Genomic DNA, 72,089 nt, shown 5'->3' with positions numbered 1-72,089 from the left:
CCGATGAGCACTTAATATATGTGGATGAACTTTGTGGATTATTTAAGCTTGCAGGTATACCCGATGAGGTTGCTAAGAAGAAGGTCTTCCCTTTATCTTTGAAGGGAGGCGCATTGATATGGTATAGGCTATGTGATGATATGAGATCATGGGACTATAAAAGATTGAAGCTGTAATTTCATCAAAAGTATTACCCTATGCATCTTGTTCATCGTGATCGCAATTATATATATATATAATTTCTGTCCTCACGAAGGAGAAAGCATCGCTCAAGCTTGGGGGAGGCTTAAATCAATGTTATATTCGTGCCCCAATCATGAGCTCCCGAGAGAAATAATTTTGCAAAGTTTTTATGCTCGGCTTTCTGAAAACAATCGCACCATGCTCGATACTTCTTGTGCTGGCTCTTTTATGATGAAGACTATTGAATTCAGATGGAATTTATTGGATAGAATTAAACGCAACTCTGAAGATTGGGACCTCCACGAAGGTAAGGAGTCATGTATGACACCTAAGTTTGATTGTGTTAAATCTTTTATGTATACCAATATTTTCCGTAAGTTTAGCACTAAATATGGACTTGACTCTGAGATAGTAGCTTCTTTCTGTGAATCTTTTGCTACTTATGTTGATCTCCCTAAGGAGAAGTGGTTTAAATATCATCCTCCCATAGAAGTAAAAGTACCTGCACCTATTAAAGTTGAAGAAAAGACTTTCACTTATAACGATCCTATTGTTCCTACTTCTTATGTCGAGAAACCACCTTTCCCTGTTAGAATAAAGGACCATGCTAAAGCTTCAACTGTTGTTTGTAAAAGCAATATTAGAACTTATACACCTCCTGAGCAAGTTAAAGTAGAACCTAATATTGCTATTGTTAAAGATCTCTTGTCTGATAATATTGATGGGCATGTTATTCAGTTCGAAGGTGAAACTGCTAGAATTGCTAAACCTTGTGATAAAGATAAACATAGACCTGTGGTAGGCGTGCCTGTTATTTCTGGTAAAATAGGAGATCATTTTTATCATGGCTTATGTGATATGGGTGCTAGTGCTAGTGTAATACCTATTAACTTATATGAAGAAATTAAGAATGAAATTGCACCTGCTGAGTTAGAAGGTATTGATGTCACAATTAAACTTGCCAATAGAGATACTATTTCACCAATTGGAATTGTTAGAGATGTTGAAGTCTTGTGTGGGAAAACTAAATATCCTGCTGATTTTCTTGTTCTTACTTCTCCGCAAGATAGCTTCTGTCCCATTATATTTGGTAGACCCTTCTTAAATACTGTCAATGCTACTATAGATTGCACAAAGAATGTTGTTATTGTTGGCTTGGATGATATTGTTCATGAGTTTAATTTATCTAAATTTAGTAAACAACATCGTGAGGAAGAGTTACCTAGTAAGGATGAAATTACTGGTCTTGCTTCTATTGTCGTACCTCCTAGTGATCCTTTAGAACACTATTTGCTAGACCATGAAAATGATATGTTTATGAATGAAGGAAGGGAAATAGATGAAGTATTCTTTAAATAGGAACCTATTCCGCAACACATTTTGCCTGTTGAAATTTTAGGGGATCCTCCTCCACCCAAGAGTGATCCCGTGTTTGAGCTTAAACCTTTGCCTGATAATCTTAAATATGCTTATCTTGATGAAAAGAAGATATATCCTGTTATTATTAGTGCTAACCTTTCAGAGCATGAAGAAGAAAGATTATTGAAAACTCTGAAGAAGCATCATGCTGCTATTGGATATACTCTTGATGATCTTAAGGGCATTAGTCCCACTCTATGTCAACATAAAATAAATTTGGAAGCAGATGCCAAACCAGTTCGTGATCCTCAACGACGTCTGAATCCTAAAATGAAAGAAGTGGTAAGAAAAGAAATACCCAAGCTTCTGGAGGCAGGTATAATCTATCCCGTTGCTGATAGTGAGTGGGTAAGTCCTGTCCATTGTGTCCCTAAGAAGGGAGGTATTACTGATGTTCCTAATGATAAAGATGAATTGATTCCACAAAGAATTATCACAGGTTATAGGATGGTAATTTATTTCCGCAAATTAAATAAAGCTACTAAGAAAGATCATTACCCCTTACCTTTTATTGATCAAATGCTAGAAAGATTATGCAAACATACACGCTATGACTTTCTAAATGGTTATTCTGGTTTCTCTCAAATACCTGTGTCGGCTAGAGATCAATCAAAGACTACTTTTACATGCCCTTTTGGTACTTTTGCTTATAGACGTATGCCTTTTGGTTTATGTAATGCACATGCTACCTTTCAAAGATGCATGATGGCTATATTCTCTGACTTTTGTGAAAAGATTTGTGAGGTTTTCATGGACGATTTTTTCATCTATGGTTCATCTTTTGATGATTGCTTGAGCAATCTTGATCGAGTTTTGCAGAGATGTGAAGAAACTAATCTTGTCTTGAACTGGGAAAAGTGCCACTTTATGGTTAATGAAGGTATTGTCTTGGGGCATAAATTTTCTGAAAGAGGTATTGAAGTTGATAAGGCCAAGGTCGATGCTATTGAAAAGATGCCATGTGCCAAGGACATCAAAGGTATAAGAAGTTTCCTTGGTCACACCGGATTTTACAGGAGGTTCATTAAGGACTTCTCAAAAATCTCTCGGCCTCTGACTAATTTATTGCAAAAGGATATACCATTTGTCTTTGATGATGATTGTGTAGAAGCATTTGAAATACTTAAGAAAGCATTAGTCTCTGCACCTGTTGTTCAGCCACCTGATTGGAATTTACCCTTTAAAATTATGTGTGATGCTAGTGACTATGCTGTAGGTGCTGTTCTAGGCCAAAGAGTTGATAAGAAATTAAATGTTATTCATTATGCTAGTAAGACTCTAGACAATGCTCAAAGAAATTATGCTACTACTGAAAAAGAGCTTTTAGCAGTTGTATTTGCTTGTGATAAGTTCAGATCTTATATTGTTGATTCTAAAGTAACTATTCACACTGATCATGCTGCTATTAAATGTCTTATGGTAAAGAAAGATGCTAAACCTAGACATATTAGATGGGTTCTCTTGCTACAAGAATTTGATTTGAATATTGTTGATAGAAAGGGAGCTGAGAACCCCGTTGCAGACAACTTGTCTAGGTTAGAGAATGTTCTTGATGACCCACTAACTATTAATGATGACTTTCCTGATGAATAATTAAATGTTATAAGTACTTCTCGTAGTACTCCATGGTATGCTGATTATGCTAATTATATTGTTGCTAAATTTATACCAACTAGCTTCACATACCAGCAAAAGAAAAAGTTTTTCTATGATTTAAGACATTACTTTTGGGATGACCCACATCTTTATAAAGAAGGAGTAGATGGTGTTATTAGACGTTGTGTACCTGAGCATGAATAGGAACAGATCCTATGCAAGTGTCATTCCGAGACTTATGGAGGACACCACGCTGGAGATAGAACTGCACATAAGGTATTGCAATCCGGTTTTTATTGGCCTACTCTCTTCAAGGATGCCCATAAGTTTGTCTTGTCTTGTGATGAATGTCAAAGAATTGTTAATATTAGTAGACATCAAGAAATTCCTATGAATTATTCACTTGTTATTGAACCATTTGATGTTTGGGGCTTTGATTATATGGGACCTTTTCCTGCCTCTAATGGATACACACATATTTTAGTTGCTGTTGATTACGTTACAAAGTGGGTAGAAGCTATTCCAACTAGTAGTGCTGATCATAACACTTCTATTAAAATGCTTAAAGAAGTTATTTTTCCGAGGTTTGGAGTCCCTAGATATTTAATGACTGATGGCGGTTCACACTTTATTCATGGTGCTTTCCGTAAAATGCTTGCTAAGTATGATGTTAATCATAGAATTGCATCTCCTTATCACCCTCAGTCTAGTGGTCAAGTAGAGTTGAGCAATAGAGAGCTCAAATTAATTTTGCAAAAGACTGTTAATAGGTCTAGGAAGAATTGGTCCAAGAAACTTGATGATGCATTATGGGATTATAGAACTACATATAAAAACCCAATGGGTATGTCTCCGTATAAAATGGTTTATGGAAAAGCATGTCACTTACCTCTCGAACTAGAACATAAGGCATATTGGTTTATTAAAGAGCTCAACTATGATTTTAAACTTGCCGGTGAGAAGAGGTTATTTGATATTAGCTCACTTGATGAATGGAGAACCCAAGCTTACGAAAATGCCAAGTTGTTTAAAGAAAAAGTTAAAAGATGACATGACAAGAGGATACAAAAGCGTGAGTTTAATGTAGGTGATTATGTATTGCTATACAACTCCCGTTTAAGATTTTTTGCAGGAAAACTTCTCTCTAAGCGGGAAGGCCCCTATGTTATTGAAGAGGTCTATTGTTTCGGTGCCATAAAAATAAACAACTTCGAGGGCACAAATCCGAAGGTGGTAAATGGTTAAAGAATTAAACATTATATCTCACATAAATGTTGAAATCAATATTATTGAAACTGTAACCCCAGAGGAATACATAAGGGACACTTTCCAGAATGTTTCAGACTCCGAAAAGGAATAGGTATGTGGTACGGTAAGTAAACCGACTCCAAAACAATTTTTAAGGCAATATCTCTCCGTTTTGGAATATTTAGAAAAATAAGTAGCAGTCCGGGAAGGACACGAGGGCCCCACGAGGGTGGTGGGCACGCCCTACCCCCCTGGGTGCGCCCCCTACCTCGTGAGCACCTCGTGTGCCTTCCGGACTACGTTTTCTTGCACGTTACGTATTTTGGTTGGTAAAAATTCATTATATATTCTCCCAAAGGTTTTGACTCCCGTATCACGCAAACCTCCTTTGTTCTTGTTTCGAGCTATTTTCTATGAGGGTTTTCCAGGCTAGGCATCATGTCGTCTCCCTCCTCCAACAATGGTGACAACGATGCTTGGCTAATGAAGATAGATCCGAAGAGGGAAGAACCCACGAGGGTCAACAAGGATGAAAGGATCAAGAAGGCCATAGAGGATCAAGCTCCGGCAGCAAAAGACATCCTTCAACTTCATCATAACCTTCTTACCCCAACTGAGATCGAAGCTTTCAAGATGATTGAGTTAGCTCGAATACAAAACAAGTATCTCACACAAGAAAATATTTTGTTAAAGGAGCATATTGTCGCACTCAAGGGCATTATTCGCAAGCTGGAGGACCTCTTCCGCTCGATGTGCGATTATCCGTCACCTCCACCTTCTTCACCAACCAAGGAGATATAATCACATGGGTATGGTCACTCCCCTTGGCAACTGCCAAGCTTGGGGGAGGTGCCCCGGTATCGTATCACAATCACAACTCCTATCTTTATCGTTTTTCTTAGTTCGATCCTATTAGTAGTATCTTGATCTAGTAGAATAAAGTATATGGTATGATCTAGTTTTGAGTTTTGCTTTTTGATCTCTCTTTGTAATCGAGTCCGTGAGCTATATATAATAAAGATTAGTGTTGAGTCAAGGGCTTGATTATTTTGCCATGATCTTGGGTGAAAAAAAGAAAGAGAAAAAGAATAAAAAGAAACAAAGAGTTCCTATTGATCTTATTGAGAGTAATGACTTCACATAGAAATAGTATGATGATTAAAAGTTGTTGGGAGTTGGCAGACCTAGCTTTGGTCATTGTTGCAATTAATAGGAAGTAATAAGGAAAGAGAGGTTTTCACATATAGATATATTATCTGTAACACCCCGGACGTAATTTACCTTATATGATCTCCAACTCTTGCCGTTTCCGGCACTAAGTTATTTTATTTTTCTCCGGTTCGGGTTTTTGTCTCCGTGTGCTGTTTCCATTGCCATGCATCTCATATCATGTCATCATGTGCATTGCATTTGCATACATGTTCGTCTCACGCATCCGAGCATTTTCCCCGTTGTCCGTTTTGCATTCCGGCGCTCCTATCTCCTCCAGTGGTCCTTTCTACCTTCTTTTTGTGTGTGGGGGGTTAAACATTTCCGGATTGGACCGAGACTTTTCAAGTGGCCTTGGTTTACTACCGGTAGACCACCTGTCAAGTTCCGTACCATTTGGACTTCGTTTGATGCTCCAACGGTTAACCGAGGGACCGAGAAGGCCTCGTATGTGTTGCAGCCCAACACCCCTCCAATTTGGCCCAAAACCCACCAAAACCCTCTCCACCATCTAGAGCGTTTGATCATGATCGCGTGGCCGAAAACCGCACCTCATTTGGACTCTCCTAGCTCCTTCTATGCCTATATATAGTCCCTCTCCCAAAATTTTCGGATCTTCTTCCCCAAAACCCTAGCTCCCCTTCCTTTCCGCGTGCCGGACAGCGTCCGGACGTGCCGGGCACGTCCGCCGCTTCACACGGACCAACCGCGAGCCGTCACGTGGGCAAGCGCGCCCACATCGCCGCCGGCCCGCCCGGGCCCAAGGTCGGCCCTCTCCTCCCGCGACCGGGCCCGAGCCGCAGCGCTCCGCCCCCCGCCTCTCCCTCTCGCCCGGCCGCCGGCGCCGCCGCGCGCCATCGCCGGAACCTCGCCACGCCGCCGTCGTTGCCCCTTGCGTCGGCCGAGCTCCGCCACGCCCGCTCCTCACCGGACCTCGCCGCCCGTCCTCTCCTCCGTCGCCCTCACCGGATCCGGCAAGATCCGGCCGGCAAGCTCCTCTCCACGCCAAGTCCGGCGACCACCTGGACGAACTCCGGCGATCCTCGACGTCCGCGTACTGCTACAGTGATCTCAGATCTAGATCCGGAGGGTTGACTTTTTATCCCCGAAACCCTAGATATTTTGCGTTTTCATCATGCCGTAACTCCGCATCCGTAGCTCCGTTTTGGGCATGTAGCATATCAAAATGTTCATCTCAGAGAGTACATCATTTCATCTCATTGCATCATTTTCATTTGAGCTCATCTAGATGCCCGAAATGCTGTTGGAAGAGAGCTATTTGAGTAAATTGTCAGATCTGCTGCATCAAATAGCTATTTGTCAATTTTGCCATGATTAATGTGTGCATGATATGCCCTTGAGCTCTACATGAGTTTTGTTATATGCCATGCCATATTTACAGATGTGCTTACCATGTATTTTTGTGACATGTGTGGTGACTATCACAAGCTTGCAAAGTAGTGCATTCGTTAATGCTGATTTCAGGGACTTGATCTGTTTTTATCAATATGCCACATGTTCATGTTGTTTCCTAGTGATCCGTGGCTCTTTTGAGGATGATCAGTAAGGATGATTTGTTAAAATTGTGGTGCTCTATCCATCCATGTCTTTGTTTGCATTTATGGAGCACCTTAGCTTGAGTCAATTGAGCTCTACTTTTGCTATTTCGTAAATCCTGGCAGATTGTGTACTTGTTAGCGATTTTGCCAAGGATGTTGTTGTTGATCCGTGCATGCTATGTTGTTGTTCTTGCCATGTCTAGCTTCTATAATATGTATTCTTGATGGGTGTATGCTTAGTTTGTCATGCCTTGCTCTGTAGTGAGTGCATCGAGCTCGTAAACATGCCTACTCGTTAACAGATTTGCATGCTTCAGTTTTTCACTAAGTCTGTAACCTGATTATGTTTTTGCCATGTTCACATGCTTGCATTTGTATATTCTGATCCCTTTTAGCTCAAGGTCACTAAGGGACTTTTGTGAAGTGCTTTGAGTAGATTCATTCCATGCCTTGCTTTGCCATGTTAAGTTCCCGTAGCATATAGTTTTCAAGCTCCAAAGTGTGCTACCTGATGTGAAATTCCAGACTTGTGTTAATTTCACCAAGTCTGAAATCTGTTTATCATTTGCATTTTGCCATGCTTGTTTGAACCTGTTAATGGATGAATTGTCCATAGCGCAGTGTTCATCTTTTGTCAAGCATCATGAGTGGATCCTTTCCATGTATTTTGTTGCCATGTTTGAGTGTTGTAGCATATTTATCTTGATGCATTTAGATGGCTACTTGCTGTTTATCGCAGACCGGTGCCATATTTGTTTTGCTTGCCATTTCCAAACCGTGCATCCGATTCCGGTGATGTTTATATTGATTTCAACCGAAATCACCTCACCTTTCCAATGGCACTCTTGGATTTCCAAGTTGAGGCCAGGTTCAATCATTCCTTGTCAAATCTTGCATATGCATCACATATCACATCCTGCATAGCATACCATGGTTGCATCATGTTGTTTGAGCTTTGCACGTGGTTGATTGTGTTACTTTTGCTTGTTTGTCTTGTTTGGATAGAGTTGGGAGACGAGTTCGCTAACGAGGAGCCCGTTGAGTTTGCTTACGAGGACCAAGTCAACTCTGACAACTTTGCAGGCAAGATGATCATACCCTCGAAATCACTTCTATCTTTGCTTGCTAGATACTCGCTCTTTTGCTATGCCTATACTACGATGCCTACCACTTGCTTATCATGCCTCCCAAATTGCCATGTCAAACCTCTAACCCACCATGTCCTAGCAAACTGTTGACTGGCTATGTTACCGCTTTGCTCAGCCCCTCTTATAGCGTTGCTAGTTGCAGGTGAAGATTGGAGATCGTTCCTTGTTGGAACATTGTTTATTGTTGGGATATCATTATATTATCTTGTTATCTTAATGCATCTATATACTTGGTAAAGGGTGGAAGGCTCAGCCTTTTGCCTAGTGTTTTGTTCCACTCTTTTCGCCCTAGTTTCCGCCATGTCGGTGTTATGTTCCTGGATTTTGCGTTCCTTACGCGGTTGGATGATAATGGGAACCCCTTGACAGTTTGCCTTGAATAAAACTCCTCCAGCAATGCCCAACCTTGGTTTTACCATTTTCCACCTAGCCTCTTTTTCCCTTGGGTTTCCAGAGCGCAAGGGTCATCTTTATTTAAACCCCCCTTGCTAGTGCTCCTCTAAGTGATGGTCCAAACTAGAGCCCTGTGCAGCGCCCCCTCGGGGAAACTCGAGGTTTGGTTTTAGTTGTATGGAGCGCTCATCTGAGTGTGCCCTGAGAACGAGATATGTGCAGCTCCTATCGGGATTTGTCGGCACATTCGGGCGATGTTGCTGGACTTGTTTTACCATTGTCGAAGTTGTCTTGTAGAACCGGGATGCCGAGTCTGATCGGAATGTCTCAGGAGAAGGTTTATCCTTCGTTGACCGTGAGAGCTTGTGATGGGCTAACTTGGGAGTCCCCTACAGGGATTTGAACTTCCGAAAGCCGTGCCCGCGGTTATGGGCAGATGGGAATTTGTTAATGTCCGATTGTAGATAACATGAACCTTAACTTAATTAAAATGAATCAACTGCGTGTGTAACCGTGATGGTCTCTTCTCGGCGGAGTCCGGGAAGTGAACACGGTGTTGGAGTAATGTTTGCCGTAGGTTGTTATTTAGTTCTTCGTTCGTGCTTTGCTTTCGCTTCTCGCTCTCTTTCGCGAATAGGTTAGCCACCATATATGCTAGTCGCTTGCTGCAGCTCCACATACTACCTTGCCTTACCTATAAGCTTAAATAGTCTTGATCGCGAGGGTGCGAGATTGCTGTGTCCCCGTGACTCACAAATTACTTCCAAACCAGATGCAGGGCCTGATGACTCCGTTCCAGATGATGCGCTTGAGCTCAAGTGGGAGTTCGACGAAGACTCACGCCGTTACTATGTGTCTTTCCCTGATGATCAGTAGTGGTGCCCAGTTGGGGCGATCGGGACCGTGTCGGATGTTGGGGTTGATCTTTTATTTTGGTACCGTAGTCGGACCATGAATGTATTGGATGATTGTAAATGCTATTTATGTACTTTGTGTGACGTGGCGAGTGTAAGCTAACTATGTACCTTTTCCCTTATTATCTATTTACATGGGTTGTTATGAAGATTACCTTACTTGCAACATTTCTTTCAATGCGGTTATGCCTCTAAGTCGTGCTCCGACACGTAGGAGATATAGCCGCATCGAGGGTGTTACATTATCATTGACATCTTTTATGATTGGGAGCACTCATTAAAATATGACATGCTAAAGAGTTGATGTTGGACAAGGAAGACAACGTAATGAGTTATGTCTTTCTTATATCTGAGATAAAGTATGTTGTCATGGATCCTCTAACTTGTTGAGTTTGCCTTTCCCCCTCATGCTAACCAAATTCTCAGCACGAAGTAGAAATACTACTTGTGCTTCCAAATACCCTCAAACCAGTTTTGCCATGAGAGTCCACCATATCTACCTATGGATTGAGTAAGATCCTGCAAGTAAGTTCTCATCGGTGCAAAGCAATAAAAATTGCTCTAAATATGTATGATTGATTGCTATGGGAGAAATAAGCTTTATACGATCTTGTGATGTGGAAGTAATAAAAGCGACGGACTGCACAATAAAGGTTCATATCACAAGTGGCAATATAAAGTGACGTTCTTTCACATTGAGATTTTATGCATCCAACCATAAAAGCGCATGGCAACCTCTGCTTCCCTCTGCGAAGGGCCTATCCTTTATTATTATCTTCTACCTTATGCAAGAGTCATGGTGATCTTCACCTCTTCTTTTTCATTTTATCCTTTGGCAAGGTCAGCATGTTGGAAAGAACATGATATATATATCTAATTGGATGTAGGGGAGCATGACCATTATTGTTGACATTACCCTTGAGGTAGAAGGTTGTGGGGCAAAACTATAAGCCGCTATCTTTCTCTGTGTCCGATTAAAACTCCATAACCACAGTATTGCGTGAGTGTTAGCAATTATGGGGGACTAAATGATAGTTGAGTATGTGGACTTGCTTTTTAGCTCTGACATAGACAGAGGGAGTCCTGGATTAGGGGGTCTCCAGACAGCCGGACTATCTCCATTGGCCGGACTGTTAGACTATGAAGATACAAGATTGAAGACTTCGTCTCGTGTCCGGATGGGACTCTACTTGGCGTGGAAGGCAAGCTAGGAAATACGTATATGGATATCTCCTCCTTTGTAACCGACCTTGTGTAACCCTAACCCTCTTCGGTGCCTATATAAACCGAAGGGTTTTAGTCCGTAGGACAACAATCACAACATACAATCATACCATAGGCTAGCTTCTAGGGTTTAGCCTCTTCGATCTCGTGGTAGATGTACTCTTGTACTACCCATATCATCAATACTAATCAAGCAGGACGTAGGGTTTTACCTCCATCAGAGGGCCCGAACCTGGGTAAAACTTCGTGTCCCCTGCCTCCTGTTACCATCCGGCCTATACGCATAGTTCGAGACCCCCTACTCGAGATCCGCCGGTTTTGACACCGACATTGGTGCTTTCATTCAGAGTTCCTCTGTGTCATCGCCGTTAGGCTCGATGGCTCCTACTATCATCGATGGCGATGCGGTCCAAGGTGAGACTTTTCTCCCCGGACAGATCTTCGTATTCGACGGCTTTACACTGCGGGCTAATTCGCTTGGCCGTTTGGAGCAGATTGAAAGCTACGCCCCTGGCCGTCAGGTCAGATTTGGAATTTTGAACTACACGACCGACGTCCGCGGAGACTTGATCTTCGATGGATTCGAGCCACAGCCGGGTGCGCCGCTCTGTCACGATGGGTATGACCTAGCTCTGCCGCCGAACAGTACCCCAGAAGCCGCGCCCGCATCAGCTCCGACCTTTAGCTCGGAGCCAACTGCGCCAATCGAGGACGGGTGGTTAGACACCGCCTCAGGGGCTGCAGTCTCAACGGCGATCGAGCTGAACACCAGCATAATCCTCTGCGCAGCCCGTGACTCCAAGGTGCCGGACTCTTTTTCTGACTCCAAACCGCCCGCGCCCCTGCCAATCAAATCCAATTGGGTGCCGATCATGGTATCCACTGCCGCGGATATCTTTCAGCACTCGCCCTTCGACGACATTCTGAATTCACTAAGGTCTCTCTCTTTGTCAGGAGAGCCCTGGCCGGATTATGGCCAACAGGATTGGGATTCGGACGACGAAGAGATTCGACGCCCACCCACCACCCACTTAATAGCCACTGTCGATGACTCAACCGATATGCTTGACTTCGACTCCGAAGACATCGACGGTATGGACGACAATGCCGAAGGCGAAGAGGAACCACCGCCCACAGGGCGCTGGACGTCCACTTCATCATATGACATATACATGGTGGACACACCAAAAGAAGACGACGACGAGGAACAAAAGGACGCACCGAAGGCTTGTTCCATCAAGAAGCAGTCAAAGCGGCGGCGCAAGCGCCGCCCCAAATCCTGCCTCGGCAGAAATAACGATCATACAGACCCAGCGTTGGAGCAGGGCGAACCACTGCCGGACCACGACAATACGGAGAATCAAACCGAACAAACCAATTCTGTCAAAGATAATAGTCCGGACGACATAACGCCGGACAGGCACCCGGAGCAGCAGAATGCCCGTCAAAGTCTTGTTGCCACCGCGAGGAGTCTGAAAAAGCAGAAGGAAAAGCTCAAGGCTGCGCAAGACACACTCCAAAACAGATGGAGTAAAGTACTCAACACAGTAGCGAGGTACGGCGGCAATCGCCCCACCAAGAGCTCCCCAAAGCGGAAGTTGCTACCTGAATTCGATGAGGAGGCTTCAGACCCCCCACAACCAAAAATCAAAACAGCCACTTGTCCGGATAGACGACCTCACGGCCAACATCGAGCGGCAAACAACGCCACTCACAAGACAATACGCGATCCACACGAGGGCTCACACCAAAAGGACGGCGCAACCAGATCCATCTATGGACCACGCAAGCACGCCCCAGCATACAACATAACACAACAAACATCCGAACAACACGGTACACCCAGATACAGGGGTGCCGCACACCCCCTATGTTTCACCGATGAGGTGCTGGACCATGAATTTCCAGAGGGATTCAAACCCGTTCACATAGAGGCATACGACGGAACAACAGACCCTGGAGTCTGGATTGAGGATTATATCCTCCATATCCACATGGCTCGAGGAGATGATCTCCACGCCATCAAGTACCTACCCCTCAAGCTCGAAGGGCCAGCTCGTCACTGGCTTAAAGGCCTCCCCGAAAACTCCATAGGAAGCTGGGAAGAGCTCGAAGACGCTTTTCAGGAAAATTTTCAAGGAACTTATGTCCGACCTCCGGACGCGGACGATTTGAGCCATATAACTCAACAGCCCGGAGAGTCAGCCCGAAAACTTTGGAACAGGTTTCTTACTAAAAATAAGCAAATTGTCGATTGTCCGGACGCCGAAGCCTTGGCAGCTTTTAAGCATAGCGTCCGTGACGAATGGCTCGCCAGACACCTCGGCCATGAAAAGCCGAGAACAATGGTAGCATTAACAAGCCTCATGACCCGCTTTTGCGTGGGAGAGGATAGCTGGCTTGCCAGATGCAGCACCAGCGACCCCAGTACATCTGAAGCTAGAGATGGAAACGGGAAATCACGGCGCAACAGCAGTAACAAACGCCGGAACAAAGAAGACAACACGAAGAGCACAGAAGTAAACGCCGGATTCAAAAGCTCTCGGCTAGGTCAGCAAAAGCCGCCCTGTATAGGCGCCAGAGACGAACTGTCTAGCCTAAACAAAATTCTGGACCAAATATGTCAGATCCATAGCACCCCTTGTAAACCTGCTAATCATACCCACAGAGAATGTTGGGTCTTCAAGCAGTCCGGTAAGCTCAACGCCGTACACAAAGGGGAGGATACACCAAGCGAGGACGAGGATGAGCCTCTCAAGCAAGACACTGGGGAACAAAAGAAATTTCCACCAGAAGTCAAAACAGTAAACGTGTTACACGTGATCAAGGGAAGAAACAAAATGGCACTCCCAGAACAGTAAGCCCAAGGGCCTATCACCGCGGAATCCCGCCACTGGTCGTCTCAACCGATCACTTTCGACCATCATGATTACTCAACAAGTATCCAGCGTGCAGGATGGGCTGCCCTGGTATTAGACCCAATAATTGACGGATATCACTTCACACGAGTCCTGATGGACGGTGGTAGTGGTCTAAACCTGATATATCAGGATACAATCCGCGAAATGGGGATAGACCCAACAAAAATTTGCCATAGCAATACTACCTTTAAAGGAGTAATGCCAGGCCCAGGGGCTAATTGCACGGGCTCCCTGCTACTAAAAGTTATATTCGGCTCCCCGATAACTTCCATAGCGAACATTTAACCTTCCACATCGCTCCGTTCCAAAGTGGCTATCAAGCACTACTCGGACCCGAAGCTTTCGCTCGCTTTAATGCAATACCGCACTACGCTTCCCTCACACTCAAGATGCCCGGACCACGTGGCATCATTACAGTAAATGGAAGTATTAAGCGATCTTTGCGCACCGAAGAGAGTGCCGCTGCCTTGCCAACCGCACACTAAAAACGGCCTCACCAACTAAAGCATTTAACTGGTCGTCAATACCTCGGACACGGTTAGACGAGTCCGGCACAGGTATATGTAATTCATACCGGATCAATGGTCACACCCCTATACAAGGGGCTCAACGCACGCAGACAAGTGGCAATGTTTACTCATCTGGAATTATACTTGGTTCCTTTAAAAACTATCCTTTTGCACGACAACTTTTTCACCTAAGTTCCTCTCTTTTACAAATGATCATCGTGCTACACCCGTCCAGGATATGGCACAACGGAGACACAGGCGCAGACGTGCAGCAGGGACCCGCTCCAAGGATTCTTATTAGATTAAGACCCTGCGTAAACCTTTTTTTGTCTCTTGTTGATACATATCCACCGAATTCTCAGCACAGTTGAGAAGGATGCTGACGTCTTGGCATGTGGCCACGTCAGAATAATGCACGTACCTGGACATAAGAGGCTTCTTACGAAGGGCACTATTTAGGCCCGATTTATACCATAAAGACCAAAAACCTTAGGGAGTGTTCGGCGTCGCGAGTTTGGCCTTATATGCATCAGCTCCGAATCATTGTCTTTGGTCAAATGTTGGGTTTTCCCGGCTCCTGTGTTTTGGTGCCTTATGTTCCACTTTACCGGCTAAGGTAGCACCAGGAGAACTACTGCGATTGTTCCCTGGTTCATCCGGACGAGCACCTCAGTAGAGAAAGCCGAAAACTGACTGTCATGATATAGCGTGAGACTGGTCAACCACTCGGTGACCTATCGGAATGTTAGAATTCCTCCGCCTTAACGAAGGGCCGTTTTCCGGCCAGGCATGTACGCACCCCGCGATCGGGAGAGTGCGTAGCCACCAGGGGCTATCTAGTAGCCCCACTGTCAAACTCCTATGGCTAAGTGAAAGTGTTAAAGCATTATAGTCCAGTTGCCTCGCTCGCTACACTATCACCTCCTTAATAGGACCAAGACGTTGGGTTAAGTGTGAACACGCGTTTTTTGCGAGCACCCCCACATTCTATGCGTGGGGGTTGAAGCCGACAGCTGCAATCTTTCAGGTGATACACAGGTATACATAAACGGCTGCACAGGAGGCATCATACTACTTTAAGGCAGAAGTATAAGCATAACCTTATAAAAATTCATAAAAGCATTGTGCTTACAATGAGAATACATATCACTCAAACATAATATTTTTCGAGCACTGAGCCTCTATCAAACGAGCACCCTCGAGAACCTCCTCGAAATAGTGCTCGGCAGCCACCCGGCCTATGGCCGAACCCTGCGCCGCAACAATGGTAGCGTCCATCTCCGCCTAGTATGCTTTAACACGGGCAAGGGCCATCCGCGAGCCTTCTATGCACGCCGACCTTTTCATCGCATTAATGCGCGGCACTGCATTAAGGAACTACTGCACAAAGCTGAAATAGCTGTTCGGCTTTGGCTTTTCCGGCCATAGCTGGTCCACAACAGACCTCATGGCGAGTCCGGGCAACCTATTCAGTTCATCCCATTCGGCTAGCTAGTCAGTCAATGAAAGCGGACGCTCTGGAATGTGGAATTGCGTCCAGAACAGCTTGTCCACTTCACAATCTGTCTGACCTTGGAAGTACTTGGCCGCATCGGCAGCGCTCGCCGCCAAATCCATATACGCATCTGCCGAACTGCCTCCGCAACATGAAGGGTTTCCCAGCCGCAATATCCCCGGCTTCCCGCAGCTCCTCCTTCTTCGCTCTCATAGCAGAGCGGGTGTCTTTGTCCGCCGCCGCGGCCTTCTCAAGGTCCGTTGCCTTAGCTCGGTTTTCTTTCTCAAGGACCCGACAACGGTCGGCAGTGTCTTTTAGTTCTACGACCATCTTGGCCATCTTCTCCTGGCTCTCGCAATGTGCGGCCTTCTCGGCTTTCAACTCTTTGGACGCCTTCAAAGCAGCCGCATTACTAATCCTCGCTTGTTCCTTGGCTCGGGCAAGTTCTGCCCGCAAGGCTTCCACGGTGGCAGCTCCATCTGCGGTCACAACATATTAAAGATACTGGCATTATGCTGCTCTTACTATGTGGAGTTCACCGGATAATAACACTTACCCTGTGCCTCGTCAAGCCTCTTGTTAACAAGCTCGATGTCGGCGTCTACCGCATCCAGTTGCCGTTTTAACTTGGCAAACTCACTAGTCCGGCTAGCCACCAGAGCTTCCACCACCTGCACATAGGGGCAGTCTGGTTATTGCCTGGGAATATGATCCTCTGTTCGCCGCCGTTCTCGACGACAACCAGAGTCTCAGGGGCTACTATCTACACAGGGCACACCTAACATGTGCAGTACTATCACATATTATCTCACGTACCTCAAAGCCCGTCAGTAGACTCATAAAGGCTTCATGTAATCCGCTTTCTGTGGACGAGATTCTCTCCATCACCGTACCCATCAGCATACGATGTTCTTCTGAGATGGCCGCTCGCCCCACCAACTCCCTCAGAACGTCCGACAACACATCAGACGGTGCCGGACTCTTTTGTATGCTCTCTTCGGGAGCCGGACACTGGGGACTTCGGGGGTCTACGAGATTATCTTCTAGCCTCACTGGATCCGGAGAGGCCCTCCGTGACGACACTTCGGGGTCGCCCGCTTCTGGAGCGGAGGAGTCCGGGGGAGGCGTTTCGCTCTCCATCATCTCTAGAAGAAGATCCCCCAAAGACGAGCTCATTTGAGAGGGGCTAAGGCCTGAACTGCAAGATATATGCGGTGGTTATTTTCTCAGAGGAAAAAAGATAGCATACCTTTACTATTAAAGTACTTTGGATCACTTATGACTCATCGGAGGGCTGATCCCCCCGCGGGCTTTGTGCGGAAAAAGCACCCCCTGAGGCAGGACCCTCTACGGGAGACTTCTTCTCCCGTTTGGAGGCTTCAGCTTCCGGATCTTCGCAAGCAGTCCTTTTCCTCCCCCGGTCATCCTCCTTCGTGGAGATGCTCGTTCCGTCGGTTGGAACGGGCGGCGATGGGGGCCCGCATCCGCCCGTATTATCCCCCCAGTATCTTCCTTCAAGGGCTCCGGGCAAGGTGCGACCTCGAGCATCTTTTCCAATACCGGATTTTCCAAACCCTCAGGGAGGGGGGCCAAACATCGAATCATCTTCGCCTTTGTTAGCCAGTCCTGGTCAAAAGAGCGAACTCTTAGAAATAACTTAGAATAAAAGATAGTGTGTTCGGCTAGAGGGTTTCTTACTTGTTCGGTGGCGCGGTTACTGCTCAGGCCCGCGTCCTCGGTAATATCCGGACATTCTACTTGAGGTCCGAAGAATGACTTGTACATCTCCTCGTGCGTCAGGCTGAGGAAACTTTGAATGGCACGTGGTCCCTCTGGGTTGAACTCCCACAGGCGAAGGGGCCAGCGTTTGCAAGGCTGGACTTGACGAACCAGCATAACTTGTATTACCGCAACCAAATTAAAATCTCCCTTGAAGAGATCTTGGATGCGGCTTTGCAAAATAGGCACGTCCTTGGCTGGACCCCAGCTCAGACCCCTGCTAATCCATGACATCAGTTGTGGTGGGGGGCCCGAGCGGAAAGCGGGGGCAGCCACCCACTTGGCACTTCTGGGAGCCGTGACGTAAAACCACTCCCGTTGCCATAATTCGGACACCTCTGGAAAGAAACCTTTCGGCCATGGAGCTCCTGCCATCTTGCCTATTGATACACCTCCGCACGCTGCATGTTGCCCCTCGATCATCTTCGGCTTTACTTCAAAGGTTTTGAGCCACAGGCCGAAGTGAGGGGTAACGCGGAGGAAGGCCTCACACACGACAATAAATGTTGTGATATGGAGAAAGGGGTCCGGAGCTAGATCATGGAAATCAAGCCCGTAATAGAACATCAAGCCCCTGACGAAAGGATCCAGAGTGAGGCCTAGACCTCGGAGGAAGTGGGAGACAAACACAACGTTCTCGTTGGGTTTGGGAGTAGGGAGAATCTGCTCTCGAGCAGGCAGCCGATGCGAAACCTCGACGGTCAGATATCTGGCCACCCTCAACTTCTTAATATCCTCTTTCGTAACGGAGGAGGGCGTCGATCAGCCTTGAAGGCTGGATCCGGACATGGTTGAAGATCCGGAGCACCTAACCTGGGCTTTGGGTGTTAGAATTCGAGGCGGGGAAGGGTTCGATTGAGCACGAGAGGGAAAAAGCGAAAACCTTGTCCCCTTATAAAGAGGGAGAATATCAAGCGTCCTCTCTGTAGCCATTTGGGACTTGCCTATAATCTAGGAGTCCTAGACACGGTTGGGTTACCCACGACCGCAGTAATGAGAATCCCGTAATTAGGGGAACACGATCTCTGCTTTGACCGGACGTGTCAAGAAACCGCCTCGCGTTATGTGTGGAGCTGGTTAAAAGAAACGGTTCGAGTAATCACTGGGCCATGACATAATGTCATGCTGCCAAAACAAGCCAGCAAATTAGATCTGTGGAAAAATTATTCTCTCTGCGGTGGAATGTGGAACTTATTTTGCAGGGTCAGACACTATCCTCGTATTCAATTCTTCTGTGATGTATTCGAAGAAGGAACCCGCCTTGCAATGCCGAAGACAATACTGCGCACCGGACTCATCATCGCTGAAGCCTGGTTCAGGGGCTACTGAGGGAGTCCTGGATTAGGGGGTCTCCGAACAGCTGGACTATCTCCATTGGCCGGACTGTTAGACTATGAAGATACAAGATTGAAGACTTCGTCTCGTGTACGGATGGGACTCTACTTGGCGTGGAAGGTATGGATATCTCCTCCTTTGTAACCGACCTTGTGTAACCCTAACCCTCTCCGGTGCCTATATAAACCGAAGGGTTTTAGTCTGTAGGACAACAATCACAACATACAATCATACCATAGGCTAGCTTCTAGCGTTTAGCCTCTTCGATCTCGTGGTAGATCTACTCTTGTACTACCCATATCATCAATATTAATCAAGCATGACGTAGGGTTTTACCTCCATCAAGAGGGCCCGAACCTGGGTAAAACTTCATGTCCCCTGCCTCCTATTACCATCCGGCCTAGACGCACAGTTCAGGACCTCCTACCTGAGATCCGCCGGTTTGGACACCGACATAGACTCTTTCCGATGTTATGATAAATTGCAATTGCTTCAATGACTGAGATTATAGTTTGTCGGAGCCCAATAAGGTTTATGATTTATACTTTTGCATTGTGAATAGATCATCACTTGAACATAAGTAATCATATGACAAAATCTATATATGTTGCTGTTATGAGAATAATCATGATGCCTTCATGTCCGTATTTTATTTCTATCGACGCCTCTACCTCTAAACATGAGGACATATTTATTGTTATCAGCTTTTCGCTTGAGGACAAGCGAGGTCTAAGCTTGGGGGAGTTTATACGTCCATTTTGCACTTTTATATCGATATTTATTGCATTATGGACTGTTATTTCACTTTATGTCACAATACTTATGGCTATTCTCTCTTATTTTACAAGGTTTACATAAGGAGGGAGAATGCCGGCAGTTGGAATTCTGGGCTAGAAAAGGAGCAAATATTAGAGACCTATTCTGCGCAACTCCAAAAGTCCCGAAACTTCACGGGACATCTTAAAAGAAATAAAAAAATCCTCACCAGTGATGAAGGCCAGGGGGCCCACACCCTTCTCATGAGGGTGGCCCCCCCCTAGGGCGCGCCCCCCTACCTCATGGGCCCCCTGGTGGCTCTCCGACGCCCATCTTCTCCTATATGAGGTCTTTTGATGAGAAAAAAATAAGAAGGAACTTTTCGGGATGAGACTCCGCCGCCACGAGATTGAACCTTGGCGGATCCAATCTAGACCTCCGGCAGAGCTGTTCTGCCGGGGATACTTCCCTCCCGAAGGGGGAAATCATCACCATCGTCATCACCAACGCTCCTCTCATCGGGAGAGGGCAATCTCCATCAACATCTTCACTAGCACCCTCTCTTCTCCAAACCCTAGTTCATCTCTTGTATCCAATTCTTGTCTCAAGGTCCGGGATTGGTGCTAGTAGGTTGCTAGTTGTGTTGATTACTCCTTGTAGTTGATGCTAATTGGTTTATTTGGTGGAAGATCATATGTTCAGATCCCATATGCATATTATTACCCCTCTAATTATGAACATGAATATGCTTTGTGAGTAATTACGTTCATTCCTGAGGACAAGGGAGAAGTCTTGCTATGAGTAGTCATGTGAATTTGGTATTCGTTTGATATTTTGATAAGATGTATGTTGTCTAGCCTCTAGTGGTGTTATGTGAACGTCGACTACATAACACTTCACCATTATTTGGGCCTAGAGGAAGGCATTGGGAAGTAATAAGTAGATGATGGGTTGCTAGAGTGATAGAAGCTTAAACCCTAGTTTATGTGTTGCTTCGTAAGGGGCTGATTTGGATCCATATGTTTCATGCTATGGTTAGGTTTACCTTAATACTTTTGTTCTAGTTGTAGATGCTTTCAATAGAGGTTAATCATAAGTGGGATGCTTGTTCAAGTAAGAACAGCACCCAAGCACCGGTCCACCCACATATCAAATTATCAAAGTATCGAATGCGAATCATATGAACATGATGAAAACTAGCTTGACAATATTCCCATGTTTCCTCGGGAGCGCTTTTCCTATTATAAGAGTTTGTTCTGGCTTGTCCTTTGCTACAAAAGGATTGGTCCACCTTGCTGCATTTTATTTACTTTTTTACTTGTTGCTCGTTACAATTTATCATATCACAAAACTATCTATTACCACTTATTTCAGTACTTGCAGAGAATACCTTGCTGAAAACCGCTTATCATTTCTTTCTGCTCCTCGCTGGGTTCGACACTCTTACTTATCGAAAGGACTAGATAGATTCCCTATACTTGTGGGTCATCAAGACTCTTTTCTGGCGCCATTGCCGGGGAGTGCAGCGCTTTTGGTAGGTTGAATTTGGTAAGGAGGTATTTATATAGTGTGCTGAAATTTACTGTGACTTGTTACTATGGAAAGTAATTCTCTGAGGGGCTTGTTCAGGTGTAACATCCCAAATTTTCAATTTGGAATGTTATACACTATATCATCATTGCATATCATATTTATTGCATTTTGGTTGATCCTAGAAATTTCACGCAACTCAAGGACCCTCGGAGAGAGTTGGGGATTTCGTTATTTTCATATTTGAGTTGTCTCAAATTTTGAAAATAGGATCATTTGATTTTATTTATTTTATCTTCAATTATTTATATTATAAAAATTATGAGAGAGGGAATAAAACGACTTTCCCAAAATTAAGAAATATTGGGGATTTAATAAAAAATCAAATAAGATTTTATTTGGTTTTATTTGCTATTTTATTTGAATTTAGGAAAATGCGTGTTTTTCACAATTGCATTTAGGCCCCACATAAATGTTCACCCTGTGCGGCTTGATTTTAGAAGCCGGGGAAAATTTATTTCGGTATTTTTGAAGTCCGTTTAGTATTCCTTTTGTTTTTTTCCGAGCGTAATTATTAAAAAAAAAGTCCGAACCGACCTTGGGCCGTAACCGGCCAGGACTTCTCCTGGCCGGGCCTTTTTGTAGCGCCTCGAGGCCCCCGCCAAAGCCCAGCCGCGCCCCCGCCCAGAAACCCTAACCCTAGCTGTCCCCCGCCTCCGCCGGAGGTTGTCTCGCCGCCGCCAGTTTTTTCTCGAAAAACCGTTCGGTTTTCCGACTGTTTTGTTCATTTTTTTAGTTTCGGTTTTTAAATAGATTGGTTTTTCCGGTTTATTTAATTAGCGAGTGTTCATCCGTTTGTTCGTTTTAACGAAGTTCGTCGTTTTTCTTTTTCTCGGATTAAATCCGCGGTTTTTCTGATCGCGATTTCTGATCCGATTTTCGTTTTAGTCTAACTTTTCCCTCTCTTATCAGAATTAGGCGATTCAAGCGCCTAGAGTTTCGTCTCGAAACCCTCTTTCCGTTTAACCAAGTCAAACATGTTTTTGCCACTATAAAAATTTTCTTAGATCCAGAATAGTAAATGAAGCCTGTTTCTTTTGCTATTTGTCTTTCGTTGCTTCGTTCGATTTGATTCTTTTTGCCAACTGGAGTTCTTAAGTTGAACTTTCTGCTTAGATCTCTTATTTGAGTTTTACCTGTGCATTAGTTGAGTACTTATTCTATGCTTGTTTGTTTGCGATAGAGTAACCGGAGTGCGCCGCTTGCTACATCGAATCGCTAGGTTTCCCGGATCATCAGCAAGGCAAGTAACACTTTGATCGTGTTTTCCCTCTACCCAGTTTTATTGCATTAGATCAATCCCCACACATTGCATGATTAGGATCTAATTAAGTTGTGGGTTTGGGATGTAGTTGAGGTAGTACCTATTACCTGTTATTATCAATCCTTTGGGAGTTACTTCTACGTTTGCTTATTATGCCATGCCATGCTAGTAGACGTGGATTGGGTGAGTGAATCCATAACGGATGTGAGATTGTTAATTAATGGTTTATTTAAGGTGGCAACTTAAACACACATCTGGGTGGATTGAGGCACCTGGGTATTCCAGCGATTGCCTGTTTTTCTTTTGGACCGCCACCCAGGCTCAAAGGGATCATGAGATTATTCATGCTAGAAACTTCCGTGTGCAGCCACAAGCTATTATGGGCTCTAGCATAGTTGACTAAGTTGTGCGAACTCTTACAGTGGTAGACTAGCAGATGTAGGGGAAAGTAGGTGTAACGGTCTACCCGATCGTAAGGTGCTAGCGCTTCTGAAAGACTATGTCTCGGTCATCTGTCTTCTCAAACACCTTGTAGTGCGAGAAACCAAACGGAGGAGATCGAGTCTTGTGGGGAAAAGTGCGCAAACCTCTACAGAGTGTATAAACTAATCATGATTAGTCGTGTCCCCGGTTATGGACATCTTGAGTATCTAGTACCTGGATTATCATGTGAACGTCATCATGTTACTCTAAAAATTAATTTTGTTGGGATTTGTTTAATGATGATGCTTAATTGGGATTGAGAATGCTGTCAACCGTTCTCAATGTTTAACAACTACCATGATAGTTAAATAAAATTTATTCCTTTGCAGTAGGGAAAAATTGGCTTTACGCAAAACCATAACCATAGAGCTTTCCACCAGCCAAATATGCATATAGAATAGCCTATTTCATTCCATTACTCTCTATGTGTTATTTTGCCAGCATATTCCATGTGCTGACCCGTTTCGGGCTGCAACATTAATGTTGCAGACTTTTCAGACGCCGATTAAGGTGTTTTTAGGCCGTGGTTCTATACTCAGTGATGCCGTTGGAGTTGATGGACTCACTTATCTTCCAAGCCTTCCGCTGTTATCGTTATTAGATGGCCTTAAGCCATATTTATTGTAATAAGTTCTCTTTTCAGACACTCGATGTAATAAGTGTGTGATTGCTACTCTGTTATAAATCCTTCAAGTACTGTGTGGTGTCAGCATTACTGATCCAGGGATGACACCTGAGCACAGAGATTAGACCGTTTGAGGTCTGGTCGCTACAAGATGGTATCAGAGCACACGCTGACTGTAGGACACGACCACTAAGCTAAAGACCTAGATCACTACTCACTCTCTTCTCTTTGTGACTTCTCATCTTTTCTACTCTTTTAGGATGGCGGATGCAAGGAAGAAGTTCACGCAACCGGATGAAGATACACCCTTTGGACGTCACTTGAAGGAAGTCACTAGATACCTGAATATAGGAGTACCAAGCTTCACCGGAACCTACAACGCCACTTTACCTGAAGAAGAGCGCTGGATGATTCAAGTTCAAGTTCCAGGAAGGACGTTCATGCCAGTCACCGAGCCCATAGAGTTTTCTTTTGATGCACCAACTTGGAGTCTAGGAAAGAGCATGGCAGCTCACATCGCCATGGGACGTATTGGAGAAGTCTACCGCAATGATCTTAAGGATACTATCTACCAGATTTGTGGGCGCCGAGATGAGCACTGGGAGATGATCAGCACCAGGAAGGATAGATCAGTTGCAGTTTTTATCCAGGAGTTAAACCAGCACATTCGACGTCAGGAGAACCAGATGTGCGTCGACATGATAGATCTGAAGAAGGCGAGGACAAGAATCAAGGAACTGGAGGAAGAACTCAGGGCTACATGTGAAGATTATGAAGAGGAAATCAAAGTATTAGTGGACAAGAATGACGATCGGATCAAGAAGATTGGAATATTTATGAGAGGCCCTACACCAGTACAAGAAGACGAAGAACCCAAGGAGATTCGCTCGTAAGACTACATCATCATCGACGACACCGACTCTGATCCAGACGATAGCGATGATGACTATGTTGATGAAGCAGGAGCAGATATAATGGAGTCGGCAACCGAAGAATATTTCTAGTAGACCACCTCATCAGTAGTAGTAGTCCACCATGTAAATATAGTAGTCCGAGCACTTTTGCGATAGTTAGATCGATTGTATGCCCTTGTTTGATTGATTGCATGAAGTGAATTGTTTGCTTTTGCCTCATGTGCATATGGGTAGTGTTTTCTCTTTAGACCCCCTCTATTCTTAAATCTCATCTTTTCTAAACCCTCAGATGCCTCCGAGACGTGACCCCAGATTTACCTTCCCACTGGAGCTCACCTAGTTGATCCAGCAGCAGAACACATTGATGCAGTTGCTAGTCCAGAATCAGAATCAGGGAAACAACAACAACAACAACCCACCACCACCACCACCTGTTGATCACTTAGCTCGTTTTCTTAGGCTGAATCCACCGGTGTTTTCTAGTAGCACCGACCCGATAGTAGCAGATGATTGGCTCCACAAGACAGCTAGAGAGTTGACCATAGCAGGATGCACGGATGCGGAAAAGGTGAAGTTCGCCGCACATCAGCTTGAAGGACCCGCAGCATCATGGTGGGAGAATTTCATAGCCACTTTCCCTGTCGACACTGTCACGTGGGACTAGTTTCAGCAGGCTTTTCGAACTGCCCATGTTTCAGCAGGAGCTATGGTCATGAAGAAGCGAGAGTTTCGCAACTTGCGCCAAGGAGGACGGACAATTGGCCAGTATGTGGAGGACTTTAGTAAATTAGCATGTTATGCCCCAGATGACGTTGCTACGGATGCAGCTAAGCAGGAGAAGTTTCTGGAAGGACTGAATGATGAGTTGAGCATGCAGTTGATGGTAGCCACCTTCAACAACTACCAGGAGTTGGTAGATCATGCTCTCATGATTGAAGGGAAGCAGCAGCAGATTGAGAATCGCAAGAGGAAGTATGGACAAGGGAAGCACAATTTAGGAGCTCAACAGAAGCCATGTTTTACCCCTAGACCGGGAGGACATTTTCAGCATACCCATGGAGGAGGTAGCTCGCACAATCACAACGACACCAAGAATGGTAATGGGAATGGAGGAAGCAACGGCTAGAACCGCACCAACCGATTGACCCCAGCCAAGAGAGACCTGAGCCAAGTCACTTGTTTTAAGTGCCAGAAGATCGGACATTATGCCAATGAATGTCCTGAATCACAGAATGGTAATGGCAATGGAAGCTCTGGGAAGAAGCCGAACCCTTTCAACAGGGGACAGGTGAACCACATTAACGTGGAGGAGGTTGATGAGCAGCCGGATGCAGTAATCAGTAAGTTTTTGGTTAAGTAATTTACTGCACTCGTTCTTTTCGACACCGGTGCATCGCATTCATGCATATCAAGGGGATTTGTGGATAAGTATAACCTTCCCACCAAAGTTCTTAGAACACCTATGTTAGTAAGCTCACCAGGAGCGGAGTATATGGCTAGCCAAGGATGTTTTCAAGTGCCATTAAGTATAGGTAGGCATGTGTTCCCCTCAGATTTGATAATATTGGAATCACAAGGTTTGGATGTAATTCTGGGTATGGATTGGTTGTCAATGTATGGAGGAAACATCAATTGCGCCAGTAAGTCGATCTTGCTTACCACCCCAGAAGGGAGAAGGATCAAGTATGTATCCCGGCATGTGCCGAAGAGGACTCAAGTAAATTTTTTAACAGGAGTTGTGCAGGAGGAAGTACCAGTAGTGAAGGATTTCCCTGAAGTATTTCCAGAAGAGTTGCCAGGCATACCACCGGATAGAGATATTGAGTTTTTGATTGAGCTTTTGCCAGGCACAGGGCCAATATCAAAGAGACCATATAGGATGCCCGCAAAGGATTTGGTGGAAATTAAGAAGCAGATTAAGGAGTTACTGGATAAAGGATATATTCGCCCAAGTTCATCGCCTTGGGGATCGCCAGTACTTCTAATGGAGAAGAAGGATGGATTGTTAAGGATGGTTGTTGATTATCGAGGTTTGAATGAAGTAACCATCAAGAACAAGTACCCACTACCGATGATCAATGATCTGTTTGATCGATTGCAAGGAGCGAATGTATTTTTGAAGATCGATCTGCGATCAGGATACCACCAGTGAAGATTCGAGAACAGGATATACCTAAGACGGGTTTTACCACCAGGTATGGGCTGTACAAGTATACCGTTATGTCATTTGGTCTGACCAACGCACCTGCATATTTTATGAACATGATGAACAAAGTGTTTATGGAGTTCTTGGATAAGTTCGTCGTAGTGTTCATTGATGATATCCTGGTTTACTTGAAGAATGAGGAGGAGCATAAGGAGCATTTGCGTTTGGTTCTTGAAAAGCTCAGAGAACATCAATTATATGCCAAGTTTAGCAAATGTGAGTTTTGGTTGAAGGAAGTTGGATTTCTCGGACACGTTATATCCGGAGAAGGTATAGCAGTAGATCCCACCAAGGTTGATACCGTGACCAAGTGGGAAGTGCCAACCACAGTTGGAGAGATCCGGAGTTTTCTTGGACTCGCATGATACTACCGGAGGTTTATTGGGAATTTCTCAAAGATTGCGAAGCCTATGACAGAGTTGTTGAAGAAGGATACCAAGTTCATATGGACTGAGGAATGTGAGGCTAGTTTCCAGGAGTTGAAGAAACATTTGGTTACCTCACCAGTGTTGATTTTACCGGATCAGACCAAGGATTATGAGGTGTATTGTGACGCTTCACGTCGAGGACTTGGAGCAGTTCTTATGCAGGAAGGAAGAGTTGTTTCATATGCCTCACGATAGCTTAAGCCTCATGAGTTGAATTATGCTACGCATGTTTTGGAGTTAGCAGCCGTAGTGCATGCATTGAAGACTTGGAGACATTTCTGATTGGAAACCATTTCGAGGTGTACACGGATCACAATAGTTTGAAGTATATTTTCACACAAAAGGAGTTGAACCTCAGACAAAGGAGATGGTTGGAGCTCATCAAGGATTATGATATGAAATTGCATTATCACCTCGGAAAGGCTAACGTAGTAGCTGACGCGTTGAGCCGTAAGAGCCATGTCAACACCCTAATGACGGGAGATTTACCAAGGGAGTTAGCCGAAAATCTTCGAGAGCTATGTTTGGAAATAGTTCCAAGAGGCTATGTAGCAGCATTGGAGATTCAGTCTACTTTGATGGATAAGATCGGAGAAGCCCAAAAGACTGACAAGGAGATTGCTTCTATTAAGGAGAAAATGATCAAAGAAAAAGCTAAGGGATTTCGTGAGGATGAGCATGATACCTTATGGTTTGACGACTGTGTCTATGTACCAAATGATTCGGAGATCAGGAAGTTAATTTTACAAGAGGCCCATGATTCACCGTATTCGATTCACCCAGGAAATACCAAGATGTATTTGGATTTGAAGGATATTTTCTGGTGGACCGGAATAAAGAAGGACACTGCAGAATATGTAGCAGTTTGTGATGTATATCAGAGAGTAAAGGCAGAGCATCAGAAGCCAGCCGGATTGCTACATCCATTGCCGATACTCGAATGGAAGTGGGATAAGCTAGGCATGGATTTTATTACAGGATTGCCCAGAACACATTCAGGCTATGACTCGATATGGGTTGTAGTCGATCGTTTGACAAAGGTAGCTCATTTCATTCCAGTGAAGACTACCTATACCAGTGCAAAGTTGGCAAAGATATACATGACTAGAATCGTTTGTCTGCATGGAGTTCCAAGGAGCATAGTATTAGATAGAGGAACCCAATTTACCTCAAAGTACTGGAATCAGTTGCATGAAACTTTGGGAACCAGACTGGAGTTTAGCACAGCTTTCCACCCGCAGACAGATGGATAGACTGAGAGAGTCAATCAGATTTTGGAGGATATGCTAAGAGCTTGTGCGCTAGATTATGGATCTAGCTGGGACGAGAATTTGCCATATGCAGAGTTCTCTTACAACAACAGCTATCAATCCAGTTTGAAGATGGCCCCTTTCGAAGCCTCATACGGAAGAAGGTGCAGGACCCCATTGTCTTGGGATGAAGTTGGAGATCGCCAGTTGTTTGGACCGGATCTGATAAAGGAGTCTGAACAGAAGGTGAAATTGATTCGCGATATGCTCAAGGTAGCTCAATCCAGGCAGAAGAGTTATGCAGATTCTAAACGCAAGGAGACAGTTTATGAAGTCGGAGACTGAGTTTATCTTCGAGTATCACCACTTCGAGGAGTTAAGCGCTTTGGAGTTAAGGGAAAGTTAGCGCCACGTTTTGTAGGCCCATACAAAGTTTTGGAGCGTATGGGAGAAGTAGCCTATAAGTTGGAATTGCTCGAAGGATTGTCAGGACTTCACGACGTGTTCCACGTATCCCAGTTGAAGAAGTGCCACGCAGATATGGCTGACATACCGCTGAGAGATACGGTACCGCTGGAAGCTATTCAGTTGGACAGTGATTTGACCTATGAGAAGAAACTAGTTAAGATTCTAGAGTATGCCCGTCGAGTCACCCGCAGTAAGGTTATCAAGTTTTGCAAGGTTCAGTGGAGTCACCACACGGAGGATGAAGCCACCTGGGAGCGAGAGGAAGATTTGCTGAAGGACCACCCTCACCTATTCTCTAGCCAACCCGAATCTCGAGGGCAAGATTCATCTTAAGGGGGGTAGGTTTGTAACATCCCAAATTTTCAATTTGGAATGTTATACACTAGATCATCATTGCATATCATATTTATTCCATTTTGGTTGATCCTAGAAATTTCACGCAACTCAAGGACCCTCGGAGAGAGTTGGGGATTTCGTTATTTTCATATTTGAGTTGTCTCAAATTTTGAAAATAGGATATTTGATTTTATTTATTTTATCTTCAATTATTTCTATTATAAAAATTATGAGAGAGGGAATAAAATGACTTACCCAACATAAAGAAATATTGGGGATTTAATAAAAAATCAAATAAGATTTTATTTGGTTTTATTTGCTATTTTATTTGAATTTAGGAAAAATGCGCGTTTTTCAAAATTGCATTTAGGCCCCAAATAAATGTTCACCCTATGCAGCTTGATTTTAGAAGCCGGGGAAAATTTATTTCGGGATTTTTCGAGTCCGTTTAGTATTCCTTTTGTTTTTTTCCCGAGCGTAATTATTAAAAAAAATTACGAACCGACCTTGGGCCGTAACCGGCCAGGACTCCTCCTGGCCGGGCCTTTTTATAGCGCCCTGAGGCCCCCGCCAAAGCCCGGCCGCGCCCCCGCCCGAAAACCGTAACCCTAGCCGACCGCCGCCGCCGCCGCGCCGCGCCGCCGCCGCGCCGCGCCGCCGCCGCGCCGCGCCGCCGCCGCTGTCGCGCCGCCGCACCGCCCGAGCCGCCGCCGCCCGCCGGGGCGCCGCCGCCGACATCGCTGCCCGCCGGATCCGCCGCCGCCGGTTTTTTCTCGAAAAACCGTTCGGTTTTCCGACGGTTTTGTTCGTTTTTTTAGTTTCGGTTTTTTAAATAGATTGGTTTTTCCGGTTTATTTAATTAGCGAGCGTTCGTCCATTCGTTCATTTTAACGAACGTTCGTCGTTTTTCTTTTTCTTGGATTAAATCCGCGGTTTTTCTGATCGCGATTTCTGATCCGATTTTCATTTTAGTCTAACTTTTCGCTCGTTTATCGGAATCAGGCGATTCAAGCGCCTGGAGTTTCGTCACGAAACCCTCTTTCCGTTTAACCAACTCAAACAAGTTTTTGCCATTGTAAAAATTGCCTTAGATCCAGAATAGTAAACGAAGCCTGTTTCTTTTGCCGTTTGTCTTTCGTTGCTTCGTTCGATTTGATTCTTTTTGCCAACCAGAGTTCTTAAGTTGAACTTTCTGGTTATATCTCTTATTTGAGTTTTACCTGTGCATTAGTTGAGTACTTATTGTATGCTTGTTTGTTTGTGATAGAGTACCCGGAGTGCGCCGCTTGCTACTTCGAATCGCTAGGTTTCCCGGATCATCAGCAAGGCAAGTAACATTGGATCATGTTTTCCCTCTACCCAGTTTTATTGCATTAGATCAATCCTCACACATTACATGATTAGGATCTAATTAAATTGTGGGTTTGGGATGTAGTTGAGGTAGTACCTATTACCTGTTATTATCAAACCTTTGGGAGTTATTTCTACGTGCTTATTATGCCATGCTATGCTAGTAGACGTGGATTGGGTGAGTGAATCCATGACATATGTGAGATTGTTAATTAGTGGTTTATTTAAGGTGGCAAGTTAAACACACATCTGGGTGGATTGAGGCACCTGGGTATTCCAGCGATTGCCTGTTTTTCTTTTGGACCGCCACCCAGGCTCAAAGGGATCATGAGATTATTCATGCTAGAACCTTCCATGTGCAGCCACAAGCTATTATGGGCTCTAGCATAGTTGACTAAGTTGTGCGAACTCTTACAGTGGTAGACTAGTAGATGTAGGGGAAAGTAGGTGTAACGGTCTACCCGATCGTAAGGTGCTAGCACTTCTGGAAGACTATGTCTCGATCATCCGTCTTCTCAAACACCTTGTAGTGCGAGAAACCAAACGGAGGAGATCGAGTCTTGTGAGGAAAAGTGCGCAAACCTCTGCAGAGTGTATAAACTAATTATGATTAGCCGTGTTCCCGGTTATGGACATCTTGAGTATCTAGTACCTAGATTGTCATGTGAATCTCATCATGTTACTCTAAAAATAAATTTTGTTGGGTTTTGTTTAATGATGATGCTTAATTGGGATTGAGAATGCTGTCAACCATTCTCAATGTTTAACAACTACCATGATAGTTAAATAAAATTTATTCCTTTGCAGTAGGGAAAAATTGGCTTTACGCAAAACCATAACCATAGAGCTTTCCACCAGCCAAATATGCATATAGAATAGCCTATTTCATTCCATTACTCTCTATGTGTTATTTTGCCAGCATATTCCATGTGCTGACCCGTTTCGGGCTGCAACGTTAATGTTGCAGGCTTTTTAGACGCCGATTCAGGTGTTTTTAGGTCGTGGTTCTATACTCAGTGATGCCGTTGGAGTTGATGGACTCACTTATCTTCCAAGCCTTCCGCTGTTATCGTTATTAGATGGCCTTAAGCCATATTTATTGTAATAAGTTCTCTTTTGAGACACTCGATGTAATAAGTTTGTGATTGCTACTCTGTTATAAATCCTTCAAGTACTGTGTGGTGTCAGCATTACTGATCCAGGGATGACACCTGAGCACAGAGATTAGACCGTATGAGGTCTGCTCGCTACATCGGGGTATCTTCACCCCGTCCAGTAGAGCAAAGAGTTGCTCCTCAACCTACTGAACCTATTGAAAATGAAACTCCTTTTGAATTTCCTTCAGGTATGATGGAAAAACTGCTAGCTAACCCTTTTATAGGAGATGGAACAAAGCATCCTGATGAGCACTTAATATATGTGGATGAAGTTTGTGGATTATTTAAGCTTGCAGGTATACCCGATGATGTTGCTAAGAAGAAGGTCTTCCCTTTATCTTTGAAGGGAGGCGCATTGATATGGTATAGGCTATGTGATGATATGAGATCATGGGACTATAAAAGATTGAAGCTGGAATTTCATCAAAAGTATTACCCTATGCATCTTGTTCATCGTGATCGCAATTATATATATAATTTCTGGCCTCATGAAGGAGAAAGCATCGCTCAAGCTTGGGCGAGGCTTAAATCAATGTTATATTCATGCCTCAATCATGAGCTCCCGAGAGAAATAATTATGCAAAGTTTTTATGCTCGGCTTTCTGAAAACAATCGCACCATGCTCGATACTTCTTGTGCTGGCTCTTTTATGATGAAGACTATTGAATTCAGATGGAATTTATTGGATAGAATTAAATGCAACTCTGAAGATTGGGACCTCGACGAAGGTAAGGAGTCAGGTATGACACCTAAGTTTGATTGTGTTAAATCTTTTATGAATACCGATATTTTCCGTAAGTTTAGCACTAAATATGGACTTGACTCTGAGATAGTAGATTCTTTCTGTGAATCTTTTGCTACTTATGTTGATCTCCCTAAGGAGAAGTGGTTTAAATATCATCCTCCCATAGAAGTAAAAGTAGCTGCACCTATTAAAGTTGAAGAAAAGACTGTCACTTATAATGATCCTATTGTTCCTACTTCTTATGTCGAGAAACCACATTTCCCTGATAGAATAAAGGATTATGCTAAAGCTTCAACTGTTGTTCGTAAAAGCAATATTAGAACTTATACACCTCCTGAGCAAGTTAAAGTAGAACCTAATATTGGTATTGCTAAAGATCTCTTGTCTGATAATATTGATGGGTGTTATTCAGTTCGAAGGTGAAACTGCTAGAATTGCTAAACCTTGTGATAAAGATAAACATAGACCTGTGGTAGGCGTGCGTGCTATTTCTGTTAAAATAGGAGATCATTGTTATCATGGCATATGTGATATGGGTGCTAGTGCTAGTGTAATACCTATTGACTTATATGAAGAAATTAAGAATGAAATTGCACCTGCTGAGTTAGCAGGTATTGATGTACAATTAAACTTGCCAATAGAGATACTATTTCACCAATTGGAATTGTTAGAGATGTTGAAGTCTTGTGTGGGAAAACTAAATATCCTGCTGATTTTTTTGTTCTTACTGCTCCGCAAGATAGCTTCTGTCCCATTATATTTGGTAGACCCTTCTTAAATACTGTCAATGCTACCATAGATTGCACAAAGAATGTTGTTATTGTTGGCTTGGATGATATGGTTCATGAGTTTAATTTATCTAAATTTAGTAAACAACATCGTGAGGAAGAGTTACCTAGTAAGGATGAAATTATTGGTCTTGCTTCTATTGGTGTACCTCCTAGTGATCCTTTAGAACACTATTTGCTAGACCATGAAAATTATATGTTTATGAATGAAAGAAGGGAAATAGATGAAGTATTCTTTAAACAGGAACCTATTGTGCAACACAATTTGCCTGTTGAAATTTTAGGGGATCCTCCTCCACCCAAGAGTGATCCCGTGTTTAAGCTTAAACCTTTGCCTGATAATCTTAAATATGCTTATCTTGATGAAAAGAAGATATATCCTATTATTATTAGTGCTAACCTTTCAGAGCATGAAGAAGAAAGATTATTGAAAACTCTGAAGAAGCATCGTGCTTCTATTGGATATACTCTTGATGATCTTAAGGGCATTAGTACCACTCTATGTCAACATAAAATAAATTTGGAAGCAGATGCCAAACCAGTTCGTGATCCTCAACGACATCTGAATCCTAAAATGAAAGAAGTGGTAAGAAAAGAAATACCTAGCTTCTGGAGGCAGGTATAATCTATCTCGTTGCTGATAGTGAGTGGGTAAGTCTTGTCCATTGTGTCCCTAAGAAGGGAGGTATTACTGTTGTTCCTAATGATAAAGATGAATTGATTCCACAAAGAATTATCACAGGTTATAGGATGGTAATTGATTTCCGCAAATTAAATAAAGCTACTAAGAAAGATCATTACCCCTTACCTTTTATTGATCAAATGCTAGAAAGATTATGCAAACATACACACTATTGCTTTCTAAATGGTTATTCTGGTTTCTCTCAAATACATGTGTCGGCTAGAGATCAATGAAAGACTACTTTTACATGCCCGTTTGGTACTTTTGCTTATAGACGTATGCCTTTTGGTTTATGTAATGCACGTGTTACCTTTCAAAGATGCATGATGGCTATATTCTCTAACTTTTGTGAAAAGATTTGTGAGGTTTTCATGGACGATTTTTCCGTCTATGGTTCATCTTTTGATGATTGCTTGAGCAATCTTGATCGAGTTTTGCAGAGATGTGAAGAAACTAATCTTGTCTTGAACTGGGAAAAGTGCCACTTTATGGTTAATGAAGGTATTGTCTTGGGGCATAAAGTTTCTGAAAGAGGTATTGAAGTTGATAAAGCCAAGGTCGATGCTATTGAAAAGATGCCATGTCCCAAGGACATCAAAGGTATAAGAAGTTTCCTTGGTCACGCCGGATTTTACAGGAGGTTCATTTAGGACTTCTCAAAAATCTCTCGGCCTCTGACTAATTTATTGCAAAAGGATATACCATTTGTCTTTGATGATGATTCTGTAGAAGCATTTGAAATACTTAAGAAAGCATTAGTCTCTACACCTGTTGTTCAGCCACCTGATTGGAATTTACCCTTTGAAATTATGTGTGATGCTAGTGATTATGCTGTAGGTGTTGTTCTAGGTCAAAGAGTTGATAAGAAATTAAATGTTATTCATTATGCTAGTAAGACTCTAGACAATGCTCAAATAAATTATGCTACGACTGAAAAAGAGCTTTTAGCAGTTGTATTTGCTTGTGATAAGTTCAGATCTTATATTGTTGATTCTAAAGTAACTATTCACCCTGATCATGTTGCTATTAAATATCTTATGGAAAAGAAAGATGCTAAACCTAGACTTATTAGATGGTTCTATTGCTACAAGAATTTGATTTGAATATTGTTGATAGAAAGGGAGCTGAGAACCCCGTTGAAGACAACTTGTCTAGGTTAGAGAATGTTCTTGATGACCCACTACCTATTAATGATGACTTTCCTGATGAACAATTAAATGTTATAAGTACTTCTCGTAGTATTCCATGGTATGCTGATTATGCTAATTATATTGTTGCTAAATTTATACCACCTAGCTTCGCATACCAGCAAAAGGAAAAGTTTTTCTATGATTTAAGACATTACTTTTGGGATGACCCACATCTTTATAAAGGAGTAGATGGTGTTATTAGACATTGTGTACCTGAGCATGAACAGGAACAGATCCTACGCAAGTGTCATTCCAAGACTTATGGAGGACACCACACTGGAGATAGAACTGCACATAAGGTATTGCAATCCGGTTTTTATTGGCCCACTCTCTTCAAGGATGCCCGTAAGTTTGTCTTGTCTTGTGATGAATGTCAAAGAATTGGTAATATTAGTAGACGGCAAGAAATGCCTATGAATTATTAACTTGTTATTGAACCATTTGATGTTTGGGGCTTTGATTATATGGGACATTTTCCTACCTCTAATGGATACACACATATTTTAGTTGATGTTGATTACGTTACTAAGTGGGTAGAAGCTATTCCAACTAGTAGTGCTGATCATAACACTTCTATTAAAATGCTTAAAGAAGTTATTTTTCCGAGGTTTGGAGTCCCTACATATTTAATGACTGATGGTGGTTCACACTTTATTCATGGTGCTTTCCGTAAAATGCTTGCTAAGTATGATGTTAATCATAGAATTGCATCTCCTTATCACCCTCAGTCTAGTGGTCAAGTAGAGTTGAGCAATAGAGAGCTCAAATTAATTTTGCAAAAGACTGTTAATAGGTCTAGGAAGAATTGGTCCAAGAAACTTGATGATGCATTATGGGCTTATAGAACTGCATATAAAAACCCAATGGGTATATCTCCGTATAAAATGGTTTATGGAAAAGCATGTCACTTACCTCTCGAACTAGAACATAAGGCATATTGGGCTATTAAAGAGCTCAACTATGATTTTAAACTTGCCGGTGAGAAGAGGTTATTTGATATTAGCTCACTTGATGAATGGAGAACCCAAGCTTACGAAAATGCCAAGTTGTTTAAAGAAAAAGTTAAAAGATGGCATGACAAAAGGATACAAAAGCGTGAGTTTAATGTAGGTGATTATGTATTGTTATACAACTCTTGTTTAAGATTTTTTGCAGGAAAACCTCTCTCTAAGTGGGAAGGCACCTATGTTAATAAAGAGGTCTATCGTTCCGGTGCCATAAAAATAAACAACTTCGAGGGCACAAATCCGAAGGTGGTAAATGGTCAAAGAATTAAACATTATATCTCAGGTAATCCCATAAATTTTGAAACCAATATTATTGAAACCGTAACCCCGGAGGAATACATAAGGGACACTTTCCGGAACGTTTCAGACTCCGAAAAGGAATAGGTATGTGGTACGGTAAGTAAACCGACTCCAAAACAATTTTTAAGGCAATATCTGTCCATTTTGGAATATTTAGAAAAATAGAAAAATAAGTAGCAGTCCGGGAAGGACACGAGGGCCCCACGAGGGTGGTGGGCGCACCCTACCCCCTGGGCGCGCCCCCTACCTCGTGAGCACCTCGTGGGCCTTCTGGACTCCGTTTTCTTGCACGTTACATATTTTGGTCGGTAAAAATTCATTATATATTCTCCCGAAGGTTTTGACTCCCGTATCACGCAAACATCCTCTGTTCTTGTTTCGAGCTGTTTTCTATCAGGATTTTCCAGGCTAGGCATCATGTCGTCTCCCTCCTCCAACAATGGTGACAACGATGCTTGGCTAATGAAGATAGATCCGAAGAGGGAAGAACCCACGAGGGTCAAAAAGGATGAAAGGATCAAGAAGGCCATAGAGGATCAAGCTCCGGCGGCAAAAGACATCCTTCAACTTGGTCATAACCTTCTTACCCCAACTGAGATCGAAGCTTTCAAGATGATTGAGTTAGCTCGTATACAAAACAAGTATCTCACACAAGAAAATATTTTGTTGAAGGAGCATCTTGTCGCACTCAAGGGCATTATTCGCAAGCTGGAGGACCTCTTACGCTCGATGTGCGATTATCCGTCACCTCCACCTTCTTCACAAACCAAGGAGATATAATCACATGGGTATGGGCACTCCCCTTGGAAACTGCCAAGCTTGGGGGAGGTGCCCCGGTATCGTATCACAATCACAACTCCTATCTTTATCGTTTTTCTTAGTTCGATCCTATTAGTAGTATCTTGATCTAGTAGAATAAAGTTTATGGCATGATCTAGTTTTGAGTTTTGCTTTTTGATCTCTCTTTGTAATCGAGTCCGTGAGCTATATATAATAAAGATTAGTGTTGAGTCAAGGGCTTGATTATTTTGCCATGATCTTGGGTAAAAAAAGAAAGAGAAAAATAATAAAAAGAAACAAAGAGTTCATATTGATCTTATTGAGAGTAATGACTTCACATAGAAAGAGTATGATGATTAAAAGTTGTTGGGAGTTGGCAGACATAGCTTTGGTCATTGTTGCAATTAATAGGAAGTAATAAGGAAAGAGAGGTTTTCACATATAGATATATTATCATTGACATCTTTAATGATTGGGAGCACTCATTAAAATATGACATGCTAAAGAGTTGATGTTGGACAAGGAAGACAACGTAACGAGTTATGTCTTTCTTATATCTGAGATAAAGTATGTTGTCATGGATCCTCTAACTTGTTGAGTTTGCCTTTCCCCCTCATGCTAACCAAATTCTCAGCACCAAGTAGAAATACTACTTGTGCTTCCAAATACCCTTAAACTAGTTTTGCCATGAGAGTCCACCATATCTACCTATGGATTGAGTAAGATCCTTCAAGTAAGTTGTCATCGGTGCAAAGCAATAAAAATTGCTCTAAATATGTATGATTGATTGATGTGGGAGAAATAAGCTTTATACGATCTTGCGATGTGGAAGTAATAAAAGTGACGGACTGCATAATAAAGGTTCATATCACAAGTGGCAATATAAAGTGACGTTCTTTCACATTGAGATTTTATGCATCCAACCATAAAAGCGCATGGTAACCTCTGCTTCCCTCTGCGAAGGGCCTATCCTTTATTATTATCTTCTACCTTATGCAAGAGTCATGGTGATCTTCACCTCTTCTTTTTCATTTTATCCTTTGGCAAGCTCAGCATGTTGGAAACAACATGATATATATATATATCTAATTGGATGTAGGGGAGCATGAACCATTATTGTTGACATTACCCTTGAGGTAAAAGGTTGTGGGGCAAAACTATAAGCCCCTATCTTTCTCTATGTCCGATTAAAACTCCGTAACCACAAGTATTGCGTGAGTGTTAGCAATTATGGGGGACTAAATGATAGTTGAGTATGTGGACTTGCTTTTTAGCTCTGACATAGACTCTTTCCGATGTTATGATAAATTGCAATTGCTTCAATGACTGAGATTATAGTTTGTCGGAGCCCAATAAGGTTTATGATTTATAGTTTTGCATTGTGAATAGATCATCACTTGAACATAAGTAATCATATGACAAAATCTATATATGTTGATGTTATGAGAATAATCATGATGCCTTCATGTCCGTATTTTATTTTTATCGATGCCTCTACCTCTAAAAATGAGGACATATTTATTGTTATCGGCTTTTCGCTTGAGGACAAGCGAGGTCTAAGCTTGGGGGAGTTGATACGTCCATTTTGCATCATGCTTTTATATCGATATTTACCGCATTATGGACTATTATTTCACTTTATTTCACAATACTTATGGCTATTCTCTCTTATTTTACAAGGTTTACATAAGGAGGGAGAATGCCGGCAGCTGGAATTCTGGGCTGGAAAAGTAGCAAATATTAGAGACCTATTCTGCGCAGCTCCAAAAGTCCTGAAACTTCACGGGACATCTTAAAAGAAATAAAAAAATCCTCACCAAATATGAAGGCCAGGGGGCCCACACCCTTCTCACGAGGGTGAGCCCCCCCCTAGGGCGCGCCCCCCTACCTCATGGGCCCCCTGGTGGCTCTCCGACGCCCATCTTCTCCTATAAGAGGTCTTTCGATGAGAAAAAAATAAGAAGGAACTTTTCGGGATGAGACTCCGCCGCCACGAGGTTGAACCTTGGCGGATCCAATCTAGACCTCCGGTAGAGCTGTTCTGCCGGGGATACTTCCCTCCCGAAGGGGGAAATCATCACCAACGCTCCTCTCATTGGGAGAGGGCAATCTCCATCAACATCTTCACCAGCACCATCTCATCTCCAAACCCTACTTCATCTCTTGTATCCAATTCTTGTCTCAAGGTCCAGGATTGGTGCTAGTAGGTTGCTAGTAGTGTTGATTACTCCTTGTTGTTGATGCTAATTGGTTTATTTGGTGGAAGATCATATGTTTAGATCCTATATGCATATTATTACCCCTCTGATTATGAACATGAATATGCTTTGTGAGTAATTACGTTCGTTCCTGAGGACAAGGGAGAAGTCTTGCTATGAGTAGTCATGTGAATTTGGTATTCGTTTGATATGTTGATAAGATGTATGTTGTCTAGCCTCTAGTGGTGTTATGTGAACGTCGACTACATAACACTTCACCATTATTTGGGCCTAGAGGAAGTCATTGGGAAGTAATAAGTAGATGATGGGTTGCTAGAGTGACAGAAGCTTAAACCCTAGTTTATGCGTTGCTTCGTAAGGGGCTGATTTGGATCCATATGTTTCATGCTATGGTTAGGTTTACCTTAATACTTTTGTTGTAGTTGCGGATGCTTGCAATAGAGGTTAATCATAAGTGGGATGCTTGTCCAAGTAATGGCAGTACCCAACCATTGGTCCACCCACATACCAAATTATCAAAGTACCGAACGTGAATCATGTGAACGTGATGAAAACTAGCTTGACGATATTCCCATGTGTCATCGGGAGCGCTTTTCTTTATATAAGAGTTTTTCCAGGCTTGTCCTTTGCTACAAAAAGGATTGGGCCACCTTGCTGCACTTTATTTACTTTTGTTACTTGTTGCTCGTTACAAACTATCCTATCACAAAACTATATGTTACCACTTATTTCAGTACTTGCAGAGAATACCTTGCTGAAAACCGCTTATCGTTTCCTTCTGCTCCTCGTTGGGTTCGACACTCTTACTTATCGAAAGGACTACGATAGATCCCCTATACTTGTGGGTCATCATACGCCTATCTCAAACTCAAGATGCCTGGACCACGCAGTGTTATAATGGTGAATGGAAACCTGGAACGCTCCCTCCGCACTGACGAGCACACCGTGGCCCTGGCAGTGGAAATACAGGGTGGCCTCATCAAGCCAACTATTACGTCGGCGGCCAAGTCCTCGGACACTGTCAAACGAGTCTGGACTACCCCACTGTACGACAGTCCAACTCGTCAGGAGCTCGATTAGCAATTCGGCCTCCATCTCAGCCCCTACCAAATTGTGGCATACGTACCACGCATACATAATTACGCACTAAAAATACCATGGGAAAGGATGGAGGCATAATGAGGACAATGTCTACAATGCGGCTAGATCATATCATAACACTCAGATGTCCTTTTTTTTTACTTTTCCAGGTTCCTTACAACCCACACCATCCTTTTGACGGTACCAAGGCCCCTTTTCGTGGCCTATTACACCGGTCAATGATCCTCTCGAAGGACAATATACCAAGGAGAAAAGAAGCATAGACACGTGCCAGAGTACCTAAAGGATCCTTAAATATCACCTCGTCCGCTTTCAGGACGCATGCACGGCTTCCCCTTGTGTTCGGCATGTACAATAGCATTGTTGCTTATTGCACTATTTGTATCAATATGTTTTGACGTATCAATCAAACTACTATGGAAACAATTTTTGGCCGAACACTTTCATAGTGCAATTAGGTGTCCTGAATATAGCATTATATGCATTGGCTCTGAATCCTGTCTTTGGTCAATAGTTGGGTTGCCCGGCTCCTGTGCTTGCTACCTTACGTTCCATCTGATCGGTGCTACCTCTTTGAGCATGCGTTGGTTTTCCCTTGAAGAGGAAAGGGTGATGCACCAAAGTAGCGTAAGTATTTCCCTCAGTTTTTGAGAACCAAGGAATCAATCCAATAGGAGACAACACGCAAGTCACCTAGTATTTGCACAAACAATCAAGAACCTCGCAACCAACGTGATAAAGGGGTTGTCAATCCCTTCATGGTGACTTGCGAAAGTGAGATCTGATAAAGATAGTAAGGTAAATATTTTTGGTATTTTTGTTGTATAGATTGCAAAATAGTAAACGAGATGCGATGTAAATAAAAGAGATGCAATATAGTAAGAAAGAGACCCGAGGACCATAGGTTTCACTAGTGGCTTCTCTCATGATAGCAAGTATTACGGTGGGTGAACAAATTACTGCCGAGCAATTGATAGAAGAGCGCATAGTTATGAGAATATCTAGGCAATGATTATGAAATATAGGCATCACGGCCGTGTTAAGTAGACCAAAATGATTCTGCATCTACTACTATTAATCCACACATCGACCGCTATCCAGCATGCATGTAGAGTATTAAGTTCATAAGAACAGAGTAATGCTTTAGGCAAGATGACATGATGTAGAGGGATAAACTCAAGCAATATGATATAAACCCCATCTTTTTATCCTCGATGGCAACAATACAATACGTGCCTTGCTGCCCCTACTGTCACTGGGAAAGGACACCGCAAGATTGAACCCAAAGCTAAGCACTTCTCCTATTGCAAGAAAAATCAATCTAGTAGGCCAAACTAAATCGATAATTCGAAGAGACATGCAAATATATCAAATGATGCATATAAGAATTCAGAGAAGGACCAAATATTATTCATGAGACAATTTCTTATTTACCATTAACAAGCTCGGTCATTGCTCATTTGCCATTGAACAAACTAGCATTGATCTTGTACCGCTTACAAGCTTGTTTCGTTGCTAATTTGCCATCAGCCGTTTACTTGGTGTTAACCACTTCTGTTAAAGTAAGAAAAATGATGATTTTGCCCTCATTGGCAAATGAGCAACCTTACCTATTGTTCCTTTTAACCATACTGAACCACTTCTGTTCAAATTATCATAACATATTGAGATTACATATTTCTGTAAAAAATATGGCAACACCTTGCTTGTAATTATAGAACAAAGAATTTATGAGAACAATATAGTATTTTCATCATAACACATAACAAGGATAAAAGGTAGCACCTTGCTGGAGCTAGCTTGCATGAGAATAACATATATTAAGATAACATATTTCTCTATAAAAAATTTGGTAGCACCTTGCTTGTAATTTCAGGATCAAAGAATTATAAGCATGACAATAACATATTTGCATCATAACACATAATGAGGATAGTAAACAAGAGAAATAGACATGGTACTCATAGTCCAGTACAAGAAACTGAAGTGCACAAAGGAGACCAATGTCCAGTACAAGAAATTGAAATGCACAAAAGAGACCAATGTCCAGTGCAAGAAAACAAGTCCACAAATGTCATAGAAAGAAATAAGTTCACACTTTTCAGTTTTTTCTTGCTACGAGTGGCCATCGCAGGGCTGTTTGGTTGCCTTTTCTTGCTTCGAGTGGCCATTGCGGGGTTGTCCGCTGCAGCTAGGATCACCTTTGCCTTCGACTTGCCCTTGCGCCATTTTGGTGTTGACGCAATTTCCATTGAGGTGCTCTCAATTTGGTTTGAACCGGTTTTGAACTTAAATTAACAATTCATGTATAAGTAGATGATATGATTGCAAAAGAGAAGCACAATATAATCTTGAAAACTAAGGTGTCATTTACCTCACAGATTTAGATGATGTAGTCTTAGATGACGTTGACTTCACCACATCTACTTCACTTGGGTTGGTAGCTGAACATGGAAGGGGCAACGTTGGTTGGGTACCTTCGATTGCTTGAATATTAGAGTCACCACTCCTTGCTGCAACTTTGGATTTATTTCTTTTTTCCTACATGACCAAAAGAACATTAGCATTGTTATATGCATGATAATTGTTAACAAAATTACACTCTTGCCTTCATTCTTTTGCCACATTAGCATATGCTTCCTTTGCATCTAGATCAGCATTTTTGCAACCTTGCCATCTATGACCATAGTCTTTGCAAATTGGGCACTGATGTTGTCCTTTTCTTCTCTTGCTCTTGCTATGCTCAGCACCACTCTTGTGCCTCTCTACTTTTCACCTCCCAGGAGCACTTTGAAGGATTGGAGGGTGCAAAAAGAATTCATGGGTTTTCTTTGGCCATTGAGATGCATCAGTAAGCCCCGGCATTACAGGAGTATATGCTGCTGCGAACTTGGCAACACTGTAGTAATCATCAACAAAGTGTTCTATAGTGACCCCTCTAATTCCGGTGATGAAGGAAATGGCATGCTTGCAAGGCTTCCCTGATACTTGGAAATCTCTACATGTGCATATCCTCATGTCCAGATCCACAACATGTCGCTTGCCATCTTCACCACCCTCACTCACCTCTGCTTTCATGTGGTCAATCCTCTCATACTCTATGTCCAACCCTCTACTCTTTGCATTCAACTCCTTCATGACACTAGGTAGTATACGATGGCCTTCCAATTTTTTGGCAATCCTCCTCCTCTTCTCCATCTTCACTAATATCTTCCTTCTAATTTTGTCCACCAACTGAAACAACATCATGCCCTTGTGCTTGATAATCCAGTTGTTGAAGCACTCGTCCAGATTGTTTGTCACATAATCCACCTTTGAGGAAGTGGAAATTTTGCTCCTGGACCAAAGCCTACTATGGTATCTTGTCAAGTACTCTATTGCTTTAGGTTTTTTCTCATGTATGGCTGCCATGTGGGCTTCGAAAGCTTCTGGGGTCCATGAATAAGCTGCTGGCCACATATGGTCATCAAATACTTCACCATGAAATTTTTTCTTAAAGTTGACAACCAAGAGGTGCATGCATTCCCTATGTTCAGCATACTTATACACCTCTTCAATTGCACTATTAATCCCTTTTCCTGCATCCAAACAGATTGCAAGTCTAGGTAGACAACCGATAGCTTGATGAAGCTTCTCCATGAACCAATCCCAACTTTCTGTTGTTTCTGAGTTAATAATTGCATAAGCAACAAGGTACAACCAATTGTGCCCATCAACAGCACTAGCAGTTGCTAGCTGACCTCTGTACTTCCCAGTGAAATGAGTACTATCAATTGCCAAGTATGGTCGGCAACCAGCCAAAAACCCATCACACAAAGGCTTGAATGCAACAAACATCCTCACAACCCTTTTTTCCTTTCTACTCCATTGGATCAATGGCCACTATGCTTCCAGGAGATCTTTTTTCAACTTCAGCTTTCCAAGCATATAACTTGTCAAATGAATCATCCCAATTCCAAACAACCTCATCGATGCTAGCTCTCTTCCACGGTAAACTTTTTCATAACGGATCCAAATCTTGTACTTATCATGCAACCTCCTTCGTAGCTCCATTGATGTCACACTAGGATCTTATTTTACCCAATCAATTACCTTGGAACATATCCAAGACTTTGAAGCAGCCTTCGGGTTATCACTTTTTCTTGTGCTGTGAAAATTATGTTCTTCATCATGGATTTTCACCTGCAAATACAAATCATATAACAATCAGTACTAAATACTAATTCACTTTGAAGTTAGACATCAATTCAAGTAACATAACATATATTCAAGTATCATATACATACCTCCATAGTGACACCGTCATCAGTTGTATCGACATGTATTCTCCATTTGCATCCTTTTTGTGCACATTTAGCTCTGAATCGAGTAGGTTCAGATTTTTCAATTTTGTACTCAAATTCACGATTAATAGAGTATTGAGCAATTGCCAATCTAAACACTTCAATATTCGGGTATATAGTGCCCATAGCCATGGTTGGGTCTTCCATGTTATGCGCTACATCCGGAGGAGCATCATCCGGTATAGCATCTTTTGCAATCCACTCCTCATCATCACTGCTATCCTCAACACCATCCACATCAACTACAACATTATCAACCTCATCCTCACTACTATCAGAATCCGAGCAAGCACTACCAATTGAGTACTGTTCTTCCTCATCAATACCTACATGTTCATATTCCTCGTGTGGATTCGCTAGATATGTATCCGTAGGTTCTTCAGTTTCTTCACTGACATTACTTGGCTGACTAGGCAGTGCTAGAGAAGGTGTTGCATGTGAAGGAGTACATGGCGTATTAGCATTTAACTCATCCCTTTTTTCATGTTCATTTAAAACTTTAAGTGCTACTTTGCCATGTCTAACTTGCTTAAAACACTCAAACATTGTCATCAACTCTTCATCATTTACAACAGGTTTGTATTTCTCACTAACACTATCAAACCATTCTACAATGATAGTTTCATCATCAGACCACACAACCCAATTGTACTGTGCAGAAATAGCATCTAGAAACCCCTTCATAGTAGTGGTAGCATGCAAATCAATGCTCCAACTAAAGGAAAAACCTCCGCTGAAGTTACGGCGACTGCTACATATCCTAACTTCTTGCACACATGTTGATGCATGGTCCATCATGCGGACGCAACCATGACAATCATGAACCAATTTGTCTAAAGATTAGGTGCAATGTGCAACTAAATATCATGAGAGAACATATCACGAACACATGAGACAATGAACTACCTTACTGCAGGAATTCGTCGTGGGGATTGAGCAGATGTTGAAGAAGCAACATCCTCACCAGATGGAACAGGAGATCCATCGGCTGTAGGGGCGCCGATTGTTGGGGATGAGGCGGCAGTAGACACTGCAGGGGCGGCGGTGGCTGGAGCAGCATATGTAGGGCCGGCGGCTGGAGAAGCACCAGTAGGGGCGCCGGCGGCTGGATCCGCAGCTGTAGGGCCGGCAGCTCCGAGATCCGGTGATGTAGGGCCAGTGGCGGAAAGATCCCTAGCTACGGGGCTGACGGTGGAGGGAGCAGCAGTTGGAGGGCCGGTTGCGGAGGGAGCAACAGCTGGAGGGCCGTAGGCGGCGGGAGCAGCAGATGGAGGGCCGACTGTGGCCGAAGCAGCAGCTGGAGGACCACCAGCGGGAGCAGCAGCAGGAGGGAAGGGGGTGGAACGGCCGGTGGATGGAGAGACGACCACGAGAGGAGTACCTCCGGCCAGCGGGAACATATGCGGGAGGGGCGGCGGCGGCGGTTCCGCCTTGGCCACGCCGCGGCCAGGCTGGGGTTGGAATCGGGGGAGTTGTGCGGGGTGAGTATTGCGGGAGGAAAGAAAGGGTTTTTTTACCATATGTTTTTCCCTTTTTACAAGAAAATAAGAGGGTGATAGATGAGGGTAGTACTGGTATTTTCAGATAAACTGACAGGAGTTATTCTATCTAACGATAGATGTATAACGGCAGAGTAATGGCGATGGCAAATTGGCAACGAAACGAGCTTGTAAGCGGTACAAGAGAAAAGTTGGTTTGTTCGATGGAAAATAAGAAATAGCCGAGGTTGTCTATGGTAAATAAGCGATTTTCTCATTGTTCATAGATAAACTTGATCATAAATCCACAATTCATCGGATCTCGGCAAACACACCACAAAAAGTTTTACATCGAATAGATCTTCAAGAACATCGAGGAGAACCTTGTATTGAGAACCAAAGAGAGAGAAGAAGCCATCTAGCTAATAACTATGGACCCGAAGGTCTGTGGTAAACTACTCACACATCATCGGAGAGGCTATGGTGTTGATGTGGAAGCCCTCCGTGATCGAACCCCCCTCCGGCAGATCGCCGGAAAAGGCCCCAGATGGGATCTCATGGGTACAGAATGTTGTGGCGGTGGAAAAGTGGTTTCGTGGCTCCCCCTGATGTTTTTAGGGTATAAGAGTATATATAGGCGAAAGAAGTATGTCGGCGGAGCTCCGTGGGGCCCACGAGGGTGGGGGCGCGCCCTCCTGCCACGTGGAAGCTTCGCGGAGTTCCAAACTTAAACTCCAAGTCTCCTGGTTTGTGTTTGTTCCAAGAAAGATCCTCTCAAAGGTTTCATTCTGTTTGGATTCCGTTTGATGTTACTTTTCTGCGAAACACTAAAATAGGCAAAAAAAACTGAAACTGTCACTTGGCCTCCAGTTAATAGGTTAGTCCCAAAAGTAATATAAAAGTGCATATTAAAGCCCATTAAACATCCAAAACAGATAATATAATAGCATGGAACAATAAAAAATTATAGATACGTTGGAGACGTATCAATCGGCTAAGGTAGTAAAGGGAGAACTACTGCGATTGTGTTTCTGGTTCACCCGGACAAACACCTCAGTAGAGAAAGCCGAAAACTGACTGTCATGATGCGGCGAGAGCTGGTGAGCTATTCGTTGACTAAGTATAAATCTCTTGCAATTTTTCCGCATTATGCGATAGGCTGGCCTCCACCCGGCCGGGCATTCACAGCACCCAAGTTCAGATAATTGAACAATACTAGGGGCTGCGCCCGCACTCCCGTTATAAAACTCATATGGCTAAGTGAGGGTGATAAAGCCGTATAGTCCGATTGCCTGATTCACCGCACTAACACCTCCTTCACGGACCAGTATGTTGGGTCAAGTATGTTTAAGTGCGGTGGATTCAACACTTACGTACTTGTCAACTTCTCGAACACCCCCGTACTACCTACATGGGGGCTGAAGCCGAAAACTGGCCAACTCTTAGATATCATAAGCAGCAGCACAAGAGGAGATATTTTAAAGTAAAATAACCAACATATCATACACAAGCCTTGTTTCATGATACAGGATTGGACAACATAGATACATTCATTAAAAAATGATGCCCTTTGAACATTGTCCCTCTACAATGTGGGATCCTTTCAGGACATCATCAAAGTACCACTCTGGCATGCGGTGCTCTTTGCCAGCGGGTGGTCCCTCGGTTGCAAGATTGATGACATCCATCTTCGCCCGCTGCACCTTGACATGGGCGAAGGCCATCCGCGCACCTTCAATTAAGACCGACCGCTTCACAGCATCAAGCCAAGGGCAGGTGCTGACCAGCCCCTTCACGAGACCGAAGTAGCTACTGGGCATGGGTTCAGCGGGCCAAAGACGGATTATCAAATCCCTCATGGCCAATTCAGCTTCTCCGTTGAGCTCCCTGATCGCTAAGGGGCACAGGATGCTCTGGCGCAAGGTACTGCGACCAGAACAGCTTCTCCGTTGAGCTCCCCTCTTCGACCCGGAAGAACTCCACGGCATGAGCAACACTCCTGGGCAGGTCTGCAAACACTCCTGGAGAACTCCAAATCCGGGTTGGAAAGATATACCTTTTCTTCACAAATATGCTCTGCATGTTAAAGGCCTTACCCGCCGCAATTTGCCTTGCCTCTTGGATCTCCCGGGCAGCGCTTTCGGCTTCGGCCCGGGCTTCTTGTGCACTTTGGAGTGCCTTGGCAAGTTCGGAATTTTTCTCCAAACTCTTGTGCTCTAAGGACTCGCATTTGCCTATGGCATCCTTGAGCTCCTGCTGGACTTCCTCCACTCGCGATTCATGTTAAAGGCGGGAGGCTTGTTCCTCCTCCGCCTCCTTCCTAGCCTCGGCCAGCGCACTCTTGAGGGCCTCGACCTCGGACGTGTCAGCTACAAACATAATTATGAAACTCATTCAGATAACACATAAGAGCTGACACCATTTCAGACGTGTGTTCGATATTACATACCTTGCTTTTCTTCTAACTTCTGCCTTAGCTCGGATGCTTCGGCAGCATGGGCAGCTGACGCCTGTTTCGCAGCCTGTTTGTTCAAATAGATATGTATGTTAACCTCCTTCCTGAGTTATTAGATCCTCGGTTTGGTTTTTATTTCCGAACACCAAACAGAGTCTCAGGGGCTACTATCTATGCACAAGCATTCTTTTTATACAGCTAAAAAACACTGTAAAGCACATACCTCAAAGCCTCTTAAAAAGGCTAGTGTAGGCTTCGTTCAATCCGCTTTTCATGGACAAAACCTTTTCAATCACCGTACCCATAAGAGTACGATGTTCTTCCACAATGATGGCGCTCTGAAGCGCTCTCATCAGAGTGTCCGACGCCTCTGCATTGATAGAGGACGCCGGTGTTGTAGGCGCGTCCCCTTCTGGTAAAGAGGGTTGCTCCTCTGTCTCCGGAACCTGTGGGTTTCCGGAATGACATTTGGATGGGGGACAAACTGGACATGGCCCCCGTCTCCAGTCTCCATGGGGGTCGGTTCCCCCATGTTCTCGACAGCCGATGTGTCACCCTTCGGCACCGTCTTGGCAGCCTCTGGCACCTCTCCCTCTTCCAGAAGGGTCCTTTAGGACGTCACCTCGGTGTTATCCATGGCAGTGGGGGAGGAAGCTGGTGGATGTGATTCGCTCTCCATCATGTTTGGACCCAGCGAATTCCCAGAAGAGGAGGATCGCTAGGGGAGGGCCTTAACCGGACTGCAGCATACAATTTAAATGCATTACAACTATAAGCCAGAAAAGTCGGACATATATATACCTTTTAGTACTTACGATCCGGACAGGGGCTTCGGCCTGGGGCGCCACTCATCGACGTCCAATTTGGAGTCATCCGTAAGGGGTGTCCTCCGTTTCTTGGATGCCTCCGCCTCTAGATCGGCGGCGGCTGCCCTTATCCTCTTCTTCTCCCCCTTAGGGGGGGAGTTTATCTCTTCCTCCTCCTCTTCCTCTTCGTCAGGGGAGGAGAGGGTTCCGGTGTCCTCGGACACTACGTCCGAAGCACCCTTACGACGGAGGCCGCTCTTGGCCTCCTTGCCCTTCTCCTTGGCTTCTTTTTCGGCGCCGGGACCAGCATCCTCGTCAATAGAGGAATAGCCGGGTCTTCGGGCAACCGAGCCGGACAGTGAATCCGGTCTGCTTTCTTTGTCCATCCCTGCAAAAGTAAATGGAGAGTTTAGTGTGCTCCTTGGAGTCTCAAAGTAAGGTTATCAAAGACCTTACAAGGGTCGCAGCGTGGGTGCCATCGTAGCCAAGGTCTTCGGTTGTCTCCGGCCGTGACTTCTGGTTCTTGAAGAGCAACTTCCACATGTCTTCGTGCTTCGTGCCGAAGAACCGCTGCAGGGTCCGGGGATCGGCCGGGTTGAACTTCCACATGGGCTCTTTACGCGCCTGACAGGGGAGAGTCCAGCGGAAGAGCATCACCTGGATCACGCTGGCGAGGCTGGTATTTTTATATACCATGCTCTTGATTTGCTTCTACAGCACCGTTACCTCGTCAGACGACGCCCAGTCCAGGCCCTTGTTGAGCCAGGATGCCATCCACATTGGGGGTCCAGACTTGAACTCCGCAGGAGCAGCCCATGTGGAGTCACGGGGCTCTGTGACATAGGACCACCCCTGCTGCCATCCCTTCACGGTCTCCAGGAAGGTGCCCTGGGGCCAAGTGACGTTGGGCAGTTTGCTCACCATAGCGTCACCGCAATCCGCGTGCTGGCCATCCACAACTTTCGGCTTCACATTGAAGACTTGAGCCATAGGACGAAGTGGGGGAAAATGTGGAGGAATGCCTCGCATACGACGATAAACACCGAAATGTTGAGGAAAGAATTTGGGGCTAGATCATGGAAATCTAGCTCGTAGTAAAACATAATGCCGCGGACGAAAGGATGAAGGGGAAACCCCAGTCCGCAAAGAAAATGAGGGATAAACACTACCCTTTCGCCGGGCTTTGGAGTGGGGATGATCTGCTTTTTGGCTGGGAGCCGGTTGGCGATCTCCTTGGCCAGATACCCCGCTTCCCGGAGTTCCTTGATGTTTTTCCCCATGACGGAGGAGGCCATGCATCCACTTGCCCTGCACTCCGGATCTAGACATGGTTGGAGTACTTTCTGGGAACGGACTCGATTGAAGCTTGGGCGCTGGAGCTTGAGGGCGGATGGACTGAGAAAGGGGAAGGCGTGGGGTAAAAAGGGGGAATCTTATCTCCTTATAAAGGCAGTGTATCATGCGTTCCCCACGAGCCTTAAAGCTCGCCTATTTCCAAGGGGTCGTGCGAAACGGCACGGTTGGGTTTCCCAAACCCGTATTGATGAGAATCCCATAATAAGGTGGCACGATCTCTGCTTTGACAAGACGTGTCGTCGGTGGTTGCGTCTCAAAATGCGAAACGGGAAGCCAAAAAATGGTTTGAAATAATAAAATGGTCGGACGTAACTCTCACCAGTGAAATCTTCAGAAGACAGAACTTATTTGTACTCTGCCCTTGTGATTCAGGGGTATGACTGTTGTACAGAGCCGGATATAGTACTGACGATCAACTGGTTTGAAGTATTCGGAGGAGGAACCCGCCTTGCAATGCCGAAGACAATCTGCATGCCGGACACATCATCATTGAACACTGGTTCAGGGGCTACTAAGGGAGTCCAGGATTACGGGGTCCTCGGGCGTCCGGGCTATGTGATATGGGCCGGACTAATGGGCCGTGGAGGTACAAGATGGAAGACTTTCCCCGTGTCCGGATGGGACTCTCCTTGGCGTGGAAGGAAAGCTTAGCGTGCGGATATGAAGATTCCCTTCTCTGTAAAACCGACTCTATACAAACCCTAGTCCCCTCCGGTGTCTATATAAACCGGAGGGTTTAGTCCGCAGAGACAATCACAATCATAATCATATTGGCTAGACATCTAGGGTTTAGCCATTACGATCTCGTGGTAGATCAACTCTTTTAATCCCTATACTCATCAAGGTCAATCAAGCAGGACGTAGGGTATTACCTCCATCAAGAGGGCCCAAACCTGGGTAAACATCGTGTCCCCTGTCTCGTGTTACCATCGATCCTTAGACGCACAGTTCAGGACCCCATACCCGAGATCTTCCAGTTTTGACACCGACACCCGTCGCCGGATCGCCAAGCGCCGCACCTCGTCGTCCCCTCCTCGACTCGTTACCCCAAGCCTCGACGCCCCCTGCTCACCAACGCCGGTGAGGATCCCAGTAATCCTTCCCTTCCCCTTGTCCAACGTCGCGTCCACCCGCCCCGCTCTGGCCAGCCACCTCCCCGCTGCTGCAACCGCCGTCCCGCGCGCTCGCCCGCGCCTCCCTGCACGTCTCGTTTGTGCCACTGCTATCGGCCGCGTCTGCACATCGGCCTCCCCGTCCGCTCCCTCTGTCCCGCTTGTGAACCCCGCTCCTAACGACCGCTGCGCCCCATCCCGGCCATCCTCGCTCGTCGCTTGCGCCGCACGGCCGCGGCCCGACACCATCCTGCCTCGCATGCACGCATGCAATGCCTCTTCCTGCCATGCCGCACGCGCCTGCACCCGACGCCCGCTGGCGCGCCCTACCCCGCGCAACTCTCTGCTCCAGCTCGCCCCATGATACGTCCATTTTGCATCATGCTTTTATATCAATATTTATTGCATTATGGTCTGTTATTACACATTATGACACAATACTTTTGCCTATTCTCTCTTATTTTACAAGGTTTGCACGAAGAGGGAAAATGCCGGCAGCTGGAATTCTGGGCTGGAAAAGGAGCAAATATTAGAGACCTATTTTGCACAACTCCAAAAGTCCCGAAACTCCACGGAAGTCAGTTTGGGATTATATAAAAAATATTGGGCGAAGAAAGCACCGGAGGGGGGCCACCCACCATCCACGAGGGTCGAGGCGCGCCCTACCCCTCGGGCGCACCCCCGCATCTCGTGGGCCCCCTAGCAGGCCTTCGGTGCCCATCTTTGGCTATATGGAGTATTTCGCCCTGGAAAAAATCATAAGCAAGCTTTCGGGGGGAATCGCCGCCGCCACGAGTCGGAACCTTGGCGGAACCAATCTAGGGCTCCAGCGGAGCTGTTCTGCCGAGGAAACATCCCTCCGGGAGGGAGAAATCGTCATCATTGTAATCACCATCGATCCTCTCATCGGGAAGGGTCAATCTCCATCAACATCTTCACCAGCACCATCTCATCTCAAACCCTAGTTCATCTCTTGTATGCAATCTTTGTCCCAAAACCTCAGATTGGTACCTGTGGGTTGCTAGTAGTGTTGATTACTCCTTGTAGTTGATGCTAGTTGGTTTATTTGGAGGAAGATCATATGTTCAGATCCTTTATGCATATTAATACCCCTCTGATTATGAACATGAATATGATTTGTGAGTAGTTACGTTTGTTCCTGAGGACATGGGAGAAGTCTTGCTATAGGTAGTCATGTGAATTTGGTATTCGTTCGTTATTTTGATGAGATGTATGTTGTCGTTCCTCTAGTGGTGTCATGTGAACGTTGACTACATGACACTTCACCATTGTTTGGGCCTTGGGGAAGGCATTGGGAAGTAATAAGTAGATGATGGGTTGCTAGAGTGACAGAAGCTTAAACCCTAGTTTATGCGTTGCTTCATAAGGAGCTGATTTGGATCTATATATCTCATGCTATGGTTAGTGTTGGTGTCAAAACTGGCGGATCTCGGGTAGGGGGTCCCGAACTGTGCGTCTAAGGCGGATGGTAACCAGAGGCAGGGGACACGATGTTTACCCAGGTTCGGGCCCTCTTGATGGAGGTAATACCCTACGTCCTGCTTGATTGTTCTTGATGATGTGAGTATTACAAGAGTTGATCTACCATGAGTTCGTAGAGGCTAAACCCTAGAAGCTAGCCTATGGTATGATTGTATGTTGTCCTACTGACTAAACCCTCCGGTTTATATAGACACCGGAGGGAGCTAGGGTTACAGAGAGTCGGTTACAAGGGAGGAGATCTACATATCCGTATTGCCTAGCTTGCCTTCCACGCCAAGGAGAGTCCCATTCGGACACGGGACGAAGTCTTCAATCTTGTATCTTCATAGTCCAACAGTCCGGCCAAAGGATATAGTCCGGCTGTTCGGAGACCCCCTAATCCAGGACTCCCTCAGTAGCCCCTGAACTAGGCTTCAATGACAATGAGTTCGGCGCGCAGTATTGTCTTCGGCATTGCAAGGCGGGTTCCTCCTCCGAGTACTCCATAGAAGATTTTGAACACAAGGATAGCATCTGGCTCTGCAAAATAATTTCCAGATACCACCGTAGAGAGAATAATATTTCCACAAATCTAATCTGCTGACGCGTTTTAACAGCACGACGTCATGTCATGGCCCAGTAATCATCCGAACCGTTTTTCCCCAACCAGCACTTCACATATTGCGAGGCGGTTTTCTTGACACGTCTTATCGAATCAGAGATCGTGTCCCCCTTATTACGAGATTCTCATCAATACGGATATGGGTAACCCACTCGTGCCCGTTGGTATGACTCCTCTATTTTAGGCGAGTCCAAAACGGCCGCGAGGAGGACGCTTGACATTCACCCTCTTTATAAAGAGGCCAAGACATGTCCTTTTTTCCTCTCGCGCTCAATCGAATCCTTCCCCCGCCTCGAGTTCCAACACCCTAGGCTCAGGTGAGGCGCTTCAGACCTTCAACCATGTCCGGATCCAACCTCCAAGGTCGGTGGATGCCTTCCTCTATCACAGAGGAGGACATCAAGAAGCTGAGAGAGGCCATATATCTGACCGCCAAAATTTTGCGCAGGCTTCCCGCCCGAGGGCGGTTCATCCCCACTCCCGAACCCAACGAGAGTGTTGTGTTCATCTCTCACTTCCTCCAAGGACTAGGCCTCGCTCTGGATCCCTTTGTTAGGGGGCTCATGTTCTATTATGGGCTGGATTTCCATGATCTGGCCCCGGATTCCCTCCTTCACATCTCGTCGTTCATCGTCATATGTGAGGCCTTCCTCCGCATTACCCCTCACTTAGGCTTTTGGCTCAATACCTTCAATGTGAAGCCGAAGATGATCAAGGGGTGGCATGCAGAGTGCGGAGGTGTCGTAATAAGAAAAAGCGCTGATGCTCCATTGTAACACCCTCGATGCAGCTATATCTCCCACGTGTTGGAGCATGACTTAGAGGCATAACCGCATAGAAGAAAATGTCGCAAGAGGGGTAATCTTTACACATCCCATGTACTGAATAAGAAAGAGGTACAGAGTTGTCTTACAATCGCCACTTCACACAATACATGAATATAACATTACATCAACAGATACAGTCAAGGTCCGACTACGGAACCAAAATAAAAGAAGACTACCCCTAATGCTACAGATCCCCGATCGACCCAACTGGGATCCACTACTGATCAACTGAACGAAACAACACAATGAACGAGATCTTCATCGAGCTCCTCCTTGAGCTCGATTGCGTCACCTGCACGATATCATCGACACCTGCAACTGGTTTTGGAAATAATTTGTGAGTCACGGGGACTCAGCAATCTCACACCCTCGCGATCAAGACTATTTAAGCTTATGGGTAGGTAAAAGGTATGGGGTGGAGCTGCAGCAAGCACTAGCATATATGGTGGCTAACATACGCAAGTGAGAGCGAGAAGAGAAGGCAAGGCACGGTCGAGAAACTATGATCAAGAACTGATCCTAGAACGACCTACGTCAAGCATAACTCCAACACCGTGTTCACTTCCCGAACTCCGCCGGAAAGAGACCATCACGGTTACACACGCAGTTGATCCATTTTAAAGAGATTAGGTTTCAAGTTTTCTACAACCGGACATTAACAAATTACCATCTGCCCATAACCGCGGGCATGACTTTCGAAAGGTCAAATCCCTGCAGGGGTGTCCCAACTTAGCCCATCACAAGCTCTCACGGTCAATGAAGGATATTCCTTCTCCCAAGACAATCCGATCAGACTCAAAATCCCGGTTACAAGACATCTCGGCAATGGTAAAACTAAACCAGCAAAGCCGCCCGATGCACCGACATCCTAATAGGAGCTGCACATATCTCATTCTTAGGGCAACACCGGATAGGTCAAGCTACGAGTAAAACCAACCCTCAAGCTTCCCCGAGGTGGTCCCGCAGGCTGCCCATTTCGGACCAACACTTAGAGAAGCACTGGCCCGGGGGGGTTAAAATAAAGATGACCCTTGGGTTGGCCGACCCAAGGGACGGGTAATAGGTTGTTAGTGCAAATGGTAAAACCAAGGTTGGTCCTTGCTGGAGGAGTTTTATTCAAGGCGAACTGTCAAGGGGTTCCCATTATAACCCAACCGTGTAAGGAACACAAAATCAAGGAACATAACACCGGTATGATGGAAACTAGGGCGGCAAGAGTGGAACAAAACACCAGGCATAAGGCCGAGCCTTCCACCCTTTACCAAGTATATAGATGCATTAATTAAATAAGAGATATTGTGATATCCCAACAATAATCATGTTCCAAAAAGGAACAAACTCCACACCTGCAACTAACAACGCTATAAGAGGGGCTGAGCAAAGCGGTAACATAGCCAAAACAACGGTTTGCTAGGACAAGGTGGGTTAGAGGCTTGACATGGCAATATGGGAGGCATGATAAAGCAAGTGGTAGGTATCGCAGCATAGGCATAGCAAAAGAGCGAGCATCTAGCAAGCAAAGATAGAAGTGATTTCGAGGGTATGGTCATCTTGCCTGCAAAGTTCTCCGAGAAGACGAAAGCTTGAACCTCGTAGGCATACTCAACGGGTCCTCGAACACGAACTCGTCTCCCGGCTCTACCCAAAGCAAGAACACAAGCAAATGGAGACACAATCAACCACATGCAATGCACAAACAACATGATGCAAAACATGGCATGATATGCAGGATGTGATATGTGATGCATATGCATGATTCGGAAAGGAAAGATTGAACCTGGCCTCAACTTGGAAAAATAAAGAGTGCCACTGGAAAGATGAGTTGATTTCGGTCGAAGTCGATATAAAGATCACCGGAATCGGATGCACGGTTTGCAAATGGCAAGCAAAACAAATATGGCACTGATTTGCGATAAACAGCACGAGGCCATCTAAATGCATCAAGGACAAAATGCTACAGCACTCTAACATAGCAACAAAATACATGGCAGGGATCCACTCAAGATGCTTGACAAAAGATGAACACTGAGCTACGGCTAATTCACTCAATAGCAGGCTCAAACAAGCATTGCAAAAGTGCAAAAGATATCAGGTTACAAACTTAGAGAAAATAACAACATGCCAGGAATTTAACATCAGGAAGCAATGTTTAGAGCAAGATAACAACATGCCATGAGCATATCATGGCAAAGCAAGGCATGGCATGAAGCTACTCAAAACATACAACAAAAGTCCCTTACTGACCATAATCCAAAAGGGATCAGAAAATACAACGCAACCATGTGAACATAGCAATTATCGTTAACAGATTCAGACTTAGCAGAAAACTGGAACATGGCAAAACAGATATCAAGTAGGCATGTTTACGAGCTCGATGCACTCACCACAAAACAAAGCATGACAAATAAGAATACACCCAGCAAGTAGACAGGGCATAGAAGCTAAACATGGCAAGAACAACAACATAGCATGCACGGATCAACAACAACAAGAAGCTCGGCAAAAATGCTTAACATGTAAACATTCTGCCAGGAACATTTTATTGCAAAAGTAGAGCCCGATTAAGTCAAGCTAGGGTGCTCCATAGATGCAAACAAATACATGGATGGATTGAGCACCACAATATCTACAAAACATCTTTACTGATCATGCTCAAAAGAGGCATGGATCACTCGTTAGCAACATGGATACATGGCATAAAAATATAAACAGGGCAATGACTTAGAATAATTCTAAGTCCCTGAAATCAACAACATTACGAGGGCTACTTTGCATGCTTGTGCTAGTCACCACGGAGATCACAAAAATGCATGGCATACACCCCTGTAAAGATGGCATGGCATACTTCAAAACTCATGTAGGGCTCAAGTTCATAGGAGGCACACATCAATCATGGCAAAAATGACAAATGTCCAATTACTGAAATGAAACTGAAACTAACAGAAACTAGCACTCTTGCAACAGCATCTAGGGCAACAAGATGAGCTCAAATGAACATGATGCAATGAGATGAAATGAAGTACTCGTCGAGACGAACATTTTGATACGCTACACGCCCGAAACGGAGCCACGGTGATGAAGTTATGACACGAAGAACAGAGCTAGATAATATGGCAGATGCAAAAGACTTAGACAAAATCTCACCCTCGAGTCTAGGGTTGACCCGGCATGGTTTACGAGGTGGCAGTGGATCTGGCTGGACTTCGTCGGGAGCTCGCCGGGGAAGTCGCCGGACGTGCGGGAAAGGAGAGGCCGGAACTCGTCGCCAGCGGAGACGGGGCGGCGTGGGCGCACGGTGACCGGGCGGCGCGGTCGCCGGCGGGAGGCGGCGGTGAGGGAGCTCGGCGGCGGCGTGCGTGCGGAAGCCGAGGCTGGCGGAAGGCGGCGGCGCAGGCGAGGCGCCAGGTGGCGGTGGCGCAAGGCGAGCCCGGCTCGGCCCGGGGCGGGCGGGATCTGGACCCCGGGAGGATGGTGGCGAAGTAGGCGCAGGGGAGGTGAGGTGGTGGCTCGGGATTGGTCGGGGAGGCGGCGGTGATGACGTGGCGCAACGAGATTGGTTCGGACGTGGCGGTGGCGCGGACATGTCCGAGCGCGGTGGATATTTTGTCCGGCGGCGCGAGGAGGACGAAGCTAGGGTTTCATCCGCGAGTTTTCGGGGGAGAGCACATATTTATAGGTAGAGGGAGCTAGGAGAGTCCAAATGAGGTGCTATTTTCAGCCACGCGATCGTGATCGAACGACCGAGAGGGTGGAGGGGGCTTAGGTGGGTTTTGGGCCACTTTGGAGAGGTGTTGCGCTGCAACACACACGAGGCCTTTACGGTCCCTCGGTTAACCGTTGGAGTATCAAACGAAGTCCAAATGGCACAAAACTTGACAGGCGGTCTACCCATAGTAAACCAAGGCCGCATGACAAGTCTCGGTCCAATCCGAGAATGTTTAACACCCGCACACGAAAAGAGGAAAAAAGGGACACCGGAGAACATAGGAGCGCCGGAATGCAAAACGGACAACGGGGAAAATGCTCGAATGCATGAGACGAACATGTATGCAAATGCGATGCACATGATGACATGATATGAAATGCATGACACGCAAGCAAATGACAAGGCAACAACATCGAATAACTAGAAGACACCTGTCACATCGGTCTCGGGGCGTTACATCCATGGGCAGAGGGTTCCTTCCCAGAGGTGTCTAGTTTGTGGCAGCGGGAGTGGTTTTATATCACACCTCCCCGAAGTGCCAAGTGGGCAGGCGCCCCTGCCTTTCGCTCGGGCCCCCCACCACAACTGACGTCATGGATCAGCAGGGGGTTGAGTTGGGGTCCAGCAAAGGATGTGCCGATAGTGCAGAGCTGCATCCGAGATCTCTTTGAGAGAGATTTCATCCTGGTTATGGTAATGCAAGTTATGCTAGTTCCTCGAGTCCAGCCTTGCAAACATCGACCCCTCCGTATGTGCGAATTCAACTCGGAAGGACCGCGAACTATTCAGCACTTCCTCGGCATGACGCTCGAGGAGATGTATAAATTGTTCTTCGGACCCCAAATAGAGTGTCCGGACACCACCGAGGATGCGGGTCTGAGCTGCAACCGCCCTGATAACAAATTAAGTAATCCCATGGCCGAACACGCTGTCCTTTTATTTATCATGACATCATTCTTAAAAGTCGCTCTTCGACCAAGATTGGATAACAAAGGCGAAGATGATCAGGTGTTCAACCCCCCCTTCCCGAAGGCCTGGCCAATCCGGTACTAGACAGAATGCTCGTACCGGCGCCTCATCAAGTGCCCTCAAAGGAAGATGAAGGGGGGAATAAAGAGGTCAAAAGCGGGCCTCACTCGCTACTCGTCCCAACCGGGGGAATGAGCGCCTCCGCGAGGGAGGATAACAAAGGAGAAGAATCTGACATTCCCTCTCCCCGAGGAAGGAAGAGGATCACCTCTGAGGATCCGGAAACCAAGGTTTCCAAACGGGAGAAGAAATCTTCACTAGAGGGTCCTGCCTCGGAGGGTATTCTTGCCGCACAATGTCCGCATGGGGATCAGCCCTCTACCGAGCTGTAAGTAATCAAAAGGTATTTTAATAGTGAAAGTGTACTACCTTACTTCTGGAGACAATAACCGAAGCTTATATCTTGTAGTTCGGATCGTAGCCCTTCTTGACAGAGTTCGTCTTCAGGGAATCTTCTTCCGGAGATGATGGAGAGCGAAACGCCTCCCCCTGCTACCCCGCCTCATGAGGCGGGCGACCCTGAAGTGTCGTCGCGGAGGGTCTCTCCTGATCCGCCAAGGCCAGAGGGTAATCCTTTGGCTACCCGGAGTCCTCAGTATTCGGCGCCTAAAGAGAGCAATAGAAAGAGTCCGAAACCGTACAGTGTGCGGTCAGACGCACTGAAGGATCTTCTGGAGCAAGCGGCCATCTCAGAAGCGCATCGTACGCTAATGGGTACGGTAATTGAGAGGATTTCATCCACTGAAAGAATATTGCATGAAGCTATTATGAGTCTGCTGAAAGGCTTTGAGGTACGTGAAATAGTGTATGTTTTTTATAGTACCGCACACGTTAGTTGTGCCCTATGCAGATAGTAGCCCCTGAGACTCTGGTTGTCATCGAAAATGGCGGCAAACAGAGGATCATAGTCCCAGGTAATAACCAGACCGCCTTTATGTGCAGGTGGCTGAAGCTCCGATGGCTAGCCGGACTGATGGGTTTGCCGAGTTAAAGCGGAAACTTGATGCGGCATATGCCAACATCGTGCTTGTCAACAAGCGGCTTGACGAGGCACAAGGTAAGTGATTTTTCCGGTGATCAACACATAGTAAGAGGAGCATGATGACATTATCTTTAATATGTTGTGACTGCAGATTGAGCTGCCACCATGGAGACCCTTCGGGCGGAACTTGCCCGAGCCAAGGAACAAGCAAGGAATAGCGATGCGGCCGCTCTAAAGGTGGTTGAAGAGTTGAGGGCCGAACAGGCCGCACATTGCCAGAGCAAGGAAAGAATAGCCAAGATGGTCGTTGAGTTGAAAGATGTCGCTGACCGTTACCAGCTTCTTGACAAAGAAAGCCGAGCGAGGGCGACGGACCTGGAGAAGGCCATGGTAGCAGCCAAGGCAGCCTGCTCCAAAATCAGAGCGACGAAGGAGGAGCTGCATCAAGCTGTGGATATCGTGGCTGGGAAGCCCTTCTTGTTGTGGACTAAGTTCGGAGATCCGAAGTATGCTCCTCTTGATCAACTATGGAGTTCTGCGGACGCCTACATGGATTTGGCAGCAAGTGCTACTGATGCGGCCGAGTACTTCAAGGATCAAAAAGATCACGGAGTGGAAAAGTTGGTCTGATCACAGTTCCATGCTCCAGTGCGTCCGCTGCTGTTGAATGAGCGAATGGCCGAGTGGGCTGCTACCTCTTGAGCACTGCGTTGGATTTCCCCGAGGAGGAGAGGATGATGCAGCAAAGTAGGGTAAGTATTTCGCTCAGTTTTTGAGAACCAAGGTATCAATCCAGTAGGAGGCTATGCTCGAATCCCTCGTACCTACACAAAAACAATAGCTCAACGCAACCAACACGCTTAGGGGTTGTCAATCCCTTCACGGTCACTTACGAAAGTGAGATCTGATAGAGATGATAAATAATATTTTTGGTATAGAGATGCAAAGTAAAAAGTAAAAGCAAAGCAATAATAAAGTGATGGAGATTGATATGATGAGAAAGAGACCCGGAGGCCATAGGTTTCACTAGTGGCTTCTCTCAAGAGCATAAGTATTCTACGGTGGGTGAGCAAATTACTGTTGAGCAATTGACAGAATTGAGCATAGTTATGAGAATATCTAGATATGATCATGTATATAGGCATCACGTCCGAGACAAGTAGACCGAAATGATTCTGCATCTACTACTATTACTCCACTCATCGACCGCTATCCAGGATGCATCTAGAGTATTAAGTTAAAAACAGAGTAACGCCTTAAGCAAGATGACATGATGTAGAGGGATAGTTTCATGCAATATGATAAAAACCCCATCTTGTTATCCTCGATGGCAACAATACAATACGTGCCTTGCTGCCCCTTCTATCACTGGGAAAGGACACCGCAAGATCTAACCCAAAGCTAAGCACTTCTCCCATGGCAAGAAAAACCAATCATACATAAAAGAATTTAGAGAAGATTCAAATATTATTCATAGATAGACTTGATCATAAACCCACAATTCATCGTCTCAACAAACACACCGCAAAAAGAAGATTACATCGAATAGATCTCCACGAGAGAGGGGGAGAACATTATATTGAGATCCAAAAAGAGAGAAGAAGCCATCTAGCTACTAACTATGGACCCGTAGGTCTGAAGTAAACTACTCACACTTCATCGGAGGGGCTTGGATGATGATGTAGAAGTCCTCCGTGATCAATGCCCCCTCTGGCGGAGCTCCGGAACAAGCCCCAAGATGGGATCTCGTGGATACAGAAAGTTGCGGCGGTGGAATTAGGTTTTTGGCTCCATCCCCGATCGTTTGGGGGTACGTGGATATATATAGGAGGAAGAAGTACGTCGGTAGAGCTTCGAGGGGCCCACGAGGCAGGGGGCATGCCCTGGGGGGCGCCCTCCACCCTCGTGACTGCCTCGTGGCTTTCTTGACGGAGGGTCCAAGTCTCCTGGGTCTTATCTGATGAGAAAATCACGTTTCCGAAGGTTTTATTCCGTTTGGACTCCGTTTGATATTCCTTTTCTTAGAAACCCTAAAACAGGAAAAAAACAGCAATTCTGGGCTGGGCCTCCGGTTAATAGGTTAGTCCCAAAAATAATATAAAAGTGGATAATAAGCCCAATAATGTCCAAAACAGTAGATAATATAGCATGGAGCAATCAAAAATTATAGATACGTTGGAGACGTATCAAGCATCCCCAAGCTTAATTCCTGCTCGTCCTCGAGTAGGTAAATGATGAAAACAGAATTTTTGATGTGGAGTGCTACTTGGCATAATTTTAATGTAATTCTTCTTAATTGTGGTATGAATATTCAGATCCGAAAGATTCAAGACAAAAGTTCATATTGACATAAAAATGATAATACTTCAAGCATACTAACTAAGCAATTATGCCTTCTCAAAATAACATGGCCAAAGAAAGTTCATCCCTACAAAATTATATAGTTTAGTCATGTTTCATTTTCGTCACACAAGAATGCTCTCATCATGCACAACCCCAATGACAAGCCAAGCAATTGTTTCATACTTTAGTAATCTCAAACCTATAAACTTTCATGCAATATATGAGCGCGAGCCATGGACATAGCACTATGGGTGGAATAGAATATAATGAGGGGGTTATGTGGAGAAGACAAAAAAGGAGAAAGTCTCACACCAACGAGGCTAATCAATGGGCTATGGAGATGCCCACCGATTGACGTTAATGCAAGGAGTAGGGATTGCCATGCAACGGATGCACTAGAGCTATAAATGTATGAAAGCTCAACAAAAGAAACTAGTGGGTGTGCATCCAACTTGCTTGCTCATGAAGACCTAGGGCACTTAAGGAGGCCCATTGTTGGAATATACAAGCCAAGTTCTATAATGAAAAATGCCCACTACTATATGAAAGTGATAATATGAGAGACTCTCTACTATGAAGATCATGGTGCTACTTTGGAGCACAAGTGTGGTAAAAGGATAGTAACATTGTCCCTTCTCTCTTTTTCTCTCATTTTTTGGGGCCTTCTCTTTTTTTATGGCCTTTCGTTTTTTGGGCCTTCTCTTTTTTATGGCCTTTCTTTTTTTTATTCCTCACTTGGGACAATGCTCTAATAATGATGATCATCACACTTCTATTTATTTACAACTCAATGATTACAACTCGATACTAGAACAAAGATGACTCTATATGAATGCCTCCGGCGGTGTACCGGGATATGAAATGAACCAAGAGTGACATGTATGAAAGAATTATGAACGGTGGCTTTGCCACAAATACTATGTCAACTACATGATCATGCTAAGCAATATGACAATGATGAATGTGTCATGATGAACGGAATGATGGAAAGTTGCATGGCAATATATCTCGGAATGGCTATGGAAATGCCATAATAGGTAGGTATGGTGGCTGTTTTGAGTAAGATATAAGGAGGTTTATGTGCGAAATAGCGTATCATATCACGGGGTTTGGATGCACCGGCGAAGTTTGCACCAAATCTCCATGTGAGAAAGGGCAATGCACGGTACCGAAGATGCTAGCAAGGATGGAAGGGTGAGAGTGCGTATAATCCATGGACTCAACATTAGTCATAAAGAACTCACATACTTATTGCAAAAATCTACAAGTTATCAAAAACCTCGGCACTACGCGCAAGCTCCTAGGGGGATAGATTGGTAGGAAAAGACCATCGCTCGTCCCCGACCGCCACTCATAAGGAAGACAATCAAATAACACCTCATGTTTCAAATTTGTTGCATAACGTTTACCATACGTGCATGCTACGGGACTTGCAAACCTCAACACAAGTATTTCTCTATTTCACAACTACTCAACTAGCATGACTTTGATATTATTACCTCCATATCTCAAAACAATCATCAAGCATCAAACTTTTCTTAGTATTCAACACACTCATACGAAAGCTTTATTATTAATCTTGCATACCAAGCATATTAGTATTTTAAGAAAATTAACATGCTATTAAGACTCTCAAAATAATCTAAGTGAAGCATGAGAGATCAATAGTTTCTATAAAACAAATCCACCACCATGCTCTAAAATATATAAGTGAAGCACTAGAGCTAAACTATAAAGCTCAAAAGATATAAGTGAAGCACATAGAGTATTCTATCAAATTCCAAATCATGTATGGCTCTCTTAAAAGGTGTGTACAGCAAGGATGATTGTGGTAGACTAACAAGCAAAGAATCAAATCATAAAAGACGCTCCAAGAAAAACACATATCATGTGATGAATAAAAATATAGCTCCAAGTAAAGTTACCGATAGAAGTAGACGAAAGAGGGGATGCCTTCCGGGGCATCCCCAAGCTTTGTCTTTTAGGTGTCCTTAGATTATCTTGGGGGTTCCATGGGCATTTCCAAGCTGAGGCTTTTGCCACTCCTTGTTCCATAATCCATCAAATCTTTACCCAAAACTTGAAAACTTCACAACACAAAACTTAAAGTAGAAAATCTCGTGAGCTCCGTTAGCGAAAGAAGACAAAAGACCACTTCAAGGTACTGTAATGAACTCATTATTTATTTATATTGGTGTTAAACCTACTGTATTCCAACTTCTCTATGGATTATAAACTATTTTACTAGCCATAGATTCATCAAAATAAGCAATCAACACACGAAAAACAGAATCTGTCAAAAACAGAACAGTCTGTAGTAATCTGTATCTAGCGCAAGATCTGGAACCCCAAAAATTCTAAAATAAATTGCTGGACGTGAGGAATTTATCTATTTTTTTCAAATAAAAATGACAGTAGTTCTCGTGAGCGCTAAAGTTTCTGTTTTTTACAGCAAGTTCAACAAGACTTTCCCCAAGTCTTCCCAATGGTTTTACTTGGCACAAACACTAATTAAACACAAAAAACACAACCAAAACAGAGGCTAAATAATTTAATTATTACTAAACAGGAACAAAAAGCAAGGGATAAAAATAAAATTGGGTTGCCTCCCAACAAGCGCTATTATTTAAGGCCCCTAGCTAGGCATAACAAGCAAGAATAGATCTAGGTATTGCCATCTTTGGTAGGCAATCCATAAGTGGCTCTCATGATAGATTCATATGGTAATTTTATTTTCTTTCTAGGAAAGTATTCCATGCCTTTTTCTAATGGAAATTTAAATCTAATATTCCCTTCCTTTATATCAATAATTGCACCAACCGTTCTAAGGAAAGGACTACGAGGAATAAAAGGGCAAGAACGATTGCAATCTATATCAAGAACGATAAAATCTACAGGCACATAATTCCTATTTGCAACAATAAGAACATCATTAATTCTTCCCATAGGTTTCTTAATAGTGGAATCCGCAAGATGCAAGTTTAGAGAGCAATCATCAAAATCACGAAAATCTAGCAAATCACACAAAGTTTTGGGAATAGTAGAGACACTAGCACCCAAATCACACAAAGCATAAAACTCATAATTTTAAATTTTAATTTTAATAGTAGGTTCCCACTCATCATAAAGTTTTCTAGGGATAGAAACTTCCAATTCAAGTTTTTCTTCATAAGATTGCATCAAGGCATCAACGATATGTTTAGTAAACGCTTTATTTTGACTATAAGCATGAGGATATTTTAGCATGGATTGCAACAAGGAAATAAATCAATTAAAGAGCAATTTTCATAGTTAAATTCCTTGAAATCCAATATAGTGGATTTAGCAATATCTAGGGTTTTAATTTTTTCAATCCCACTTTTATCAAATTTAGCATCAAGATCAAAAGATTCAGAATTATTGGAACGCCTTCTAGGTAAAAGTGGATCATATTAAGTCCCATCATTATCAAGATTAATATTTCAAAACAAACATTTAATAGGGGACACATCAATAACTTTTAGATCTTCATCATTATTTTCATAGGAACTAGAAGAACAGCTTTTATAAAGGCATCTTTCTTAGCATGCATCCTAGCGGTTCTTTCTTTGCACTCGTCAATGGAAATTCTCATGGCTTTGAGAGACTCATTGATATCATGCTTAGGTGGAATAGATCTTAGTTTCAAAGAACCAACATCAAGAGCAATTCTATCAACGTTCCTAGCCAAATCACCAATCTTAAGCAATTTTTCTTCAATCATAGCATTAAAATTCTTTTGCGTAGAAATAAATTCTTTAATATTAGATTCAAAATCAGAGGGCATCTTATTATAATTTCCATAAGAATTGTTGTAGGAATTACCATAATTATTAGAGGGATTACTAGGATAGGCCTAGGATTGAAATTTCCTCTATACGCGTTGTTACCAAAATTATTCCTACCAACAAAATTCACATCCATAGATTCATTATTATTCTCAATCAAAGTAGACAAGGGCACATCATTAGGATCAGAAGAAACACTCTTATTGGCAAATAATTTCATAAGTTCATCCATCTTTCCACTCAAAACATTAATTTCTTCTATCACATGCACCTTTTTAGTAGATCTTTCAGTATGCCATTGAGAATAATAAACCATAATATTATCTAGGAGTTTAGTAGCTTCTCCTAAAGTGATTTCCACAAAAGTGCCTCCCGCGGCCGAATCTAAAAGATTTCTAGAAGCAAAATTCAATCCGGCATAAAAAATTTGTATAATCATCCACAAATTCAAACCATGAGTAGGGAAATTACGTATCATTAATTTCATTCTCTCCCAAGCTTATGCAACATGTTCATGATCAAGTTGTTTAAAATTCATAATATCGTTTCTAAGAGAGATGATCTTAGCGGGAGGAAAATACTTAGAGATAAAAGCATCTTTGCACTTGTTCCATGAATCAATACTATTTTTAGGCAAAGACGAAAACCAAGCTTTAGCACGATCTCTAAGCGAAAAACGAAATAGCTTCAATTTAACAATATCATTATCGACATCTTTCTTCTTTTTCATGTCACACAAATCAACGAAGCTATTAAGATGGGTAGCGGCATCTTCACTAGGAAGGCCGGAGAACGAATCTTCCATGACAAGATTCAGCAAAGCAGTATTAATTTCACAAGATTTAGCATCGGTAAGAGGAGCAATCGGAGTGCTAAGGAAATCATTATTATTGGTATTGGTGAAGTCACACAATTTAGTATTATCTTGAGCCATCGCGACAAACAAGCAATCCAACACACGAGCAAACGAAAGGTAAAGAGGCAAAAGAGGCAAATAGAGAGAGAGAGGGTGGATAGAGAGAGAGGGAGAATAAAACGGCAAGGGTGAATTGGGGGGAGAGGAAAACGAGAGGCAAATGGCAAATAATGTAATGCGGGAGATAGGGATTGTGATGGGTACTTGGTATGTTGACTTTTGCGCAGACTCCCTGGCAACGGCGCCAGAAATTCTTCTTGCTACCTCTTGAGCACTGCGTTGGATTTCCCCGAAGAGGAGAGGATGATGCAGCAAAGTAGCGTAAGTATTTCCCTTAGTTTTTGAGAATCAAGGTATCAATCCAGTAGGAGGCTACGCTCGAGTCCCTTGTACCTACACAAAAACAATAGCTCAACGCAACCAACGCGCTTAGGGGTTGTCAATCCCTCCACGGTCACTTACAAAAGTGAGATCTGATAGAGATGATAAATAATATTTTTGGTATTTTTGGTATAGAGATGAAAAGTAAAAAGTAAAAGCAAAGCAATAATAAAGCGATGGAGATTGATATGATGAGAAAGAGACCCGGGGGCCATAGGTTTCACTAGTGGCTTCTCTCAAGAGCATAAGTATTCTACGGTGGGTGAACAAATTACCGTTGAGCAATTGACAGAATTGAGCATAGTTATGAGAATTGAGCATCACGTCCGAGACAAGTAGACCGAAACGATTCTACATCTACTACTATTACTCCACTCATCGACCGCTATCCAGCATGCATCTAGAGTATTAAGTTAAAAACAGAGTAACACCTTAAGCAAGATGACATGATGTAGAGGGATAGTTTCATGCAATATGATAAAAAAAACCCCATCTTGTTATCCTCGATGGCAACAATACAATATGTGCCTTGCTGCCCCTTCTGTCACTGGGAAAGGACACCGCAAGATCGAACCCAAAGCTAAGCACTTCTCCCATGGCAAGAAAAACCAATCTAGTAGGCCAAACCAAACTGATAATTCGAAGAGACTTCCAAAGATAACCAATCATACATAAAAGAATTCAGAGAAGATTCAAATATTATTCATAGATAGACTTGATCATAAACCCACAATTCATCAGTCTCAACAAACACACCACAAAAAGAAGATTACATCGAATAGATCTTCACAAGATAGGGGGAGAACATTGTATTGAGATCCAAAAAGAGAGAAGAAGCCATCTAGCTACTAACTATGGACCCGTAGGTCTGAACTAAACTACTCACACTTCATCGAACGGGCTTGGATGATGATGTAGAAGCCCTCCGTGATCGATGGCCCCTCCGGCGGAGCTCCGGAACAGGCCCCAAGATGGGATCTCGTGGATACAGAAAGTTGCGGCGGTGGAATTAGGTTTTTGGCTCCGTCCCCGATCGTTTGGGGGTACGTGGATATATAGAGGAGGAAGAAGTACGTCGGTGGAGCTTCGAGGGGCCCACGAGGCAGGGGGCACGCCCTAGGGGGGCGCGCCCTCCGCCCTCATGACCGCCTCATGGCTTTCTTGACGGAGGGTCCAAGTCTCCTGGGTCTTATCTGATGAGAAAATCACGTTTCCGAAGGTTTCATTCCGTTTGGACTCCATTTGATATTCCTTTTCTTCGAAACCCTAAAACAGGCAAAAAACAACAATTCTGGGTTGGGCCTCCAGTTAATAGGTTAGTCCCAAAAATAATATAACAGTGGATAATAAAGCCCAATAATGTCCAAAACAATAGATAATATAGCATGGAGCAATCAAAAATTATAGATACGTTGGAGACGTATCATGGGCCGAGCTCCATAGGTTGTCTGAACTTGCCATGAGGTCCGTTGTGGATCATCTATGGTCGGGAGGTCCAAGGCCGAATAGTTACTTTAGTTTACTGCAACAATTCCTTGGTGCTGTGCCGCACATTGATGCTATGAAGAGGTCGGCGTGCATAGAGGGTGCGCGGATGGCCTTTGCCCATGTCAAGACATACTGGGCAGAGATGGAGGCCACCACTGTTGCAACACAGGGTTCGACCGTGGCCCGACTGGCTGCCGAGCACTACTTTGAAGAAGTTCTTGAAGGTGCTCGTTCGATAGAGGCTCAGTGCTCAAAGAATATTATGTTCTAGTGACATGCACTCCCATTGTAAAAACAATGTTTTATTGAGTTACCAAGGATGTGTTTATACTTTTGCCTGAAAGTATTATGACGCCTCTTGTGCGGCCATTTATGTATATATGTATATAACCTGAAAGTTGCAGTCGTCGGCTTCCGCCCCCACGCATATAATGCGGGGGTGTTCACAAAAAATGTGTATTCACACTTGATCCGACGTCTTGGTCCATTAAGGAGGTGGTAGCCCAGCGAACGAGGCAATCGGACTATATTGCTTTAACACTTTAACTTAGCCATAGGAGTTTGACTGTGGGGCTACTATATAGCCCCAGGTACTTCTGCGCTCGTCCGAATACGGGGCGCGTACGTACATGACCGGGAAAAGGCCCTTCGTTAATGCGGAGGAATCCCGAAGATTCCACTGAGTCATCGAGTGGTTGACCAGTCTCCTGCTATATCATGACAGTCAGTTTTCAGCTTTCTCTACTGAGGTGCTCATCCGGTTGAACCAGGGCACAATTGCAGTAGTTCTCGCAGTGCTACCTTAGCCGATATAGCGGAACGTAAGGTACCAAAACATGTGAGCCGGGCAAACCCAACATTTGACCAAAGACATGATTCGGAGCTGATGCATATAAGGCCAAACTCGCGACGCCGAACACTCCCTAAGGTATTCGGTCTTTATAACATATGCCGGGCTGAAAAATGCCCTTAATAATAAACCCCGGGTGTCCAGGTACGTGCAATATCCTAACGTGGCCACATGCCAATAACGTCAGCATCCTTCTCGGTTGTATTGAGTAATGTGAACAACAAGAGACGGTAAAAAAGGTTTACGCAGGGTCTTAATCTGAAAAGAAACCTTTGAGCGGGTCCCTGCTGCACGTCTGCGCCTGTGTCTCCCTTGTGCCGTGTCCTGGACGGTTGTAGCACGATTGTCATCTGTAAAAGAGAAGAACTTAGGTGAAATTTGTCGTGCCAAAAAATTGGTTATTATCAATAAACCAATAAAATTCAAGATAAGTCAAGTTGAGCTGGACTAGCCCTGATTACACGTAGGAAGCCCCTGGTACCATCTAGGAGGGTTTGATCATCAAACCAATCTCATGTATATGTAGTGGTGCACCGGACTCGTCTAACCGTGTCCGTGGTCTTGATGATCTGTCATTTTTTCTAGTTGGTGAGGACGTCTAGTGCTCGGTGGCTAAGGCCGCCGCACATTCTTCCGCGCATAGAGAATGCTCAGTATTTCCGCTAACTGTGATTGTGCCACGTGGACCGGGCATCTTGAGCTTGAGAGAAGCGTAATGCGGTATTGCATTAAAACGAGCGAAAGCTGCTCTTCCGAGTAGTGCCTGATAGCCACTTCGGAATGGAGCGATGTAGAAAGTTAACATTTCGCTTCGGAAGTTGTCGGAAGAACCGAATACAACCTCTAGTAATAGAGAGCCCGTGTAGCGGGCCTCTAGGCCTGGTATTACTCCCTTGAAGGTAGTAGTATGGTGGCTTATTTTTGTCGGGTATATCCCCATTTTGCGGACTGTGTCCTGATATATCAGATTTAGACCACTGCCGCCGTCCATGAGGACTCGTGTGAGATGGTATCCGTTTATTATTGGGTCGAACACCAAGGCAGCCAATCCTTCATGCCGGATGCTTGTCGCGTGATCCCCGCAATCAAAAGTGATTGGGGAGGCTGAGGGAGTCCTGGATTAGGGGGTCTCCGGACAGCCGGACTGTTAGACTATGAAGATACAAGATTGAAGACTTCGTCTCATGTCCAAATGGGACTCTACTTGGCGTGGAAGGCAAGCTAAGCAATACGGATATGCATATCTCCTCCTGTGTAACCGACCTTGTGTAACCCTAGCCCTCTCTGGTGTCTATATAAACCGGAGGGTTTTAGTCCATAGGACAACATACAATCATACCATAGGCTAGCTTCTATGGTTTGCCCTCTCTGATCTCGTGGTAGATCTACTCTTGTACTACCTATATCATCAATATTAATCAAGCAGGACGTAGGGTTTTACCTCCATAAAGAGGGCCCAAACCTGGTTAAAACTTCGTGTCCCTTGCCTCCTGTTACCATCCGCCTAGACGCACAGTTCGGGACCCCCTACTCGAG

At 44.3% G+C, this 72,089-nt stretch overlaps 1 pseudogene across 1 annotated transcript; it reads right to left on the bottom strand.

The window, feature by feature from the left end:
• Positions 1–42,498: 42,498 nt before the first annotated feature.
• On the bottom strand, positions 42,499–46,415 carry LOC125509951 (uncharacterized; annotated as a pseudogene). The gene is made up of 5 exons (XR_007284359.2): positions 45,821–46,415; positions 44,858–44,930; positions 43,180–44,753; positions 42,946–43,112; positions 42,499–42,859 (listed from the first exon to the last, which is right to left on the bottom strand). The product of XR_007284359.2 is annotated as an uncharacterized LOC125509951 (transcript).
• Between the last annotated feature and the right edge of the window lie 25,674 nt (positions 46,416–72,089).

This window comes from Triticum urartu, chromosome 5A, assembly GCF_056163025.1.
Source record: "Triticum urartu cultivar PI428250 chromosome 5A, HENAU_Tu73, whole genome shotgun sequence".
In the NCBI taxonomy this organism is placed as follows: domain Eukaryota; kingdom Viridiplantae; phylum Streptophyta; class Magnoliopsida; order Poales; family Poaceae; genus Triticum; species Triticum urartu.
This window is presented reverse-complemented; position numbering and strand designations above follow the sequence as displayed.